Source organism: Triticum urartu, chromosome 7A, assembly GCF_056163025.1.
Source record: "Triticum urartu cultivar PI428250 chromosome 7A, HENAU_Tu73, whole genome shotgun sequence".
Lineage (NCBI taxonomy): Eukaryota > Viridiplantae > Streptophyta > Magnoliopsida > Poales > Poaceae > Triticum > Triticum urartu.
The window spans coordinates 718,359,962-718,421,632 of NC_141879.1; the positions used below are offsets into that span (position 1 = coordinate 718,359,962).

General features: G+C 45.4%; 5 protein-coding genes across 5 annotated transcripts; 3 read left to right on the forward strand and 2 right to left on the reverse strand.

Moving 5' to 3' along the window:
- Positions 1–19,724: 19,724 nt before the first annotated feature.
- On the forward strand, positions 19,725–20,501 carry LOC147962147 (putative F-box protein At5g52610). Its single transcript, XM_087534066.1, has one exon. The coding sequence runs from the start codon at positions 19,725–19,727 to the stop codon at positions 20,499–20,501; it is 777 nt and encodes a 258-aa protein (XP_087390192.1).
- A 4,339-nt stretch (positions 20,502–24,840) lies between these two features.
- On the reverse strand, positions 24,841–27,792 carry LOC147962148 (disease resistance protein Pik-2-like). The gene has a single exon (XM_087535226.1). The coding sequence runs from the start codon at positions 27,557–27,559 to the stop codon at positions 25,067–25,069; it is 2,493 nt and encodes an 830-aa protein (XP_087391352.1). The 5' UTR covers positions 27,560–27,792; the 3' UTR covers positions 24,841–25,066.
- A 2,551-nt stretch (positions 27,793–30,343) lies between these two features.
- Positions 30,344–31,630, forward strand: LOC147962149 (F-box protein At3g07870-like). Its single transcript, XM_087534067.1, has one exon. It carries the CDS (start codon positions 30,344–30,346, stop codon positions 31,628–31,630), a length of 1,287 nt encoding a protein of 428 aa, XP_087390193.1.
- A 2,054-nt stretch (positions 31,631–33,684) lies between these two features.
- LOC147962150 (disease resistance protein PIK6-NP-like) lies at positions 33,685–43,141 on the reverse strand. The gene is made up of 2 exons (XM_087534068.1): positions 42,962–43,141; positions 33,685–35,939 (listed from the first exon to the last, which is right to left on the reverse strand). Exons 1-2 carry the CDS (start codon positions 43,139–43,141, stop codon positions 33,852–33,854), a joined length of 2,268 nt encoding a protein of 755 aa, XP_087390194.1. The 3' UTR covers positions 33,685–33,851.
- Positions 43,142–57,712: 14,571 nt separating this feature from the next.
- LOC147962151 (putative F-box protein At5g52610) lies at positions 57,713–58,489 on the forward strand. Its single transcript, XM_087534069.1, has one exon. It carries the CDS (start codon positions 57,713–57,715, stop codon positions 58,487–58,489), a length of 777 nt encoding a protein of 258 aa, XP_087390195.1.
- The last annotated feature ends 3,182 nt before the right edge of the window (positions 58,490–61,671 follow it).

Consider the following 61,671-nt stretch of genomic DNA (forward strand, 5'->3'; position numbering starts at 1 on the left):
TGGATGTTGTGCTTGAAAGCCGCTAAGACCTCCGCATCCGGACATTCGACGATTTGATTTTTCTTTGTAAGGAACCGAGTCCAGAATTGCCTGGCCGACTCTTCTGGCTGCTAAATTATGTGGCTTAAATCATCGGCGTCTGGTGGTCGCACATAAGTGCCCTGAAAGTTGTCGAGGAATGCGGCTTCCAGATCTTTCCAACAGCTAATGGAGTCCGCTGGCAAGCTGTTAAGCCAATGCCGCGCTGGTCCTTTGAGCTTTAGTGGGAGGTATTTGATGGCGTGTAAGTCATCGCCGCGGGCCATGTGGATGTGGAGGAGGAAATCTTCAATCCATACTGCGGGATCTGTTGTGCCGTCGTATGATTCAATATTTACAGGTTTGAAACCTTCTGGGAATTGATGTTCCATTACTTCGTCTGTGAAGCATAAGGGGTGTGTGGCGTCTCTGTATTGGGCTATATCGCGACGCAGCTCGAATGGGTCTTGCCCGCTGTGTTCAGCCCGGCCGGATTTGCTTTTACTGTATTCGGCGTGACGTTTGTCGTCTCGCAGAGTGGTGCGCCCTCGTGATCCGTATATCGATCTTGAATGATTTACCTTGTCCTCTAGTATGTCTCGCAGGTCTGGCGTATCTCCCCATGCCTTTTTATTTGAATGGCGTTGGGGTGGAGGCTGAGCTTTGGCTGGAATGCCTCTCTATCGCGGCCACGAGGTGGCTGATTAGCCGTATCATATGCTTCTTCCTCCAGTCGGGGTAGTAACCCGCGCCTTGGGTAACTCTTGGAGGGACGCTCGAGTTTATATTCCTCGGCCGCGAGGACTTCAGTCCATTTGTCAGCTAGCAGATCTTGATCAGCTTGAAGCTGCTGTTGCTTTTTCTTCAGGCTATTTGCCGTGGCTATAAGCCGGTGCTTGAAGCGCTCTTGTTCGATGGGATCCTCTGGTACGGCGAATTCATCGTCTTCGGAGGGGGGCATGTGATTGTCATCCTCCTCCTCTCCGTCTGCCGCTCTCTCAGGAGAGCTGGCTCCTCCATCCTCCTGCTCTAAATCTTGCTGGAGGGGTTTGTTGTTTTCTTCGGCACTATCCGAAGTGTTATTATCTCCTGTGCCGGTATCACCATTTTTGCTTTGGCGGGACTTAGAGCGGCGCCGCTGACGTCGGCGTTTGGGTTGCTTCTTGGAGGGGTCATCCTTCGCTATCCCGTCGCCATTTCCTTCTTTGGGTGTATCCACCATGTATATGTCATATGACGAGGTGGCTTTCCAGTGCCCTATAGGTGCTGGTTCATGTTCGTCTCCTACATCGTTGTCCATACCGTCGATGTCTTCGGAGTCGAAGTCGAGCATGTCGGTTAAATCATCGATAGTGGCTACGACGTGGGTGGTGGGTGGGCGTCGAATTTCTTCGTCGTCTGCATCCCAATCCTGTTGGCCATAATCCAGCCAGGGCTCTCCTGACAAAGAGAGAGACCTTAGTGAATTCAGAATGTCGCCGAAGGGCGAGTGCTGAAAGATATCCGCGGCGGTGAATTCCATGACCGACGCCCAATCAGATTCGATTGGCAGGGGCGCGGATGGTTCGGAGTCAGAAGAAGAGTCTGGCACCTTGGAGTCACGGGCTGCGCAGAGGATTATGCTGGTGTTTGGCTCGATCGCCGTCGAGACTGCAGCCCCTGAGGCGGTGTCTAGCCACCCGTCCTCGATTGGCGCAGTTTGCTCTGAGCTAAGGGTCGGAGCTGATGCGGGCGCGGCCTCTGGGGTACTGTTCGGCGGCAGAGATAGGTCATACCCATCGCGACAGTGCGGCGCGCCCGGTTGTGGCTCGAATCCGTCGAAGATCAAGTCTCCGCGGATGTTGGCCGTGTAGTTCAAACTTTCAAATCTGACCTGATGGCCAGGGGCGTAGCTTTCAATCTGCTCCAGATGGCCAAGCGAATTAGCCCGCAGTGCAAAGCCGCCGAATACGAAGATCTGTCTGGGGAGAAAAGTCTCACCCTGGACCGCATCGCTATCGATGATAGTAGGAGCCATCAAGCCTAACGGCGACGACACAGAGGAACTCTCAATGAAAGTACCAATGTCGGTGTCAAAACCGGCGGATCTCAGATAGGGGGTCCCGAACTGTGCGTGTAGGCCGGATGGTAACAGGAGGCAGGGGACACGATGTTTTACCCAGGTTCGGGCCCTCTTGATGGAGGTAAAACCCTACGTCCTGCTTGATTAATATTGATGATATGAGCAGTACAAGAGTATATCTACCACGAGATCAGAGAGGCTAAACCCTAGAAGCTAGCCTATGGTATGATTGTATGTTGTGATTGTTGTCCTACGGACCTAAAACCCTTCGGTTTATATAGACACCAGAGAGGGTTAGGGTTACACAAGGTCGGTTACAAAGGAGGAGATATCATATCCGTATTGCTTAGCTTGCCTTCCACGTCAAGTAGAGTCCCATCCGAACATGAGACGAAGTCTTCAATCTTGTATCTTCATAGTCTAACAGTCTGGCCAATGAAGATAGTCCGGCTGTTCGGAGACCCCTAATCCAGGACTCCCTCAGTGGCCGTACAATTGTAAGTCTACACTTGGACTTGACCTTCTGTGGTGCTCACAGATTGGCTTATGGTAAAATTGAAATGCAGTTTTCTAGAAAGTTACCAAGCAGCTTTAATTTCATTACCATGAGAACAACACAACATCACGCCACCAGAGTGGTGGCGCTGGGTATGGTTCGTGCATTGTAGCATTGTACCAGGCCAACCCATCCGCCCCCTAGGATGGATCAAGCTCGAAGTCATCTTCGGGGGTAAAGACAATATCGACTCAAATCCGAGGTCGCACCCTTTCAAAGCGGCTACAACACAATCTTTTGCAGACCGGCATATGTAAAATTAAAGGCAGTACCATCATATGCAGTTCTGCAGTTAAAGATGCGAGGCTCAAATGACACCATCACGGCCCGTGGAAGCCCAGAACAAGCATTGGAGGCAGAGGTCCCAAATGCAAAACTCAATAAGGTTGCCATGACCTCCGCGGGAACGAATAAAGCAGAGCGTGGACCTGTCACAACCGGGCAAAGACACGAAAAAGTTCTAGGAACACCAGAAGGATGCCAAAAAGATGATGACAATCGAAGGAGATCTTTCATGCGAGCAGGAGGCGCAGGGCCCCCCGAGTCGTTCCCTTCTCGGGCGGCTCCTCAAATCCTAGCCACTAGGGTCACCACCACCTCCCTACCTCCCCCCCCCCCCCCCCCCCGCCGCCGCCGCCAGAGGACGCCACTGGGCTAAGCCCGGTGGCGAACAACGATGGTGGGGCTACAAAAACTTTGTGTTGCTACCAGTTTGAGTGTGTTGGTCGAATGTTGTAAACCATGGAGTTAATTTCTCAATCGAGACTAGTTGTAAACTTTGGTTTGTTACCAACAAATTGGCTTGTTGAATCCTTGCTTCCCCATGACTGAATTAATGAATGAGTCTCTGCTTCTTTGGTTATTCTTATATATCTATACAAGACAAACTAACAGGTAGTATTAGCTGGTTGTATGTTGTGCCTCAAAACCAACCTGGATTCTCTCTTGCATATATCTAACAAAATCCTTTTGTCCCTTGCAAAGCAAAGCTCTATTGCAATCCTCAGGCCACAGGGGTTTCTAAATTCTAATAATCTATCAAAAGTTGAACAAAACAAGAAACTTGCAGCCCTCAACTTCATTTGTATGCATCTTTTTTCAGGATTTTTGTGAAGAATAACCTGTTATCAAACTCGACAATAGAAACTGGACCTAGTGTTTACTCGACAATAGAAACTGAACCTGGAGTAGATGTTACGAAAAGCACATTCTAGGTACAAGTGCTATGGTACGAGCCTTACACGAGGCAACGTGGAAGAAAAAACCGACCACAACAAACTATATATGCGGAGAAATCAACAAACCGAAACGACTTCCTCCAAAAAAAAACTATTCTAATGTTGTACGGGCTTTACAAGCTGCTATATTCTGGCGTTATTTTACTAGTTATTAGGAAACTAAAAAAACTATTCTATGGAGAAATCAACTCCACATATGCCGGCCTACCAGGGTTCAAATCGTGGTGCTCGCACTATTCCTGGATTTATTTCAGGATTTCCGGCGATGCGCTTTCAGTGGGAGGAGACGTTCCCGTCGACGACGAGGCGCCTACGGTGACTTCATAAATCTCAAGATGATATGCCGGCTCAGTCTCTCGGAGATGCTCATAAAGGTAGGGTGTGCGTGTGTGCATTCATAGCGGTGAGTGTATGCACGTGTATATGAGCGCTTGTGTCTGTACTGATGCTCAAAAAAAAACTCCACATATGCATGTTTATCGGAAGCAACAAAACGCATGCATCAATTGTCAAGGAAGTAGTCCCATGGATACATCGCTTTCTTAGGGCTGAATCGATCTTGTTCCAGATAGTCCCTTTTAATTAGGGTTGGCAATGGGTACCCATTACCCACGTACCCGATGGGTAAAAACCCTATTAGGGTAAGGGTATGGGATAAAAAATTACCTATGAGTATATTAATAGAAAAATATTAAACCCATTGGGTAAAGTGGGTACGGGTATGAGACAGCATAACCCATACCATGTACCCATATACCAACGTAAAATCTGTCAAGTGGACCTTCATTATTCATTAATCTAATCTAACTTGCCCGTAAATCATTTTATGTAGCCCACGAGATACATGACTTGCCCACACACGCATGTAGATAGAATGATTTTCGCTCAAAAGAAACATAGATGGAATGATACAAGGAATCCCATATATCTGTCTTTCACTGCATGATTAACGTGATTAGGCTTAGCCGCTTAGGTAAATAATAATTACATGATCATGTTCCATATTCAGGGAGACGAATATTGATATCCTCCCCATTTCCTCGTCTTCTTATCCCTCAAACATCGCTAGTCGCCGCCGCTACGCAGCCACGCTCCAGCTGCTCACCGCCTCGCCGTTGCCAGCGCTTCCAGCCGCTCGGACGCCGTGGACCTTGGGGATAAGGACCACAGCTTTCGCGTGGACGGTGACGGGGAGGAGATGCAGCGCATGCTCACGCAAACTGAGTCGGACGGCGGCGGCTACCACGGCGCAGCACCGTCGTTCGATGGTGCCATCCGTCTCCATCCGCCAGGAAATGGCCCGGCCAATGTAAGCATCCAAGGCACAGCACTGTCACAACACGTCAAGCTGGCCACCTCGCCCTACCCCGCTTTGTCGATCCTCTTCTACCACCAAGAACAAAAACAAGAGCAAGACTATTTTGGCTTCGTGAGTTTCATTTTTGTGTATGATTTTTTGAATATGAGCATTAAATCTTGTAGTTTTTGTTTTTTGTGTAGATGGTGAGATGCATTCTTAAATGGTACGTAGATGTATAGATTATGTATATATGTGCTGTGATGAATATGATATTTTTGTATATACATGATACGTAGTGATGTTACGATGTACTTCCTCCATTTTTAAATATAGGTCTTTCTAAAGATTTTAACAAAAGACTACATACGGAGCAAAATAAATGAATCTACACTCTAAAATATGTCTATATACATCTGTATGTGGTGGTCCATTTGAAATCTTTAAAAAGACTTACATTTAGAAACGGAGGGAGTATATATGAGCGTCATGATTTCAGTGCTCATCGCCCATACAAGCATTGATTTCTGCCTATACATGATTTATATAGCTGCTGTGATGAGTAATATTTTTTGGTATATAGACAATACATAGAGATGTTATGATGTACGTATATATGAGCATTGTGTGATGTCGTTTATGATTTTTTCTTGCTTAGGTTGGTGTGTGCACACGTGGGTATTTTTACCCGTGGGTACCCATTTACCCTACCGGGTGATGGGTATGGAGGAAAAATATACCCATTGACGGGTATGGGTACGGGTAATGGGTATGCTCAAAGGGGATGGGTAAGGATATGGGGTAACTCCACCCGTACCCAAACCCTACGGGTGCCATCCCTACTTTTAATCCCCTCGCCTCCCTCGTTGAAATCAAGGATTGTGCGGCAAGGGAGTGGTCCCATGGATGCATTGCGTTCCTCCTTTATCGAAATCAGGGATGTGTGCCTGCTATCATCATCACGTCATTAAACGCCTTAGGGATGCCCACCGGTGAGCCAACAAGGGTCTGACTTGCGCCACCTCACTGATCCGCGACATCACGGCTTCCTCCAACATGCCTTCTTCCAAGACCATTTCTCTATATGTACTAGCAATAGTCATGCATCCGCGTGTAGGGTGCGCGTGCGACTTAGGACATCTACGATGGGTTTGGCGAGAGGACGATCTATGGCGCGAGCGTGATGGAGTCTGGCTCGACGGACTTCACCATGACGTCCTACGGCGCGACGGCCTCCATGCATGGTGTGAGGGACTCTCTCTATCAATACGGCGCGAGGCACGATTAATGTTACATCGGGACTTGATGACAGCTAACAAGATACGAAACGATCAGGCTGTAAAACAACTTCATATCTGAAAAGAATCTCACCCTAAAACAACTGTATTTATTAATATGGAGAGTGTGTATTACATAAGAGCCAGGAAGGGGTAATTTACATTATTTTTAGAAGGGTCAAGCTGGTATCATTGCATCATGGCATGTATAGCAATAGCATTTAAAATCACAGTCACAATCGCCCCGCACGTTATGAGAGCTTTCATCATGGCATGTACGATCGCAACCGTCGGTAAGGCCAAAGCATGGTCCTCTATAATTGCCGCTCGGGTGCCGGCATTGACTCGGCTCGTCGCAAACAAACGCCATTGAACATAGTGGACATACTAGCACATGCAAGAACGTGGTTAATTAGCCAAAAGATTAATCAAAACAACATATTAAGTTGCATAGACCAGCCAATTCAATGCCAAAACATTAGTTGTTAGGACAGACTTATATTTACAACACACACACTAGCAAAAGAGCCCGTGGGTTGCAATGGGAGAGAAAATAACACATGCTCTTAACCTAATAATCACAACTCAATACACTAATAGGTGCACATCCTTTATTTTCACATGGCATCACATTTGTGTTGCCAACGCTAGCCTCAGTGCTCACACAAAGAAAACACGTTTGAATGTGGTCAGTCTTAAGGCGTCTCTCTTTCGCTCGTGCACGCACGCTCGCTCAGAATAAAATGAGAAATATGTTGTTTTCCCCGCGAGTTTTCAGAGGTGTGCATGCGTGTTATCGATGTTTTATTTTCTCTCAATCGGGTTTTAATGTGAGTTGCAATTCGGATTGCCGCTGGTATGAAAGAAAAATTGATCGTGCATTATATATTAAGTTTGCACTAAAAATAATATTTTAGGAATATTTAACAGCTAAAAATAACATCATTTAGATTCTACATATTTTTTAATCAAATTTTATATATAACATGTTAGAATCGAAGTTACGGTTTAAAAGATATGTATAATTTTATTGTAGACAAACTGCAGATTGATTAATCAAAAAGTTAGGGAGTTTTCTGTTAAAAAAATGATCCAGCTGACTTAAATACGGACCGCGGGTTGATTAATATAAAAGGCAGGGGATTTTGTGTAAAACCCCCAAAAACGATTCATTCTCACTAAAAGATGGACTATGGGTTAATTAATAGAAAAGGCAGGGGGTTTCTGCAGAAAGATGCGACAGACGACCAGAAGCACTTTGTGCTTTATCACATGCCCAGTGTCTTCCACTGTAGAAGCTTAAACATATGATCCTATCCCCTAGTGTTTTCCAACTGAAGCTGGATGACTAGTGGCAAAGATGGGCCTGCACTAGCCATGGTGTCAGGAGCTAGCTGGCCCATTACCAACGAGCTGGATCGTGAGGATCCCACGCTGCTGGAGACCAACGTTGTGGTGTCGCCTACCGCGAAGCCAAAGGAAAATGTGGTGGAGGGGCCGAATCCTTGCATTCTTTTGTAGAAGGAAAACGGGTGCATGTAGTGAAGGCATCATACTGTTCATCGACGCATGGGCTGTGTCAAGGCACTAGATATCAGTCCGTGTGTCTCCATCTGACAGTGAAACGTCATTGTGGGCTCTTGGATTTATCCAACAGTAATATGTCGCATCACTGCCAGTAAGGAACTGCCAGGTCATAAGGATCCAAAAATTGTCAAGATGCGAGGCTTAAGGTTGGCCGTAATGGGGAGTATCATTTACTCGTATCATGCATATGATACTACTAGTGTATGATACTACTTTCGTAATGCATAGTATCATAAGTTAGTATTTTAGCTTGCCTTATTAATTTTCATGCATGGCACAAAGTAGTACAACATATAATATGATACAATACTATGAGGCCCCTTTCAGTGCTCCATATTGTATAGGTTGAAGGAAATATGCCCTAGAGGTAATAATAAAGTTATTATTTATTTCCTTGTATCATGATAAATGTTTATTATTCATGCTAGAATTGTATTAACCGGAAACATAATACATGTGTGAATACATAGACAAACAGAGTGTCACTAGTATGCCTCTACTTGACTAGCTCGTTGATCAAAGATGGTTATGTTTCCTAACCATGGACATGTGTTGTCATTTGATTAACGGGATCACATTATTAGGAGAATGATGTGATTGACATGATCCATTCCATTAGCTTAGCACCCGATCGTTTGGTATGTTGCTATTGCTTTCTTCATGACTTATACATGTTCCTATGACTATGAGATTATGCAACTCCGGTTTGCCGGAGGAACACTTTGTGTGCTACCATACGTCACAACGTAACTGGGTGATTATAAAGGTGCTCTACAGGTGTCTCCGAATGTACTTGTTGGGTTGACGTATTTCGAGATTAGGATTTGTCACTCCGATTGTCGGAGAGGTATCTCTGGGCCCTCTCGGTAATGCACATCACTTAAAGTCTTGCAAGCATTGCAGCTAATGAGTTAGTTGCGGGATGATGTATTACAGAACGAGTAAAGAGACTTGCCTATAACGAGATTGAACTAGATATTAAGATACCGACGATCGAATCTCGGGCAAGTAACGTACCGATGACAAAGGGAACAACGTATGTTGTTATGCAGTCTGACCGATAAAGATCTTCGTAGAATATGTGGGAGCCAATATGAGCATCCAGGTTCCGCTATTGGTTATTGACCGGAGACATGTCTCGGTCATGTATACATTGTTCTCGAACCCGTAGGGTCCGCACGCTTAACGTTACGATGACAGTTTCATTATGAGTTTATATGTTTTGATGTACCGAAGGTTGTTTGGAGTCCCGGATGTGATCACAGACATGACGAGGAGTCTCGAAATAGTCGAGACATAAAGATTGATATATTGGAAGCCCATATTTAGACATCAGAAGTGTTCCGGATGAAATTGGCATTTTACCGGAGTACCGGGAGCTTACCGGAACCCCCCGGTAACCTAATGGGCCTTAATGGGCCTAGTGGAGAAAGTAGAGAGGAGGCCAAGAGGCAGCCGCGCGCCCCTCCCCCCCAAGTCCGAATTGGACAAGGAGGGGGGGGGGGGCGGCGCCCTCCCCCTTTTCTTTCCCCTCTTTCTCTCCTTCCCCCCAAGTCCTAGTCCAACATGGAAAGGGGGGGAGTCCTACTCCCGGTGGGAGTAGGACTCCTCCTGGCGTGCCCCTTGCCTGGCCGCACCTCCTCCCCCTTGCTCCTTTATATACGGGGGCAGGGGCACCCCAGAGATACAACAATTGATCATTGATCTCTTAGCCGTGTGCGTTGCCCCCCTCCACCATAATCCTCGATAATATTGTAGCGGTGCTTAGGCGAAGCCCTGCGACGGTAGAACATCAAGATCGTCACCACGTCGTCGTGCTGACGGAACTCTTCCCCGACATTCTGCTGGATCGGAGTCCGGGGATCATCATCGAGCTGAACGTGTGCTAGAACTCGGAGGTGTCGTAGTTTCGGTGCTTGATCGGTCGGGCCGTGAAGACGTACGACTACATCAACCGTGTTGTGCTAACGCTTCCGCTTTCGGTCTACGAGGGTACGTAGACTACACTCTCCTCTCTCGTTGCTATGCATCACCATGATCTTGCGTGTGCGTAGGAATTTTTTTGAAATTACTACGTTCCCCAACATGTTAAGCCTGCCATGAAGGGGAAAAGTCTGATGTGGCAAGTTAATTAAGAGAAGAGAGATGAGTATGGTGACCCAAGAAAGAAAAAAATGCTAAGCGCATGAACCTAGGAAAAAAAATTTAATGAAAAAAAAACACCAATGCATGAAGAATTTTAGTTGCTAAATCATTAAAGGAAGGAAACTTAGTTACAAGAAAGTATGCACATATGCATTGAGGAGTATAGTTGCTAAGCTATTTAATGTGCTTAGCACCTCATCTAAGCACCGGTGCAATGGCAGCAGCCTGATATGATACCACATTATCTTTTTCCTCATTTAATTGTGTGTCATATTATCCAAAAAGTCTAGTTGACATCCATATGATACCGATACTTCCATTATGATCAGCCTAAGACCCAACAGTGAATCTTGCTCACTCACGGCTTAGGGACACTTAGGAGTGACTGGCCGGCTAGAAAGATTATCTAGTATTGCCAATTAGCACATGCAGTTAGTACCTGATACAGTGATACTAACACCACTGTACAGTTCTGCTTCTAAAATTTGTATCACATCGATGCCTCATGCCATATAGGATTTGTCCCATCGTTTTATGGTTTGAAGTTACGAATACTATTTACTCTCGCTGGCGGGTTGAGATTTATTTATGGATTCGAACATCATATTTAGATCATTTTTGCTTTCACCGTCAAAAATCCACGTGACATGTTGGTGGGACAAATCGAATAGGTGTATGCATTAGTGTTACTATTCATCATCCAGGGTGCAGAATAAGTTATTCTTCATCCAAGGTAATATTACGACCATTTCATAATTAAATTACATTTGGAATTCAAATAGTTACATTCTTATTGATTTATTACATAAAATTTGGCATAAAAAATAAAAATATAAGTCATAAGACAAGAAAATTTACAATTTATGTGTATTTTACGCTATGTTTTCACGTAACATAAAATATTTTTTACAACGATTATATATTTTCTTATTGTCTCTTTTTACGTCGGAAATAAGACTAAACTTACGGAACGTAAAATTACAATGCATTGATGGTAAAATAGAGGGGGGTGAAGAAATAACTATTCCTCACCCAGGATGACGAATAGCGCGACCCTATATATATATATATATATATATATATATATATATATGTGTGTGTGTGTGTGTGTGTGTGTGTGTGTGTGTGTGTGTGTTGGGGAACGTAGTAATTTCAAAATTTTCCTACGCACACGCAAGATTATGGTGATGCATAGCAACGAGAGAGGAGAGTGTGATCTACGTACCCTTGTAGACCGACAGCGGAAGCGTTAGCACAACGCGGTTGATGTAGTCGTACGTCTTCACGGCTCGACCGATCAAGCACCGAAACTACGACACCTCCGAGTTTTAGCACACGTTCAGCTCGATGACGATCCCCGGACTCCGATCCAGAAAAGTGTTGGGGAAGAGTTCCGTCAGCACGACGGCGTGGTGACGATCTTGATGTTCTACCGTCGCAGGGCTTCGCCTAAGCACCGCTACAATATTATCGAGGATTATGGTGGAAGGGGGCACCGCACACGGTTAAGAAAACGATCACGTGGATCAACTTGTGTGTCTAGCGGTGCCCCCTGCCCCCGTATATAAAGGAGCAAGGGGAGGAGGCCGGCCGGCCCTATAGGCGCGCCAAGGAGGAGTCCTCCTCCTAGTAGGAGTAGGACTCTCCTACTAGGAGGGGGAAGGAAGTGGGGAAGGAAAAGGAAAGGGGGGCGCCACCCTCCTCTCCTAGTCCAATTCGGACCAGGGGGGAGGAGGCGCGCGGCCCACCCTGGCTGCCCTTCTCTCTCTCCACTAAGGCCCATATGGCCCATTACTTCTCCCGAGGGGGTTCCGGTAACCCTCCGCTACTCCGGTTTTCTCTGAAATCACCCGGAACACTTCCGGTGTCCGAATATAGCCGTCCAATATATCAATCTTCATGTCTCGACCATTTTGAGACTCCTCGTTATGTCCGTGATCACATCCGGCACTCCGAACTAACTTCAGTACATCAAAACTCATAAACTCATAATATAACTGTCATCGAAACCTTAAGCGTGCGGACCCTACGGGTTCGAGAACAATGTATACATGACCGAGACATGTCTCCGGTCAATAACCAATAGCGGAACCTGGATGCTCATATTGGCTCCCACATATTCTACGAAGATCTTTATCGGTCAGACCGCATAACAACATACGTTGTTCCCTTTGTCATCGGTATGTTACTTGCCCGAGATTCGATCGTCGGTATCTCAATACTTAGTTCAATCTCGTTACCGGCAAGTCTCTTTACTCGTTTCGTAATACATCATCTCGCAACTAACTCATTAGTTGCAATGCTTGCAAGGCTTATGTGATGTGCATTACCGAGAGGGCCCAGAGATACCTCTCCGACAATCGGAGTGACAAATACTAATCTCGAAATACGCCAACCCAACATTTACCTTTGGAGACACCTGTAGAGCTCCTTTATAATCACCCAATTACGTTGTGACGTTTGGTAGCACACAAAGTGTTCCTCCGGCAAACCGGAGTTGCATAATCTCATAGTCATAGGAACATGTATAAGTCATGAAGAAAGCAATAGCAACATACTAAACGATCGGGTGCTAAGCTAATGGAATGGGTCATGTCAATCACATCATTCTCCTAATAATGTGATCCCGTTAATCAAATGATAACACATGTCTATGGTTAGGAAACATAACCATCTTTGATTAACGAGCTAGTCAAGTAGAGGCATACTACTGACGTTTAGTTTGTCTATGTATTCACACAAGTATTATGTTTTCGGATAATACAATTCTAGCATGAATAATAAACATTTATCATGATATAAGGAAATAAAATAATAACATTATTATTGCCTCTAGGGCATATTTCCTTCAATATATATATATATGTGTGTGTGTGTGTGTGTGTGCTGGAGAAGTCAAATTTATTTTGATCCACAAGTCCAACAATTTCATTTGTAACAACACAAGTAATGGATGGATTTTAAGCTAACTTGGCACGCCTGTCGAGTAGTTTTCAAGAACAAAAATCCCTTGGTTGTCCATAGATAAAGAAAAGAAAGGTTACTTTCCCCCTAATTGAGCAATGGCTAGCTGCCCTTTTGTAATCGGTCCTTATGATCCTCTTTCTTCCTCTCTTCTCCCTTAATTATTCAATATATATATTTAACTAGCAGGGGCGGTAATTAACCCCTCCTATTTATTAAAAAATGTTAGAGCAACTCTAGGAGACCATATACTGATCCGGCCCGCAAATGTTTTTGCCGCAGCCCGCAAACGTTACCCCCGAAGCAGTATATTTACGGGTTTGCGGGGCAGATGCGGGTCGAAACCCTACCCCCTCCCCCCCAGTCGTGTTTCCCCCCATTCCACACCATGCCGCTCGATTTCTCGCCATTGGCCACCACGCGCAAGCTTGCGAAAAGCCATGGATGGCTCTGGGGATGAGGCGGAGCGCCGCCGACGCGCCAGATCTGACGCTGTGCACAAGCGGGGGGCACGTCGATGGCTCAACCGCGGTACCCGGCCGCCACCGGCGTTCGACCGCCGCGAGCTTGAGGACTTCGATCGCGAGCTCGCCCGCCGCCGCCACGCCTCCTCCGGCAACTGGTCCGCGGGGAGCTCATAGGGCGCATCGAGCTCGCGGGTCATTCCGGTGAAGAGCGAGCCGGATGAGGAGATCTCGCCTCGCGCCGTGCCCCATGCGCCACCATGCCGAGGCGTCATCGGGCCGGAGGACTACCTTGCCCCGGGGCAGGAGGAGCTCCTCGAGCGCGTCGTCCTCGAGCGGTCGGCGAGGGACCAGGAGGAGATGGAAGAGCGTGTCCGGCGTGAGCTCGAGTACGAGCGGCTGTTCCTCCAGACTGGCACCGCCGTGTCGCAGGCGCACGGTCCAAGGAAGCTGACCTGCGAGTGATGAAGGCGGAGAAAACGAAGCTCTACATTGACCTCGACTCCTCCTCCTCCGACTGAGTGCCGCTGCTGGGCAGCTACCGCATGAGCTCCAGGGAGCTCAATTTTGTGTAGTGGTACGGTAGCGTAGGCCCGTTCTAACTCCGGCGAACTTATATGTAATATATGCATGCTGTGTACGAACTTATGTGAAGAAGAACTAACTATACAAAGAAGAACTATCAATGCGAGCAAGCTTCGGCGAGCTTTTACTTAAATTTCTCGTCCGAAACAAGTTTTTAAAAATTTTATGGGTTTGGATACAATTTCTGCTCTGTCGCCGTGATTTTGAGCCTGCATAAGGGCCGTCGTGCTAAATGCAAACGCAGTTTACAATTCGATGAAATGCGGGGTCTGCTAGAGATGCTCTTATATATGTATTATTACATAAGAGCCAGGAAAGGATGATCTATCTTCTATCTATCTTCTATTATATAATAGAAAAGGAACAGATGAGATTTAACTAGCAAAGAAGAACGGTTGAGATTTAATGAATCGATCTATATAGATCTGTACGTCAAAGACAAAAAAACAGATAAGATTTAACTAGCCAAAAAAAAACGCTGAAATTTAATGAATCTATATAGATCAGTAAGAGTCCGTGAAGGACTAGATGCACCAAACGCAATACATGTATGTCCCATAAAGCGCATGCATGCAGATTGGAGAAATAGTCCGTGTAGAATACAAATAGGAGCCAACTTATGGGTCTGACTAGCACCCTCAAAGAAGAGTCCGAACAGAGTATTATAAAGAAAAAAAGGTGTCCAGATAGAATACATGTGAACATCCTAAAAGAAAGCAAAGTCTGAGTAGAATACATGCACTGATCGGTTAAAAAAAGAATACATGCATTGACGTAATCTGAGTATGATTTTAGTAGATAAATCAATCTGTACTCTTTTTTGCCTTATTAGAAAAGCAAAAGAAAAACTTTCTCTCCCCAGAATTTAAAATGAGAGCTAGATTGGTACGCACTTAGCAAAGATTGGGCCAAAGATATACAAAATGTTTTTTTATAATGTGTATAATTAAACATACAGTCAATGCTTTAAAACTTCAATCAATAATATATATAAAAGTATATGGACTGGAGATGTAAGAACAACAATGTTGTACTAGCTGCAAAATACTTTTAAGCCATATATCATTTAACTAATCTTTAATGTATTCTAAAAGAAAATCCTAGCTAAAATTATGAACAGAAAACTCCAAATAATATTCACAATTTTTTTGGAACATGTAGAGGACAAGTACGCCATGATGAAAAAGCAGCACAACTCTAGGAGGACCAATGAATATGCCAATCGTCGTCTATACTTGATGAATTTAATTAGATCGATTCAATATTTATTTCTGGGTAGAAATGATGGAGATGAGAGAGTAATGCATCATGTCAAAGTTGCACAACTCCAGAGTACATATGAGTAATGCATTGAAGTATATTCAGTGACTTTGATTTGCAACAGCAATTTTGTTGAAGGAGACCGATGGAGTGACGAGCTAACAAATCGAGTTGGATTTTATTTGCTGGAAGAAATGAGGGAGATGAGAGAACACAACAAAAGATGAAAGAGTAGAAAAGCCAATATAATTATATAAATATGTTAGAATAAGACATATGCGCATATTCGCATGTACATGCTAAAATGCAGAAGCATAATACACACCATATCACCAGATCTAGGGAACTAAGATCGCAATGACATATGTTATTAAGGAGCTAATTGGGCCCATGACCGGGGAGACGAAGAGAACAGCGAAAAGATAAGCCATCACATTCATTGGCTAGAATATGCTCTTTAAATTCTATAATGGGTCCTAATTATAATTACTGAGATTTAGAATGAATTTAAAAGGTATACATGTGTTGTTAGGCAAATCAACTATGGTTGTGATCAATCCGAAGCAATATGCATCAATTTCTCAAGGCCCAAATTCACCTACTAATCAATCGGATGTGTTTTTTTTACGTATTATGAGAATTAATCGTATTTACTTTGTATAGATTTTAATAAGAAAATCCTGTTTCCAACTTCACTATAAATTTGATACGTCAATTTTGCATGCACCACACAACTGCCCTCGACCATATATTGTCCTTCCAACATGAAAATAAGATAATTTGTTGCAGCAAGAAAAAATAAATTCAAAGGTTTTGCTACTCCAAATAGATGATAGTTTTCCTCGAGTAGTAAAGCCATAAAACGTTAATTATATATATGAAGATCATTTTTTTGAGATAAAAAAGTCGGTGACAATATACATATCATTACAAAAACTTTATATGTAAATTCAAAATCTAGCCGCGCAAATGCGAGGGTCACCCAGCTAGTTTATATTTAAGATACGCGCGCCACACTGGGAGGATCATTGCATCACAGGGCCGGCCCTGGGCCATGGCGAGGAGTGTGACGGCCTAGGGCCCAGCCCAAACAGGGGCCCATACCCTGTGCATAGCAGTTTATATATATTACTAAAAAAAATCAAGTACGCAAAGGAAGCAGGCCCAGCCCATGAAGAGAGAGGAAGCAAAGTCACGCACCAACGCAACCCCAAGATCCCTTTTCGTTCGTTCTCTCCCAGAAAACGTCGCCGGCTCGTTCGTCTCCCAGCCGCCATCGTCTTCTTCAGTCTTCATTCTTCAGCAATTGATTGCCCCAAGTTCCTATGAGCCCAAGACCCCAATTCCCCAAGATAATTAATGAATTTTCCAAGGGCCCCGGGATTTCTTCGGCTTCTCGCTTCCTATAAATACGCCCCAGGTTAGCGGAGGCGAGCCGACGACACACCACTCTGGCAGGAACGCAAGAGCAACAGCCAGCAGTTGTGTGCCCCAGATTCGTGGACAACCCAAGCCATTCCCCAGTCATGTAATTTCTAGATCTCGATTCTTTGGCCTTGTCTATTTATTTCTGATATATGATGTTTGACCTACTTGATTCCTCTATTTTTGTAGATGAAATTTCTGTTAGGTAGATTCCGCTGGTCGTAGCATTGCTTGAAAATGACTTTGCAAATAGATTCGTGTCAGCAGATGAGATGTTTAATTTTGTTACAGCTATAGATTGCTACCAAAATGTGTCTAGTGCTTATCGAATTCTCTGATGGATAGTTGTGGTTGGACCGCTAGAGCCTGAGCATAACTTCTGCCAAATTGGATCAAGAATTAAGAATGTCATATATGTTTAGTTTAGAGTTAAGATTTAATTAAGAATGTCATATATATTAAGTTTAGAGTTAAGATTGAATTAAGAATGTGATATATCCATGATATATTAAGACCATATTTGCTAATGAAATTTACACTTGCTTTTATAATGAATTTTCGTGGTAGACATAGGTGTGGAAGTCTTTTTATCTATTATAGTCCACGGGCCCATCATACGGAGTTCGCACAAGTGCCCCTAACATGCCAGGCCGGCCCTGTTGCATCATGACTGGATCGGAGTGCTAGCATGAGCAACAATCTAATAGGAGCAGTAGGAATAGCAGTAGCATTTGAAGTCGTCACAAGCGCCAAAAAAGGTTTTGGGCTTTCAGGTTGGCATACACGATTGCAACCATAGCCACTGGCGCGAAGGCACGGTCTGTGATAATTGCTGCTTAGGTGTGTGTGCAAAGAGTATCCGATGGACGCTAATTGTGTGCAGGCATGGCATTGAACATACTAGCACACGCGATGCAAGAACGTGGTTATAATTAGCCGAAAGATTAATTGAAACAACATATCATTAATATAAGTAGCATGAACCAGCCAATGTAACGCCAAAACGACTTAAGCTGCTAGGAGAGATATATCCAATTCACTTATACTTCAACTCTTCATACATGTGCACATACATACCGGCGGCCACGATGACAATTAGGAGCACGATCACAGAGAGATTCTTTTCTGAAGGCGTCATTGGTTGTTTTTTCTTTTTGGAAAGTTTTCGAAGTTGAAGAAAATAATGAGTGAGCAGTCTGGTGGACGATCGAGTGAGAAGTCCAACAATATATATATATCACATGCCTAGTGTCTTCCACCATAAAATAAAAGCATGAACATAGGATTCTCCGATCCTTCTCCTAGTGTTTTCCAACAGAAGCACAAGAGTCTGTAAATATGTTTGTATTCAGTGTTTTATTTACAACCAAAGTTTTACAGCAACCACATTATATGTTGTCAGCATTCAATGATCAGGTCCTCTTTGGATGTAGACTGAAGGACAAGAGCTAACATAGCTTAGTACGCCCAGGTAAATATGACACCAAGTTGCATTGGTACTAACCTACCTTGCTTGTCCACTAATACACTCATTTCCACCGCATGAATATCAAATCACACTGTGTTAAAAAATATTGATGTATGTGTGTGTTTCAGTTTCATTTTCTAATCCTCCATCAAAGCAAGGCTAATAATATAGCCTACTGTTGATTGTATGGATCTTCGCAACCGAGCTCTCAACCTACACATATACTAGTAGTTAGGTCTTCACTATTAAGACATGACCCGCTTTCTTCTCTCACGGAGTTTCTTATTTCTTGTGCGTAAGGCCCTGTTTGATAAGCTTGGACTAATGATTAGCTGACCAGTGATTAGCTGAGTATTAGGCACTGTCTTACATGCCTCGAGTATTTGGTGAGCACGGCTAGCATGCAGCGTGCGTGATCAGTACCCCCTCCATTTTTTTTACTCCATGAATAAAATTTGGTCAAAGTCACACTACATAAAATTTGACCAAATTTATAACAAAAAATATGAACATCTACAATACTAAAACTATATATTACGAAAATACATTTCATGGCGCATCTGATAATATTAATTTTATATTGTGAATGTTGATATTTTTTTAATATAAAGTTAGTCAAACATTACAAAGTTTGACTTTGACCAAACTTTGTAGAGTTAAAAGCACCTCAGATAGCTCAACTTGCATAGAATGTGATGATTTAGTCGCAAACTTGCAAAAACTGCACTCCACCATACCCCAACTTGCATTGGATGTGACGCTTTGGTCCTGGCCTATCATAGCACGACACCTGGCAGGCATGTGGCTGGACCGGTCGTCGTGGCAGTTTTGTAGATACGCCCTGCCTTTTCATGTTATTGCATGTTGTAGATAGAAAGAATGATTTAGTCCCAAACTTGCAAAACTGCACTCCACCATACCCCAACTTGCACTGGATGCGGCGATTTGGTCCTGGGCCCATCACAATACGACATTTGACAGCCAGGTGGCCAGACCGGTCGTCGTGGCACTATTGCAGAAACCCCCCTGCCTTTTCATTTTATTGCAGGCTGTAGATAGGAAGAACTAGTGAAGATAAAAATGACCAAAAAGGAATGCATTATATCTAATGTGTAAAAATGACTGATCTGTTCAAGCGAACGTAGCATGCAACCGCTGGATCCTATTCAGGTTCAGTTTTAACCGGGTAGGCAGCCTTCTGTTTTAACCGGGTAGGCCGACTGGCCAGCGAAGGGAACGACAGAGATGCTATGTGAGGGTTTATTACTTCTGATGATGAATCCAGTTCAGGTTCAGTTTTACCCGGCTGGGTAACCTTCGGACTCCGTGCCATCATATACGCGATCGATCGTCGACGATATTCTGGATTAATTTGACGATGGCATCCCTGGTTGAGGAGATTTTGCGGGAGATCCTTCTGAAGCTGCCGACGAGGGACCTGATCCGGTCCAGCTGCGTCTGCAGGCTATGGCGCGCCGTCCCCTCTTTCCGCAGGCTCCACGCCAAGGCCACCCACGTTGTCTCCGACTCCGGCGTGGAGACCCTGCTCGTCAGGCAGATCCGTGGGGCGCGCATAAGCCAAGAGATGATGATCCACAACGTCTCGTCAGCGAAGCCCGTGTGCAGCATCACCTATGTCGGCAGTGCGTACAACCCTACCAACGTCTGCAACGGCTTCATCTGCCTTGCCTCCTGCATGCCGAACTGGCCAATCTATGTGTGTAACCCTCTCACCGGCGATAAGCTGACGGTTCCGCCGCTGCCACAGATCGAGGGGGCGGCCTCCCGCAAGTACGCCATAGGGTTTAACGCGTCCACCCACCTGTACAAGCTCTTCCGCCTGTCGACCATGCGGTTCATGGGCGCCCACTACCTGGACGTGTACACCTTAGGTTGCAATGGCGGGTGGCGTCGACACCTGTACATGTTCTGGTATAGCCCGACGCACGGCCTCCAATCGCCACCGCCGGTGTTCCTCGACGGCAAGCTGTACGCGCTGACAGCACGACCACATCCCTTGCATGTGTTCGACACGATACTAGTAATTGACGTGCCGAGCGAGGTACACTGCACGTACACCCTCCCAGAGTCCGGGGGAAGCTATGTGTTGGGATGCATGCCTTCGAGATGCGCGGGAATCTGTGCGTCGCCGTAGATGTCATTTACCCGCGACGGCTCTGCTGGGAATTGCGCTACACCATCTACATGGACGATGATCATAACGGCAGCGACAGGTTGAGGTGTGTCTGGTTTGACGATGGTGACCGGACGCTGTGCTACAGAATGGGGAATTGTCTCTACACGTATGACACCACCAAGGACGAGCAGGAAGTCATAGGTTGTTTCTATAAGTGGGATCATCGGATCCAGCTGCCAGCAGCTCCATGGCCGGAGAACCAACAATGGAATGTTTACGGTGGTTACCGTCCCAGCCTTGTCTCGCCTCTTCTCCTATTTGCACCCACGCCATCCTCGTTAATGCAGCACCAGGATGAACAAGATCGCTTTGCGCAAGCCTTGGTACATGCACTGTGACGGCAAAAATCATCAAAGGAATCGTCTCCAATGAGCCAAGATGATTCACGGTAAAGTAGGGGAATTGTAGAGCTGAGAATCAAATGTCAGTGAAGATGAAATCTTCTAATATTTCCATTATTATTGATCCAGTCATTGTGGACTAATGTTATACCCTTCACTAATAATCGTTGTTTCTTTCCTCCTCTTAGTGTTTCTAGTTAAGATCTAATTTTCTTTTTGCACACACACACACACACACACACACACACACACACACACACACACACACACACACACAATAGGCTTATTGTTTAGTTTTGCTTATACATGATTATAAATGCATATACATTAGTTATAATCGCATATATCTTATATCCGGCCTGTGATCGGGCGTGTTGTAAGCAAATGATACCGTTTTTTCTTTGTTTTACCACGACAGTGATGTAACAATGAAAAAAGGAATATAATTTGTTTTACTTTCTCTATACAGCTTTTTAGATTTTAGCTTTTTTTGCATATGTTCTCACGTGAAAATATATGAATGTGTATTATGAAATGTAATACAATTATGAGATAAATATGAATATGAATATTCAACATTTTGTCCGCCAAGGATTCCACCAATGGTATTGTCGACTACCACCACTCATCATGACGTGTATAGATAAGCCGCAAGAGCTTGATCAATCAGCATCTTGATTGATTTCTGATACAAGCAAACTAACTGAATCAAGAAGTCCTAGCTACGCTGTTATTTCTTTCCTTTGTTAGCTAGCAAGAACCAAGAGGAGCTGGCTAGGCTGTTAGGGTCTATATCCGAATCAAATTGATTTCCGTCTGGTATGATCTGCAAGCTGTTTTTTTATTGTAAAATTCGTGTGCAATACTGCAGCGTCAGTGACTAACCTTTGCAGCCACACGTGTGGGCAAAACTGCAAAATCTGCCCATTTTCAGATATTCATGTGTGAATTTGACTCAGGTCTCCTGAACGAAACCCAAGCTAACCCCTCCTCAGGGCCGCCGTTCGGGAGAGCAAGGAGGAGAAGCAAGACGAGGAGAAGCATCATGGTGTCGAGGAGGAGAAGGATCAGGATTCAGGGGCATGGCATGCCGCTAGTACCCATGGCGGTGCCGTGCTCTTGAACGAATTGTTCGAGGTGCTAGCCGGAGGCCGGATCTGGCTTAGATATGTAGTGCTTGGCTCCATGCTCACACCCACGCATATATAATCTCTAGTGTTGCTAGCCTTCATACCGATGAACTTAGACTGTTTTAGAGCATAATGGCTTGTTCAGAGCAACTCTAGCCGATCCCTAAAAAGCTATAGAGGAGTAAAAAATTCATTTAACTTCTCTAACCGGCACCTAGCCTAAGTAGTAAGCCCAATAGTGGAGTATAATTTTTACTCCACCTCTTAGTGGGCGCCTAAAAATTCTCGCAACTGACAGTGCTTACCCACCATTGCAAGTCATTCCCACGCGTCCCCGCTAGTTTGGCCAAAACTTCGCCGACCGGCCGGTGCACCACCATCGCCTTGCAAGTGTTAAACGGTTTGCCAAGGTGAGTTATTTTGAAAATTAAATTGTTCATTTTGGTTTGTACAATTGAATTGAACCGACCCGTTTGAAATGAAGATGAAGTGGTTTAGAGGGATGATCTTCGAGGACTCATAGTCATCCGAAGAGGAAGAAGACGACAAAGACTTTGAAACTATTCTTTGCATGATTTCCAATGATGACATTCGGCGGCCGATGAGAGGATCGCGGTTTGGACGCATACAACTCAACCATGATAGAGTGGAGGGTCATGTCAAGATCATGAGATTACTTTCATCCAAATCCAACCTATCCGAAGACGTACTTTTACCGGCGCTTTCATATGCACACAAGTCTTTTTCTCAGCATGTTGCTAAAGCCATTGAGAAGTATGATGATTGGTTCACGCTTAGTAGGAATGCATGCGGAGAGATAAGTGCAAGCCCTTTGATACAATGCATTGCGGTTGTTCGAGTTTTGGCATATGTGTGTTCAACCGATGCAATTGACGACTGTCCAAATTGGCCAAGAAAAATCTTCGAGGCCATTCGAAGGTTCACTAAAGCAATGGTTGTTGTTTCCGGACTGGAGTACTTGAGGGCACCAAACGAGGAAGACACCATGTGTTGGCTGGGTGCCATGTATCCATCATACTTTTGGGTCCTTTGGGTCGTTGTCTACTCTCTTTTGGATGTACTTGATGTTGCTTTGGTTGGCTGGTGGTGATGTTCTATGACTCTGCATAGTGGCTTTATTTATAAAGTCGGCCGTATGTCTTTTATCTAAAAAGATGCATGCAGTGGCGACGACAAGCCGCTCACCGATCGCAGGTTCAATGGGACTTATGTGCTCGACCTCCAGATGCTAAACGTGCTATGGCCTATGGGGTGACGTCATGGCGGAAGGCTTCTCCTGGTACTCCAAGGGGACTTACAATAGCAGCTAGACATTGTGCTCCGAGCTCGGAATCTTCTCAATCTAACTGCCAGGGGAGTAGCACGTGTGTGCCTGGTGGCACCGTCCGAGGACGGCGAGTCCGGCGCTGCACCCCATCCTGAATGTTCAGGTTCACGACTTTCTCGTTTAGCCTTTTAGAATACAGAACAGTGTTTTAAATAGCGGACTATGACAAATAGCGACGGCTCTACAAATCGGTTATAGCTTGCACATAACGGCACCTGCTCAAATTAACCGCTATAGCCTGCTATTTAAAACTTTCATACAGAATAATAATCTTGATTTTACTTTCCTGCTCCATCTAGTTGAGAGTTCATGCACCCGTGAAATAAATTTCTATCACAAAATTTACTGCAGAAAAGTACTTGCTGCTCTCTACAAGGAGGAGGAAATAAGATATTCCCATTATCTATTACTCTGAAATTTCCAACGGTTCCCGTATTTATTTATGTCCAGCTCGACATAGGTTTTGCAGAACTCATATCCTGTTAGGGAAATATTTTTGTAGTATTGGTATTCTCGGTGCAGTTCATACCCTGAAAGTAGGGTATCTTTTTATGTTCAAGGTCAAAATATTTTTTTTCCATGTTGTGTTCAATATACTCCCTTCGTCCGGAAATACTTGGTAAAGAAATGGATGTATCTATACATATTTTAGTTCTAGATACATCCACTTTTATCCATTTTATGACAAATAAATCCGGACGGAGGGAGTAGAAGAAAACTGATGCTCATTTGGGCTAGTTTGCATGTCTATATATGCAGAGATACAACTCAACAATTACGTGTGCAAGCTCACATCCATCAATCAAGGTTAGTTTATGATGTTGAATATTTATGCAAAGGCGTAGCACTTTATTAAACACAGGTTCACACTATGAATCCATGGGTGGCAATGCTTTTCAGCCTATTGACACTGGTATATCATATCGTGCATGCAGTTTAAATATATTTTTATCAGTGCACAGGAATTGCTAACGGTAGAACTTTATTCCCCTTCTGATGTATGTCCATGTACTACCTGGTTTGAAGAATCATTCAATTTTGGTTCCTTTTAAGTATCTTTGAAACAATTTTATTTTGGTTTCTTGTTTAGTTTGTAATTTGTATTTTATGTATACCTTCAATTTTAGGAAATTATCATTTACATTGTCTCTTCCACAGGCAGGAAACATAGATACTTATTCTTCCGTCGGAACACACAGAATATTTACTAACCGTACAATGCATTTCATACATTTCTTAGTTATTTTGTAAATATGGTCTTATTCTACCGTTGCAAATATTTCTTAGCTATTTTGTAAACATGGTCGGGCTGAAAGCATACTTCTTCTTCATATTGAGTATAACTGATGTGAGTCATAAATCAAACAGTCACTTGTGTTACAGACTGCTTAGGGTAGCGTGACGGTCTTTTTTTTTCCGTTGCAATGCACCGGCATTTTTGCTAATAATAATAATAATAATAATAATAATAATAATAATAATAATAATAATAATAATAATAATTGCACATATAAATTCATCTGACGTACACACAAGCCAATTATGTACACACATAAAGCTTCCACGCATACATTCCATACAAACAATTACGTACACACAAGCTTCCACACATACATTCCATACACACATAAGTATTCAGTTATATGGCACACAAATAGAGAGAGAGAGAGAGAGAGAGAGAGAGAGAGAGAGAGAGAGAGAGAATCAATCCTGCAAGTGCAACACATGGGTCAGTTTGCCATTGGGCCCCATGCTGTTTGTGATTGAGGTCAAGTCCGCGAAGCAGCCCTTGAGCTCCACCTCTTGCAGCCCCTGAAGGTGGCGGATTCCAGAGAGGGTGCCTTCCTGCTTGAGGGCCATGTTGCGCCAAACAATCTTCTTGAGCCGAGGGCAAGAAATATCTTCTTGAAATTCAACGGTTGTGATGGTGTTGCCCTCGATGATAAGGAGCCTGAGTTCTTGGAATCCATCCTTGCTAAAGGTGAGCTTGTGCTCGTTGTACGAGCTGCGACGGAGCCGAAGGCAGCGCAAGTGATTGAGATTGTTGCCAAGGTCCTGCAGAGAGTATTTAGATAGAAAGGTATCACATAGTGTAATCTCATAGAGTTGTTGCAGCTCCCGGATCCAGCCAGGCAGCCTGGTGTTGAGAAAGCGCACACCCCTGATATTCAAGCTCTTGAGTAAGTTTGGTGCACTTTGCTCTTGTACCATCTCCATATTCACACTGACACTAGGGTCGCCATTATTGATGGGTGGCGGAGTGACAACCCATATTGACAGAGAGCATAAGCACTCTCTCAGCTTGGTGATTGCTTGGAGTAGATTGCTCATGTTGTCTTGAGCTTGGCTTTGGCTGCCAACAAGAACCACACCTAGCTTCCTAAGCTTCAGCAGTCGGCCAACTTCATTGAGTTCTTGATTGCCGTGCTGAACCTGGACCCTGGACAATATCTCCATGTCTTGCATCTTCCCGATCCTACTAGGCATACCCGCCCAGCAGAGTGTCTCCTCCTCCGTTGTCAGCTTCAGGCTGGTGAGTAGGTGCTTTAGCTTTCGGAGGTAAATTTGCTTCATGTCTTGGCCTTGTACCTTAGTTTGCCGGATGTCGAGCGTCTCCAGCAACACGAGATTGTTGATCTGCCAGGGAAGGTGGGAGACGTCCGTGTTCCGGAGGCTGAGGTACTTGAGCGAGATAATCTTGCAGATGCTCTTGAGATGGCTCTTCTCTAGACCCTTGCAACCCCCGAGATCCAGTACATTTAGCCGGTAGGTTTGGTCAAGAGAAATGAGGAAGTTGAGCATGTCAACCATGGGATCGGGATCTGCCACCGTGCTGTCACGCGACGGCATCGTCCCGCGTCCGCAGATGCTCCATGACTGTCGTGGTCGTGGATGATTCTTCAGCAGGTGCTCTTCTTGCCGTTTCACATACTGTCGTATGCGAAGCTGGTAGTCGAGGTGAGTCGGCAAGTTGTCCACAAAGTTCTCAGTTGTGGACATGCGGCGGAGGAACTTCCAGACGATGTTGTCAATTTTGCAGGTCTTGACCTTGCTGGTGACCATGGCTGGGTCGTCGGCAGGAAGAAGAAACCCCCGGAAGAGGAGATCTCTGAAGCAGATCTCCGCTACCTCCTCGAGGGAAGCATCAGCTTGCTTGGATGCATGACCTTGCGTCTCCACACGGCCTTCAGCGAGCCATCGCCGGACCAAGCTTGTCCTGCTGATGGCAGTTTCATCGCGGAAGGCGTAGAGATACTGCAAGCAGCTCTTGTAACTTCTGGACAACTTGCTGTAGCAGAAGATCATCACTTGAGTTGGAAAATCATTGGTGTCCATGCCGGCTTCATCCACTAACTTCTTCAATTCTCCCTTGCTCTTCTCGACCGCCCGGCGGACACGGCTATGATCCTGAAGAGCACGGAGGAGCAGCTCCAAGCACACGGTCGCACGGGCTTGCTGGTGCGAGAAGTGTTTAAGGAGGCAACTCCGTACTTCGGTGGCCATCGATCGAAGATCTTGAGGAACGATGAGACCGATGGCCTCCTCAAAGCTTGGGATTGGTTTCGTGGCAGTCGATTGAAGACCTTGTGTAACGAGACCGGTGGCCTCGTCAAAACAAGAGAGCTCCTGCTTCTGCTGCTGCTTCTCCTTGTCACGTGCTAGCGCACGTACAAATTTTTCTCTGGCCTCATCGATCTCGTCGGGGTTCAGGCTAGCTTGCTCCCCGTCGAGGGCGAGCCACTCCGTGGGCAGCCCTTCCTCTTCCTTGGGCTGGGGGATGCTGACTTGGTAGCGCTCCCGCCTCTCGGCGACGTCCTTGACGCGGGCCTTGAGGTCGCGGATCCTCCTGGCGAGGCGGTCGCGCCCCCGAAGTCTCCCGAGTTGCACCAGGTAGTGGTGGAGGTGGGCCCGGAGGCCGCCGCTGGACGGGGCCATGAAATCGCGCCTGTAGAGCTCGATGCAGTCCTGGGCGATGTAGGATATATCGCGGACCTGCTTCATCCAGGCGCGGAGCTGGTCGTCGTGCATGCCCTCCGTCTTGGTGAGGTGGATGAGGAAGCCGTTCATGCTCTCCATCTCGTCCTTGATGAACTCCATGTCACCCTGCAGGCCGCCCAGCAGCTTCGCCTCCTTCGTCACCGCGGTCTTGAGCACGCCCACTAGCGAGTCCACCGCACCTTGGGTCAGGTCGGCCATCTCTCTCTATCTCTCTCCGGGTGGTGAACTGGTGATGGATATATGGATGGATGCAAATGCAACAAAGCCTACAATATGTAGAAATGGGTCTTGGAGTGGAACAGATGATGTGTCATCGATGCAAATTTATTTGGGCACGTACGGTAGTACAATTACCAATGCTTGGGTTGTGGTGGCGGCGGCTAAGTTGGGGGTGGTACGCTAGCCATTTCGGTTGTGATGAGCAAGATCGATGGCTAGCTGCTCTACTACGGCTATCCATCATCCATGTATATATATGGAAGGAGGAAGAAGAATAAACAAGAACAAGCCAGCCATGGGACAAAGCATCCCAATACGATGAGCAAGGGATGGCGTGACATATAAATGTTGCTAACATATTGAAGCAAGGAACCTCCAGCCACTAAAGAAAGACTTTGAGAGCAAAGAATATAGCATAAAGTACATGCTTCCGGATACAGTAAGCTATAGCACATGTCTGGGGACCCTATGAAAAACGCAGACCCCGCAAGGAAAGGGTTCGATCTAGTACGAAGTCTAAGTAAAGAATATCCCCGTGTATTCTATGTACGCTTGGGCACGCGATTTTTGTATGATGCAATGCAAGAGTGTATATCAATTTATTAATTTTAAACACAGTTCATAAACATGCACGCACATCCTATACTTATTACCACACATGAGAGACTTAGTCAGCGCCGAAAAGCCTGGAATAAATTTAGAAAAATGCGACTATCCATGTCAAATCTGACACTTAAACCTAAGTGGACAGATTTCATCATGAGGAATTTAATCATCTACACTATGCTCGGCTCACTATTTATTGTGAAATTGCATTTCTTTGCTTTCCATTAGGATTAATATTTAAAAAATATCCCGTGCATTTGACGCAAGTTTCGTACTCCGGAGTAATGTTGAGTCGGTCTTGCCATACTTGCGAGGACCATCTGTATTGTCTGTGTGGTTAATACACACAAAATGACTAGATGTGGAAAACAGAGCGAGTGTACATTGAAGTTCGCTAGGAATCAACATGATCCGGAATGATTTTCCAATTTTGCATGAGAATTCACAAAGGAGAGAGAAAGTATGTGGTTTATACAGGCATATCAAGAATATTTTAGCACGTGCAACGCAAGGAAGCAATGGTATTGGTAAGTTAGTTTTTTAGCTAGGTTTCAAACAATAGGACATGACATTAGTAAGGTGTGGCGCAGCTTAATATAAGGGTTGGAACTTAGTAAGAGCCGAAGCGCCCCCCCCCCCCCCCCCCCCTAAAATTATTTATGTAGATAACAGCCTGATGCTTAACAATACTGCTCCCTCTGATCCATATTACTTGTCGCTTAAATATACGTATTTAGCACTGAAATACATCTATTTAAGCAACAAGCAATTGGATCGGAGGGAGTAGATGATTCCCAGTGTGTTGCCACCGAAACACTAAATTAATCAATGTGAAATCAAATTATTATTATTGTTGTGAAAAATGTGAAATCAAATAATCGATCGAAAATTACAAAATGAACAAATATAAATTAGCATACATGGAAACTCGGGATTAAACCGCCTATTTGTATCCCCAACCGTGTCGACAGAAATTTATAAGTGCGAGCAGGGTGGCAAGGGATATAAATCTGACACTTTTTTCTTACCATGCTCTAGAGATTATGATAATAATCTTCTACTCATTCCGTTCCAAAATAGATGAATCAATTTTGTACTAACTTTAGTACAAAGTTGGGTCATCTATTTTGGAACGGAGGGAGTATTCGTTTCTCTTTTCCTTTGATCTAGTGACTCTCATCTTCCCTATTAATGTCGTTGGGACATTTAGTTTTGTGATGTTGCTTTTCTTCTAAGATATATGTCCATGTACTAGCAATGATGTACTTCTATTTACAATTACTAATTAAATAAATTGGATTCTCCACTTCACAAAAAACTTATACATGCAACGAGAAAAAATTGTAAGAATACCAGTATCTTGGGAGAATAATTTCTGCACTAATCATCGATAGAATTAGGGCGTTTCTTCATGATACCTTGGCCAAGGATTGTGAGTTGTGGGCGGTGGCTGATCCAGGTCGGTGTGTGCACAGATGCTCGACCGATGGAGTCTTAGAGCGCAGGCTGCAACATCGCTGTGTCGAATGTGCCGCCGTTGCTTACGGCAAAAGAGACGTATGGGCGACTTACGGGATTTTTTGTCCCAGCTTTTTTTTTTGTTCCTTCTTGCTGCCTTATTTGTGGGTGGTTAGATGTGACATCCTTACAAAACATTTAGATGTGAATTAGACAAACTGAATATAAAAAGCTACGACGTATATCAAGGGAGCCAAAGCCAAAGACCTTGTCACATATCCGAAAAATGGGGAAAAAAGCTAACGAAGGCACCACGAGCGCGTATTAAAGCAGTGGAGTCCATCCAAATTATCAGCCGGCCGGATCCTGCAATGATACGAGTACCGACCGGCCGAAAAAGCAGCGAAGGGAAAACAGATATGCTACCGCTGAATCCTATTCAGGTTTATTCAGGTTCAGTTTTAACCGGGTACCGACTGGCCGTAAAAGCAGCGAAGGGAACGACAGAGATGCTACGTGAGGTTTTATTACTTCTGATTCTGATGATGAATCCAGTTCAGGTTCAGTTTTACCCGGCTGGGTAACCTTCGGTTTCTATCCGTGTAGGTTTGGGAGACTAATTTAGCCTCCTCCAGTTGACCATACTCCGTGCCATCATATACGCGATCGATGGTCGACGATATTCAGGATTAATCGACGATGGAATCCCTTGCAGAGGAGATTTTGCGCGAGATCCTGCAGAAGCTGCCGGCGAGGGACCTGATCCGGTCCAGCTGCGTCTGCAGGCTATGGCGCGCCGTCATCGGCGACCCATCTTTCCGCAGGCTCCACGCCAAGGCCAGCCACGTCGTCTCCGGCTCCGGCGCGGAGACCCTGCTCGTCAGGCAGATCCGTGGGGCGCGCATAAGCCAAGAGATGATCGTCCACAACGTCTCGTCGGCGAAGCCCATGTGCAGCATCACCGATGTCGGCAGTGCGTACAACCCTACCAACGTCTGCAACGGCTTCATCTGCCTCGCCTCCTGCATGCCGGACTGGCCAATCTATGTGTGCAACCCTCTCACCAGCGACAAGCTGACGGTTCCACCGCCGCCAAAGATCGAGGGCGTGGCCTCCCGCAAGTACGCCATAGGGTTTAACGCGTCCACCCACCAGTACAAGCTCTTCCGGCTCTCCATCATGTGGTCCAACTCCAAGGGCGGCCACTACCTGGACGTGTGCACCTTAGGTGGCGATGGCGGGTGGCGTCGACACCCATACAGGTTCCCGTATAGCCCGACGCATGGCCTCCACTCGCCACCGCCGGTGTTCCTCGACGGCAAGCTGTACGCGCTGACAGCTCGACCACATCCCTTGCATGTGTTCGACACGATACTAGTAATTGACGTGGCGAGCGAGGTACACTACACATACACCCTCCCAGAGTTCGGGGGAAGCTATGTGTTGGGAATGCATGCCTTCGAGATGCGCGGGAATCTGTGCGTCGCCGTAGATGTCATTTGCCCACGACGGCTCTGCTTCTGGGTCATGCTGCCGCTACAGAGCATGGGCTTGCCTTGCACCTGGGAATTGCGCTACACCATCTACATGGACGATGATCATAACGGCAGCGACAGGTTGACTGGCGTCTGGTTTGATGATGGTGACAGGACGCTGTGCTACAGAATGGGGAATTGTCTCTACAAGTATGACACCACCAAGGACGAGCAGGAAGCCATAGGTTGTTTCTCGAAGTGGGATCATCGGATCCAGCTGCCAGCAGCTCCACGGTCGGAGAACCAACAATGGAATGTTTACGGTGGTTACCGTCCCAGCCTTGTCTCGCCTCGTCTCCTATTTGCGCCCGCGCCGTCATCGTTAATGCAGCATCAGGATGAACAAGAACGCTTCGCGCAAGCTTTGGTACATGCACTGCAACGGCAAAAATCATCAAAGGAATCGTCTCCAATGTGCCAAGATGATTCACAGATCAAATTGTTAAAATAGGGGAGTCTTGGAGCGTAGAATCAAATGACAGTGAAGATGGAATCTTCTAATATTTTCATAATTATTGATCCAATCATTGTGGCCTAATGTTATACCCTTGGATAATAATCACTACTTTTTTCCTGCTCTTAGTGTTGCTAGTTAAGATCTAATTTGCTTATACATGATTATAAATGCATATACATTAGTTATAATCTTTTATCTTACATCCAACCCACGATCAGGCGTGTTGTAGCATATGATATCAACTTTTTTTTACCACGACAATGATGGTAACAAAAAAAGGAGTATAATTTGTTTTACTTTCTCTATACACACAACTTTTAAGATATTAGCTTTTAGCTTTTTTCGCATATGTTCTCACGTGGAAATATATGAACGTGTATTATGAAATGCAATAAAATTATGAGACGAATATGAATATTCAACATCTCCTCCGCCACGGATTCCACCGATGGTATGGTTGACCACCACCACTCATCATGGCGTGTATAGATACGCCTCGAGAGCTTGATCGATCAGCACCTTGATTGATTTCCGATACAAGCAAACCAACCTCGTCTTGCATGCATGTGTTATTTCTTTCCATTGTTGGCTAGCAAGAACCAAAGAGGACCTAGCTAGGCTGCTAGCGCCTATATCCGAATCAAATTGATTTCGGTCTGGTATGATGTGCAAGCTGTTTCCTTAATTGTAAAATTCGTGTGCAATACTGCAGTGATGATGACTAACATTTGCAGCCACGTGTGTGCAAAACTGCAAAATCTTCCCATTTTCAACCATTCATGTGCGGATTTGGCCCAGGTCTCTGACCGAAACCCAAGCTAACCCCTCTACTTGTGCCACTCCCTCATCAATCTCTCTTGTATGTCTCCCCCTCGCCTCGATATCTCCCTCACTCTCCCCAACCTCGTGCGCCACATGTCCTACAGCATCTTTGTCCTCAGGGCCGCCGTTCGGGAGAGCAAGGAGGAGAAGCGAGACGAGGAGAGGTATCACGGTATCATGGCCGAATCGGTTGCCGCGGCACTGTTGTCGCCCAAAACGTACGCTCCCGCGAGCGCCACCGGATCGTTTGCCGCCGATGCCGATCTATAATACCGACGAGCGAGCGAGCTAGTAAGTTCTAGATTTCAACGAAGAACAATATAAAGCAGCATAGTTGTGCTCACCCAGAATCGGACGCCGGCGTAGTCGCTCCAGAAATCGCCATGAACATAGCTTGACGGACCACGAGCGCCACAACTGGCTCAGCGTGGTCTTTGACCCCAAATCGGAAAAGGAATCTCGTGCGAGACGCAGGACAAGCACCCAACCTGGGTACACGCCATCCAGCCGGGGTCGTACCGAAACTTTATCGCCACAGCCCGGGCCCGTGCGCAAAAAAATGTACCACACTGCACGCTCTGTGCGGCCGGGCCCTTTGTGCGTCAGATCGGTCCCCCGGGCGAGCCCACGAGCCTGATGCAGGCAGTATTTGCCGGTATGGAGCGATATATGTCAACTTACTCTTTACGACAAATTCGATTGCCCGGATCACCTCGGGCAGCATGACCGGCTGGATAACTATGATCAACTGCCGCTGTGTGCAGGACGTCCGCTCTCGGAAGGAGACCGTTGTCTTACAGTGTAAATGCGGAGTGGGGTTCATCCATTGCACGAGGGAGTAAATCGCTGAAGAATGGGCCACGTGAACAATAGAGCCCACATGTCATACTTAGGGCATCCAGCCACGCTCTCTACACAACAGAAGTGTAGTTGCAGCCCTCGGTCTCAGCCCCACTCATGCCGTACATAGCGTGAAGTCAGACCACCAGGAGCCCGCGTGACCGTGGGATCTGAGGTCTACGTCATCTAATGCGTTCAAATCTATAACAAAAATTTAGTTGTTCGTCATTTAACTTTCTCGTTCATAAAGACAAAGAAGACGAGACTAGTTATATTAGTACTCCAGTATAAGTTATATGTATTATTTTAGGGTACTACAAGGAATATTGGCACAAACATTGTATACAAACCAACTGGAGGTAGGGATTATGTCAAATAAATAATAATTGAATAATAAACACACACAAATATATAAAGAGTTTGCACATACAAATACATCTGACGGCAAGCACATATCAAAGTAAATCACAACCAATTACATAACATACACACAAGTTTGCACACATATATTTTCATACACGCATACATATTCAGGCACGACATAGCTCATGGCTCATGCCTCAGTTATTTTGCACCCATCGTTGTGTGGAATGGAGCTCGGGTCGGTGAAGTTGCCCTTGAGCACCACCTCTTGCAGCCTCTTAAGGTGGTGAATTCCAGAAAGTTTGCCCGCCTGATTGATGGCCATGTTGTGCCAAACGATCTTCTTGAGCAAAGGGGCTGCGCCACCTTGTTCAATGCTGACGGCGGTGATGGTGTTGCCCTCGACGATGAGGAACCTGAGGTCTTGGAAACCATCCTTGCTGAAAGTGAGCTTTGGCTCGTTGTACGAGTTGCGAAGGAGCCGAAGGCGGCGCAAGTGATGGAGCTTGTTGCCAAGGTCCTGCAGAGAGACTTTAGACAGAAAGGTGTCACACAGTGTAATCTCACAGAGTTCTTGCAGCGTCCAGATCCAGTGAGGCAACCCGGTGTTGAGAAAGCGCACGCCCCTGATATCCAGGCTCTCAAGTAACTTGGGGGCATAATCTTGTGTCATCACCATATTCACAGTGACACTAGGGTCGCCATTTGTGGGTGGCGGAGTGACCCATATTGAGAGAGAGCGTAAGCAATCTCTCAACTTGGTCATTACTTGGAGCAGACTGGCCATGTTGTCTTGAGCTTGGCTTTGGCTGCCAATGAGAACCACGCCCAGCTTCCTAAGCTTCAGCAGGCGGCCAACTTCTTCGAGTTCCTTCATGCCGTGTTCAACCTGGACCCGGGACAGTATCTCCATGTCTTCCATCTTTCCGATCAAGCGAGGCATCCCTGCCCCGCGGATTGTCTCCTCCTCCGTCGTCATCTTCGGGCCGGTGAGCAGGTGCTTTAGCTTTCGGAGGTAAATGTGCTTCATGTCTGGGCCCCATACCTTAGTTTGCCGGATGTCGAGCGTCTCCAGCAGTATGAGATGGCTGACCTCTGGGGGTAGGCGGGAGACGTCCGTGTTCCGGATGCTGAGGTACTTGAGCGAGACCATGTTGCAGATGCTCTTGAGGTGGCTCGTCTTTAGACCCTTGCAACCCCCAAGATCCAGCACATTTAGCCGGTAGGTTTGGCCGAGAGACTTGAGGAAGTTTATCATGGCATCCACGGGATCGGGATCTGCCACCATGCTGTCATCCGGCGGAGGCCTCGTCCAACGGCCACAGATGCTCCACGGGTGGCGTGGTCGTGGATGATTCTTCTGATGCTCCTCTTGCCGTTTCACAAATTTCCGGATGCGAAGCTGGTTTTCGAGGTGAGTCGGCAGGTTGTCCACAAAGTTCTCCGTTGTGGACATGCGATAGAGGAAGCGCCAGACGGTGTCGTCAATTGTGAAGGTCTTGACCTTGCTGGAAGCGGTGGCTGGGTCGTCGACAGGAAGAAGGAACCCCCGGAAGAGGAGATCTTTGAAGCAGAGCTCCGCTGCCTCCTCGAGGGTACCATCAAAACCTGCTTGCTTCTCCACGCGGCCTTCGGCGAGCCATCGCCTGACCAAGCTCGTCCTGCTGATGGCGGCTTCATGGCGGAAGGCATAGAGATACTGCAAGCAGCTCTTGTAGCTCCTGGACAGCTTGCTGTAGCAGAAGATCATGACTTGAGTGGGAAAATCTTGGATGTCCGTGTCCGCTTCATCCACTAATTTCATCAGTTCTTTCTTGGTCTTCTGGACCGCCGGGCGGGCATGGCTATGATCCCGAAGAGCACGGAGGAGCATCTCCATGCAGATGGCCGCACTCTCCTCGGTCGACAAATTTTGAAGGAGGCAATCACGTACTTTGGTGGCCGCCGATTGAAGATCCTTAAAAGGGAGGAGACGGATGGCCTCGTCAAAACATGGGACGAGCTCCTTCTTCTGCTGCTTTTCCTTGTCACGTGCCAACGCACGTACAAATTGAGTAACGAGACCGATGGCCTCGTTCTTCTTCTCCTGTTTCTCTTGGTCACGTGCCAGCGCACGTACAAATTCTTCTCTGGCCTCGTCGATCTTGTCCTGGCTTGCTTGGGCCTCGGCCGGCGTCAGCGGGGGCGTCGCTTCCTCTTCCTTGAGCTTGGGGATGCTGACTTGGTAGCGCTCCCAGAGAAGTACTGGAGCAAAATTGTGAACGATCACAGAGAAGTACTAGGGGCAGCAATCAGAAGCGCAACCCACGATTAGGAGACAGGTTCATCTGCATGCTCCAATATGATGAATCAGCAAAGCTATACATGTTCTATGCTATTTTACCTGAGAGAGAGCAGCAGGAGTGATTAATTAGCTAGTTCATGCTCTTAGTACTTGTCCTCTCATGTCCGTGTTCTTCGTCCTGAACTTAATCTCAAACAGTGATTTGCTTTTGTAGTGTTATGAATGCTTATAATATCATTACCATGTTGAACTCGATGATATCTTTGCTATGAAAACCGTTGGTGATGATATATATGATGCAAGAGTTTTTATATTAATTAATATGATGATGATGATGATGATGATGAGTTATTATATCATTTATGAAAGAAATTGCATATTAGTTTCAACTGGATGGATTCTAGCTAAGTGATCAAGTATATATATGCCATATCCATATTACCTCGATCACTTAAGTAGGTGATCAAGTATATATAATATGGATATGACATATACTTGATGACTTAGCTAGGATCCACACACATCCAGTCAAACTAATCACCTAATGATTTAACAACTCATTATAATGTAAAACAATCACTAAATTAAATTGAAAACACATAATTAAAGTAAAAAAACCAAAACACACCAAAAAATTTAGTACCGGTTGGTGTTACCAACCGGTACTAATGTCCTACGCGCCCACGGAGCTGGCTCGTGCCACGTGTTTGCCCTTTAGCACCGGTTCGTGCTGAACCGGTACTAAAGGGGGGGCCTTTAGTGCCCACCAATTAGTGCCGGTTATGGAACCGGCACTAAAGGCCCTTACGAACCGGTTTTAAAGCTCCGTTTTCTACTAGTATATATATATATATAACAAGAATGCAATAATAGTCGTAATGTCATGCATTGTTTATTGCCTTGAGAGGCTGCTTTGCGCTTCTGCTGCGAGGGCCGCGGTGTGCTCCTCTGTTCGGAGAGAGCGCTCTGTGTTTCCATTGACTGTAATAACTCCGCGAGGTCCTGGCATCTTGAGCTTGAGGTATGCGTAATGCGATACCGCATTGAATCTAGCAAATGCGGTTCGCTCGAGCAGCGCGTGATAACCACTACGGAACGGGACTATATCGAAGATTAACTCTTCGCTTCGGAAGTTATCCGGGGATCCGAAGACCATTTCCAGTGTAATTGAGTCTGTGCAATGGGTCTCTACGCCTGGAATGACGCCCTTAAAGGTCGTTTTTGTGGGTTTGATCCTTGAGGGGTCTATACCCATTTTGCGCACTGTGTCCTGATAAAGCAGGTTCAGGCTGCTGCCGCCGTCCATAAGGACTCGAGTGAGGTGAAATCCGTCGATGATTGGGTCTAGGACCAGTGCGGCGAATCCTCCATGACGGATACTAGTGGGGTGGTCCCTGTGATCGAAGGTGATCGGACAGGAGGACCAAGGGTTGAACTTTGTGGCGACTGGCTCCAACGCATATACGTCCCTGAGCGCATGCTTCCGCTCCCTCTTGGGGATGTGGGTTGCGTATATCATGTTCACCGTCCTCACTTGCGGGGGGAACCTCTTCTGTCCTCTAGTGTGCGGCTGCCGGGGCTCCTCCTCGTTATCGCTATGCGGCCCCTTGTCCTTATTTTCGACAATTAACTTGTCGGCCTGCTTGAACACCCAACAATCCCTGTTGGTGTGATTGGCTGGCTTGTCTGGGGTGCTGTGTATTTGACACAAGCGATCGAGTATAAGGTCCAAGCTGGACAGACCCGACGTACTTTGTTTAAATGGCTTTTTCCGTTGACCGGGTTTAGAGCCTTTGAATCCAGCGTTGACTGTCGTATCCTTAGTATTTTCGCTGTTAATGCGGCGCTTACGCTTGTTGCGATGTGACCTGCTATTGCCGTCCTTGGTATCTGAGGTACCATGGTTCTTTGATATGTTATTACTGCGAGCCGGCCAGCTGTCTTCTCCCGCACAAAAGCGGGTCATGAGCGTCGTGAGAGCTGCCATAGATTTCAGCTTTTCCTGACCAAGGTGCCGGGCTAGCCACTCATCTTGGATGTTGTGCTTGAAAGCCGCTAAGACCTCCGCATCCGGACATTCGACGATTTGATTTTTCTTTGTAAGGAACCGAGTCCAGAATTGCCTGGCCGACTCTTCTGGCTGCTAAATTATGTGGCTTAAATCATCGGCGTCTGGTGGTCGCACATAAGTGCCCTGAAAGTTGTCGAGGAATGCGGCTTCCAGATCTTTCCAACAGCTAATGGAGTCCGCTGGCAAGCTGTTAAGCCAATGCCGCGCTGGTCCTTTGAGCTTTAGTGGGAGGTATTTGATGGCGTGTAAGTCATCGCCGCGGGCCATGTGGATGTGGAGGAGGAAATCTTCAATCCATACTGCGGGATCTGTTGTGCCGTCGTATGATTCAATATTTACAGGTTTGAAACCTTCTGGGAATTGATGTTCCATTACTTCGTCTGTGAAGCATAAGGGGTGTGTGGCGTCTCTGTATTGGGCTATATCGCGACGCAGCTCGAATGGGTCTTGCCCGCTGTGTTCAGCCCGGCCGGATTTGCTTTTACTGTATTCGGCGTGACGTTTGTCGTCTCGCAGAGTGGTGCGCCCTCGTGATCCGTATATCGATCTTGAATGATTTACCTTGTCCTCTAGTATGTCTCGCAGGTCTGGCGTATCTCCCCATGCCTTTTTATTTGAATGGCGTTGGGGTGGAGGCTGAGCTTTGGCTGGAATGCCTCTCTATCGCGGCCACGAGGTGGCTGATTAGCCGTATCATATGCTTCTTCCTCCAGTCGGGGTAGTAACCCGCGCCTTGGGTAACTCTTGGAGGGACGCTCGAGTTTATATTCCTCGGCCGCGAGGACTTCAGTCCATTTGTCAGCTAGCAGATCTTGATCAGCTTGAAGCTGCTGTTGCTTTTTCTTCAGGCTATTTGCCGTGGCTATAAGCCGGTGCTTGAAGCGCTCTTGTTCGATGGGATCCTCTGGTACGGCGAATTCATCGTCTTCGGAGGGGGGCATGTGATTGTCATCCTCCTCCTCTCCGTCTGCCGCTCTCTCAGGAGAGCTGGCTCCTCCATCCTCCTGCTCTAAATCTTGCTGGAGGGGTTTGTTGTTTTCTTCGGCACTATCCGAAGTGTTATTATCTCCTGTGCCGGTATCACCATTTTTGCTTTGGCGGGACTTAGAGCGGCGCCGCTGACGTCGGCGTTTGGGTTGCTTCTTGGAGGGGTCATCCTTCGCTATCCCGTCGCCATTTCCTTCTTTGGGTGTATCCACCATGTATATGTCATATGACGAGGTGGCTTTCCAGTGCCCTATAGGTGCTGGTTCATGTTCGTCTCCTACATCGTTGTCCATACCGTCGATGTCTTCGGAGTCGAAGTCGAGCATGTCGGTTAAATCATCGATAGTGGCTACGACGTGGGTGGTGGGTGGGCGTCGAATTTCTTCGTCGTCTGCATCCCAATCCTGTTGGCCATAATCCAGCCAGGGCTCTCCTGACAAAGAGAGAGACCTTAGTGAATTCAGAATGTCGCCGAAGGGCGAGTGCTGAAAGATATCCGCGGCGGTGAATTCCATGACCGACGCCCAATCAGATTCGATTGGCAGGGGCGCGGATGGTTCGGAGTCAGAAGAAGAGTCTGGCACCTTGGAGTCACGGGCTGCGCAGAGGATTATGCTGGTGTTTGGCTCGATCGCCGTCGAGACTGCAGCCCCTGAGGCGGTGTCTAGCCACCCGTCCTCGATTGGCGCAGTTTGCTCTGAGCTAAGGGTCGGAGCTGATGCGGGCGCGGCCTCTGGGGTACTGTTCGGCGGCAGAGATAGGTCATACCCATCGCGACAGTGCGGCGCGCCCGGTTGTGGCTCGAATCCGTCGAAGATCAAGTCTCCGCGGATGTTGGCCGTGTAGTTCAAACTTTCAAATCTGACCTGATGGCCAGGGGCGTAGCTTTCAATCTGCTCCAGATGGCCAAGCGAATTAGCCCGCAGTGCAAAGCCGCCGAATACGAAGATCTGTCTGGGGAGAAAAGTCTCACCCTGGACCGCATCGCTATCGATGATAGTAGGAGCCATCAAGCCTAACGGCGACGACACAGAGGAACTCTCAATGAAAGTACCAATGTCGGTGTCAAAACCGGCGGATCTCAGATAGGGGGTCCCGAACTGTGCGTGTAGGCCGGATGGTAACAGGAGGCAGGGGACACGATGTTTTACCCAGGTTCGGGCCCTCTTGATGGAGGTAAAACCCTACGTCCTGCTTGATTAATATTGATGATATGAGCAGTACAAGAGTATATCTACCACGAGATCAGAGAGGCTAAACCCTAGAAGCTAGCCTATGGTATGATTGTATGTTGTGATTGTTGTCCTACGGACCTAAAACCCTTCGGTTTATATAGACACCAGAGAGGGTTAGGGTTACACAAGGTCGGTTACAAAGGAGGAGATATCATATCCGTATTGCTTAGCTTGCCTTCCACGTCAAGTAGAGTCCCATCCGAACATGAGACGAAGTCTTCAATCTTGTATCTTCATAGTCTAACAGTCTGGCCAATGAAGATAGTCCGGCTGTTCGGAGACCCCTAATCCAGGACTCCCTCAGTGGCCGTACAATTGTAAGTCTACACTTGGACTTGACCTTCTGTGGTGCTCACAGATTGGCTTATGGTAAAATTGAAATGCAGTTTTCTAGAAAGTTACCAAGCAGCTTTAATTTCATTACCATGAGAACAACACAACATCACGCCACCAGAGTGGTGGCGCTGGGTATGGTTCGTGCATTGTAGCATTGTACCAGGCCAACCCATCCGCCCCCTAGGATGGATCAAGCTCGAAGTCATCTTCGGGGGTAAAGACAATATCGACTCAAATCCGAGGTCGCACCCTTTCAAAGCGGCTACAACACAATCTTTTGCAGACCGGCATATGTAAAATTAAAGGCAGTACCATCATATGCAGTTCTGCAGTTAAAGATGCGAGGCTCAAATGACACCATCACGGCCCGTGGAAGCCCAGAACAAGCATTGGAGGCAGAGGTCCCAAATGCAAAACTCAATAAGGTTGCCATGACCTCCGCGGGAACGAATAAAGCAGAGCGTGGACCTGTCACAACCGGGCAAAGACACGAAAAAGTTCTAGGAACACCAGAAGGATGCCAAAAAGATGATGACAATCGAAGGAGATCTTTCATGCGAGCAGGAGGCGCAGGGCCCCCCGAGTCGTTCCCTTCTCGGGCGGCTCCTCAAATCCTAGCCACTAGGGTCACCACCACCTCCCTACCTCCCCCCCCCCCCCCCCCCCCCCCGCCGCCGCCGCCAGAGGACGCCACTGGGCTAAGCCCGGTGGCGAACAACGATGGTGGGGCTACAAAAACTTTGTGTTGCTACCAGTTTGAGTGTGTTGGTCGAATGTTGTAAACCATGGAGTTAATTTCTCAATCGAGACTAGTTGTAAACTTTGGTTTGTTACCAACAAATTGGCTTGTTGAATCCTTGCTTCCCCATGACTGAATTAATGAATGAGTCTCTGCTTCTTTGGTTATTCTTATATATCTATACAAGACAAACTAACAGGTAGTATTAGCTGGTTGTATGTTGTGCCTCAAAACCAACCTGGATTCTCTCTTGCATATATCTAACAAAATCCTTTTGTCCCTTGCAAAGCAAAGCTCTATTGCAATCCTCAGGCCACAGGGGTTTCTAAATTCTAATAATCTATCAAAAGTTGAACAAAACAAGAAACTTGCAGCCCTCAACTTCATTTGTATGCATCTTTTTTCAGGATTTTTGTGAAGAATAACCTGTTATCAAACTCGACAATAGAAACTGGACCTAGTGTTTACTCGACAATAGAAACTGAACCTGGAGTAGATGTTACGAAAAGCACATTCTAGGTACAAGTGCTATGGTACGAGCCTTACACGAGGCAACGTGGAAGAAAAAACCGACCACAACAAACTATATATGCGGAGAAATCAACAAACCGAAACGACTTCCTCCAAAAAAAAACTATTCTAATGTTGTACGGGCTTTACAAGCTGCTATATTCTGGCGTTATTTTACTAGTTATTAGGAAACTAAAAAAACTATTCTATGGAGAAATCAACTCCACATATGCCGGCCTACCAGGGTTCAAATCGTGGTGCTCGCACTATTCCTGGATTTATTTCAGGATTTCCGGCGATGCGCTTTCAGTGGGAGGAGACGTTCCCGTCGACGACGAGGCGCCTACGGTGACTTCATAAATCTCAAGATGATATGCCGGCTCAGTCTCTCGGAGATGCTCATAAAGGTAGGGTGTGCGTGTGTGCATTCATAGCGGTGAGTGTATGCACGTGTATATGAGCGCTTGTGTCTGTACTGATGCTCAAAAAAAAACTCCACATATGCATGTTTATCGGAAGCAACAAAACGCATGCATCAATTGTCAAGGAAGTAGTCCCATGGATACATCGCTTTCTTAGGGCTGAATCGATCTTGTTCCAGATAGTCCCTTTTAATTAGGGTTGGCAATGGGTACCCATTACCCACGTACCCGATGGGTAAAAACCCTATTAGGGTAAGGGTATGGGATAAAAAATTACCTATGAGTATATTAATAGAAAAATATTAAACCCATTGGGTAAAGTGGGTACGGGTATGAGACAGCATAACCCATACCATGTACCCATATACCAACGTAAAATCTGTCAAGTGGACCTTCATTATTCATTAATCTAATCTAACTTGCCCGTAAATCATTTTATGTAGCCCACGAGATACATGACTTGCCCACACACGCATGTAGATAGAATGATTTTCGCTCAAAAGAAACATAGATGGAATGATACAAGGAATCCCATATATCTGTCTTTCACTGCATGATTAACGTGATTAGGCTTAGCCGCTTAGGTAAATAATAATTACATGATCATGTTCCATATTCAGGGAGACGAATATTGATATCCTCCCCATTTCCTCGTCTTCTTATCCCTCAAACATCGCTAGTCGCCGCCGCTACGCAGCCACGCTCCAGCTGCTCACCGCCTCGCCGTTGCCAGCGCTTCCAGCCGCTCGGACGCCGTGGACCTTGGGGATAAGGACCACAGCTTTCGCGTGGACGGTGACGGGGAGGAGATGCAGCGCATGCTCACGCAAACTGAGTCGGACGGCGGCGGCTACCACGGCGCAGCACCGTCGTTCGATGGTGCCATCCGTCTCCATCCGCCAGGAAATGGCCCGGCCAATGTAAGCATCCAAGGCACAGCACTGTCACAACACGTCAAGCTGGCCACCTCGCCCTACCCCGCTTTGTCGATCCTCTTCTACCACCAAGAACAAAAACAAGAGCAAGACTATTTTGGCTTCGTGAGTTTCATTTTTGTGTATGATTTTTTGAATATGAGCATTAAATCTTGTAGTTTTTGTTTTTTGTGTAGATGGTGAGATGCATTCTTAAATGGTACGTAGATGTATAGATTATGTATATATGTGCTGTGATGAATATGATATTTTTGTATATACATGATACGTAGTGATGTTACGATGTACTTCCTCCATTTTTAAATATAGGTCTTTCTAAAGATTTTAACAAAAGACTACATACGGAGCAAAATAAATGAATCTACACTCTAAAATATGTCTATATACATCTGTATGTGGTGGTCCATTTGAAATCTTTAAAAAGACTTACATTTAGAAACGGAGGGAGTATATATGAGCGTCATGATTTCAGTGCTCATCGCCCATACAAGCATTGATTTCTGCCTATACATGATTTATATAGCTGCTGTGATGAGTAATATTTTTTGGTATATAGACAATACATAGAGATGTTATGATGTACGTATATATGAGCATTGTGTGATGTCGTTTATGATTTTTTCTTGCTTAGGTTGGTGTGTGCACACGTGGGTATTTTTACCCGTGGGTACCCATTTACCCTACCGGGTGATGGGTATGGAGGAAAAATATACCCATTGACGGGTATGGGTACGGGTAATGGGTATGCTCAAAGGGGATGGGTAAGGATATGGGGTAACTCCACCCGTACCCAAACCCTACGGGTGCCATCCCTACTTTTAATCCCCTCGCCTCCCTCGTTGAAATCAAGGATTGTGCGGCAAGGGAGTGGTCCCATGGATGCATTGCGTTCCTCCTTTATCGAAATCAGGGATGTGTGCCTGCTATCATCATCACGTCATTAAACGCCTTAGGGATGCCCACCGGTGAGCCAACAAGGGTCTGACTTGCGCCACCTCACTGATCCGCGACATCACGGCTTCCTCCAACATGCCTTCTTCCAAGACCATTTCTCTATATGTACTAGCAATAGTCATGCATCCGCGTGTAGGGTGCGCGTGCGACTTAGGACATCTACGATGGGTTTGGCGAGAGGACGATCTATGGCGCGAGCGTGATGGAGTCTGGCTCGACGGACTTCACCATGACGTCCTACGGCGCGACGGCCTCCATGCATGGTGTGAGGGACTCTCTCTATCAATACGGCGCGAGGCACGATTAATGTTACATCGGGACTTGATGACAGCTAACAAGATACGAAACGATCAGGCTGTAAAACAACTTCATATCTGAAAAGAATCTCACCCTAAAACAACTGTATTTATTAATATGGAGAGTGTGTATTACATAAGAGCCAGGAAGGGGTAATTTACATTATTTTTAGAAGGGTCAAGCTGGTATCATTGCATCATGGCATGTATAGCAATAGCATTTAAAGTCACAGTCACAATCGCCCCGCACGTTATGAGAGCTTTCATCATGGCATGTACGATCGCAACCGTCGGTAAGGCCAAAGCATGGTCCTCTATAATTGCCGCTCGGGTGCCGGCATTGACTCGGCTCGTCGCAAACAAACGCCATTGAACATAGTGGACATACTAGCACATGCAAGAACGTGGTTAATTAGCCAAAAGATTAATCAAAACAACATATTAAGTTGCATAGACCAGCCAATTCAATGCCAAAACATTAGTTGTTAGGACAGACTTATATTTACAACACACACACTAGCAAAAGAGCCCGTGGGTTGCAATGGGAGAGAAAATAACACATGCTCTTAACCTAATAATCACAACTCAATACACTAATAGGTGCACATCCTTTATTTTCACATGGCATCACATTTGTGTTGCCAACGCTAGCCTCAGTGCTCACACAAAGAAAACACGTTTGAATGTGGTCAGTCTTAAGGCGTCTCTCTTTCGCTCGTGCACGCACGCTCGCTCAGAATAAAATGAGAAATATGTTGTTTTCCCCGCGAGTTTTCAGAGGTGTGCATGCGTGTTATCGATGTTTTATTTTCTCTCAATCGGGTTTTAATGTGAGTTGCAATTCGGATTGCCGCTGGTATGAAAGAAAAATTGATCGTGCATTATATATTAAGTTTGCACTAAAAATAATATTTTAGGAATATTTAACAGCTAAAAATAACATCATTTAGATTCTACATATTTTTTAATCAAATTTTATATATAACATGTTAGAATCGAAGTTACGGTTTAAAAGATATGTATAATTTTATTGTAGACAAACTGCAGATTGATTAATCAAAAAGTTAGGGAGTTTTCTGTTAAAAAAATGATCCAGCTGACTTAAATACGGACCGCGGGTTGATTAATATAAAAGGCAGGGGATTTTGTGTAAAACCCCCAAAAACGATTCATTCTCACTAAAAGATGGACTATGGGTTAATTAATAGAAAAGGCAGGGGGTTTCTGCAGAAAGATGCGACAGACGACCAGAAGCACTTTGTGCTTTATCACATGCCCAGTGTCTTCCACTGTAGAAGCTTAAACATATGATCCTATCCCCTAGTGTTTTCCAACTGAAGCTGGATGACTAGTGGCAAAGATGGGCCTGCACTAGCCATGGTGTCAGGAGCTAGCTGGCCCATTACCAACGAGCTGGATCGTGAGGATCCCACGCTGCTGGAGACCAACGTTGTGGTGTCGCCTACCGCGAAGCCAAAGGAAAATGTGGTGGAGGGGCCGAATCCTTGCATTCTTTTGTAGAAGGAAAACGGGTGCATGTAGTGAAGGCATCATACTGTTCATCGACGCATGGGCTGTGTCAAGGCACTAGATATCAGTCCGTGTGTCTCCATCTGACAGTGAAACGTCATTGTGGGCTCTTGGATTTATCCAACAGTAATATGTCGCATCACTGCCAGTAAGGAACTGCCAGGTCATAAGGATCCAAAAATTGTCAAGATGCGAGGCTTAAGGTTGGCCGTAATGGGGAGTATCATTTACTCGTATCATGCATATGATACTACTAGTGTATGATACTACTTTCGTAATGCATAGTATCATAAGTTAGTATTTTAGCTTGCCTTATTAATTTTCATGCATGGCACAAAGTAGTACAACATATAATATGATACAATACTATGAGGCCCCTTTCAGTGCTCCATATTGTATAGGTTGAAGGAAATATGCCCTAGAGGTAATAATAAAGTTATTATTTATTTCCTTGTATCATGATAAATGTTTATTATTCATGCTAGAATTGTATTAACCGGAAACATAATACATGTGTGAATACATAGACAAACAGAGTGTCACTAGTATGCCTCTACTTGACTAGCTCGTTGATCAAAGATGGTTATGTTTCCTAACCATGGACATGTGTTGTCATTTGATTAACGGGATCACATTATTAGGAGAATGATGTGATTGACATGATCCATTCCATTAGCTTAGCACCCGATCGTTTGGTATGTTGCTATTGCTTTCTTCATGACTTATACATGTTCCTATGACTATGAGATTATGCAACTCCGGTTTGCCGGAGGAACACTTTGTGTGCTACCATACGTCACAACGTAACTGGGTGATTATAAAGGTGCTCTACAGGTGTCTCCGAATGTACTTGTTGGGTTGACGTATTTCGAGATTAGGATTTGTCACTCCGATTGTCGGAGAGGTATCTCTGGGCCCTCTCGGTAATGCACATCACTTAAAGTCTTGCAAGCATTGCAGCTAATGAGTTAGTTGCGGGATGATGTATTACAGAACGAGTAAAGAGACTTGCCTATAACGAGATTGAACTAGATATTAAGATACCGACGATCGAATCTCGGGCAAGTAACGTACCGATGACAAAGGGAACAACGTATGTTGTTATGCAGTCTGACCGATAAAGATCTTCGTAGAATATGTGGGAGCCAATATGAGCATCCAGGTTCCGCTATTGGTTATTGACCGGAGACATGTCTCGGTCATGTATACATTGTTCTCGAACCCGTAGGGTCCGCACGCTTAACGTTACGATGACAGTTTCATTATGAGTTTATATGTTTTGATGTACCGAAGGTTGTTTGGAGTCCCGGATGTGATCACAGACATGACGAGGAGTCTCGAAATAGTCGAGACATAAAGATTGATATATTGGAAGCCCATATTTAGACATCAGAAGTGTTCCGGATGAAATTGGCATTTTACCGGAGTACCGGGAGCTTACCGGAACCCCCCGGTAACCTAATGGGCCTTAATGGGCCTAGTGGAGAAAGTAGAGAGGAGGCCAAGAGGCAGCCGCGCGCCCCTCCCCCCCAAGTCCGAATTGGACAAGGAGGGGGGGGGGGGCGGCGCCCTCCCCCTTTTCTTTCCCCTCTTTCTCTCCTTCCCCCCAAGTCCTAGTCCAACATGGAAAGGGGGGGAGTCCTACTCCCGGTGGGAGTAGGACTCCTCCTGGCGTGCCCCTTGCCTGGCCGCACCTCCTCCCCCTTGCTCCTTTATATACGGGGGCAGGGGCACCCCAGAGATACAACAATTGATCATTGATCTCTTAGCCGTGTGCGTTGCCCCCCTCCACCATAATCCTCGATAATATTGTAGCGGTGCTTAGGCGAAGCCCTGCGACGGTAGAACATCAAGATCGTCACCACGTCGTCGTGCTGACGGAACTCTTCCCCGACATTCTGCTGGATCGGAGTCCGGGGATCATCATCGAGCTGAACGTGTGCTAGAACTCGGAGGTGTCGTAGTTTCGGTGCTAGATCGGTCGGGCCGTGAAGACGTACGACTACATCAACCGTGTTGTGCTAACGCTTCCGCTTTCGGTCTACGAGGGTACGTAGACTACACTCTCCTCTCTCGTTGCTATGCATCACCATGATCTTGCGTGTGCGTAGGAATTTTTTTGAAATTACTACGTTCCCCAACATGTTAAGCCTGCCATGAAGGGGAAAAGTCTGATGTGGCAAGTTAATTAAGAGAAGAGAGATGAGTATGGTGACCCAAGAAAGAAAAAAATGCTAAGCGCATGAACCTAGGAAAAAAAATTTAATGAAAAAAAAACACCAATGCATGAAGAATTTTAGTTGCTAAATCATTAAAGGAAGGAAACTTAGTTACAAGAAAGTATGCACATATGCATTGAGGAGTATAGTTGCTAAGCTATTTAATGTGCTTAGCACCTCATCTAAGCACCGGTGCAATGGCAGCAGCCTGATATGATACCACATTATCTTTTTCCTCATTTAATTGTGTGTCATATTATCCAAAAAGTCTAGTTGACATCCATATGATACCGATACTTCCATTATGATCAGCCTAAGACCCAACAGTGAATCTTGCTCACTCACGGCTTAGGGACACTTAGGAGTGACTGGCCGGCTAGAAAGATTATCTAGTATTGCCAATTAGCACATGCAGTTAGTACCTGATACAGTGATACTAACACCACTGTACAGTTCTGCTTCTAAAATTTGTATCACATCGATGCCTCATGCCATATAGGATTTGTCCCATCGTTTTATGGTTTGAAGTTACGAATACTATTTACTCTCGCTGGCGGGTTGAGATTTATTTATGGATTCGAACATCATATTTAGATCATTTTTGCTTTCACCGTCAAAAATCCACGTGACATGTTGGTGGGACAAATCGAATAGGTGTATGCATTAGTGTTACTATTCATCATCCAGGGTGCAGAATAAGTTATTCTTCATCCAAGGTAATATTACGACCATTTCATAATTAAATTACATTTGGAATTCAAATAGTTACATTCTTATTGATTTATTACATAAAATTTGGCATAAAAAATAAAAATATAAGTCATAAGACAAGAAAATTTACAATTTATGTGTATTTTACGCTATGTTTTCACGTAACATAAAATATTTTTTACAACGATTATATATTTTCTTATTGTCTCTTTTTACGTCGGAAATAAGACTAAACTTACGGAACGTAAAATTACAATGCATTGATGGTAAAATAGAGGGGGGTGAAGAAATAACTATTCCTCACCCAGGATGACGAATAGCGCGACCCTATATATATATATATATATATATATATATATGTGTGTGTGTGTGTGTGTGTGTGTGTGTGTGTGTGTGTGTGTGTGTGTGTGTGTTGGGGAACGTAGTAATTTCAAAATTTTCCTACGCACACGCAAGATTATGGTGATGCATAGCAACGAGAGAGGAGAGTGTGATCTACGTACCCTTGTAGACCGACAGCGGAAGCGTTAGCACAACGCGGTTGATGTAGTCGTACGTCTTCACGGCTCGACCGATCAAGCACCGAAACTACGACACCTCCGAGTTTTAGCACACGTTCAGCTCGATGACGATCCCCGGACTCCGATCCAGAAAAGTGTTGGGGAAGAGTTCCGTCAGCACGACGGCGTGGTGACGATCTTGATGTTCTACCGTCGCAGGGCTTCGCCTAAGCACCGCTACAATATTATCGAGGATTATGGTGGAAGGGGGCACCGCACACGGTTAAGAAAACGATCACGTGGATCAACTTGTGTGTCTAGCGGTGCCCCCTGCCCCCGTATATAAAGGAGCAAGGGGAGGAGGCCGGCCGGCCCTATAGGCGCGCCAAGGAGGAGTCCTCCTCCTAGTAGGAGTAGGACTCTCCTACTAGGAGGGGGAAGGAAGTGGGGAAGGAAAAGGAAAGGGGGGCGCCACCCTCCTCTCCTAGTCCAATTCGGACCAGGGGGGAGGAGGCGCGCGGCCCACCCTGGCTGCCCTTCTCTCTCTCCACTAAGGCCCATATGGCCCATTACTTCTCCCGAGGGGGTTCCGGTAACCCTCCGCTACTCCGGTTTTCTCTGAAATCACCCGGAACACTTCCGGTGTCCGAATATAGCCGTCCAATATATCAATCTTCATGTCTCGACCATTTTGAGACTCCTCGTTATGTCCGTGATCACATCCGGCACTCCGAACTAACTTCAGTACATCAAAACTCATAAACTCATAATATAACTGTCATCGAAACCTTAAGCGTGCGGACCCTACGGGTTCGAGAACAATGTATACATGACCGAGACATGTCTCCGGTCAATAACCAATAGCGGAACCTGGATGCTCATATTGGCTCCCACATATTCTACGAAGATCTTTATCGGTCAGACCGCATAACAACATACGTTGTTCCCTTTGTCATCGGTATGTTACTTGCCCGAGATTCGATCGTCGGTATCTCAATACTTAGTTCAATCTCGTTACCGGCAAGTCTCTTTACTCGTTTCGTAATACATCATCTCGCAACTAACTCATTAGTTGCAATGCTTGCAAGGCTTATGTGATGTGCATTACCGAGAGGGCCCAGAGATACCTCTCCGACAATCGGAGTGACAAATACTAATCTCGAAATACGCCAACCCAACATTTACCTTTGGAGACACCTGTAGAGCTCCTTTATAATCACCCAATTACGTTGTGACGTTTGGTAGCACACAAAGTGTTCCTCCGGCAAACCGGAGTTGCATAATCTCATAGTCATAGGAACATGTATAAGTCATGAAGAAAGCAATAGCAACATACTAAACGATCGGGTGCTAAGCTAATGGAATGGGTCATGTCAATCACATCATTCTCCTAATAATGTGATCCCGTTAATCAAATGATAACACATGTCTATGGTTAGGAAACATAACCATCTTTGATTAACGAGCTAGTCAAGTAGAGGCATACTACTGACGTTTAGTTTGTCTATGTATTCACACAAGTATTATGTTTTCGGATAATACAATTCTAGCATGAATAATAAACATTTATCATGATATAAGGAAATAAAATAATAACATTATTATTGCCTCTAGGGCATATTTCCTTCAATATATATATATATGTGTGTGTGTGTGTGTGTGTGCTGGAGAAGTCAAATTTATTTTGATCCACAAGTCCAACAATTTCATTTGTAACAACACAAGTAATGGATGGATTTTAAGCTAACTTGGCACGCCTGTCGAGTAGTTTTCAAGAACAAAAATCCCTTGGTTGTCCATAGATAAAGAAAAGAAAGGTTACTTTCCCCCTAATTGAGCAATGGCTAGCTGCCCTTTTGTAATCGGTCCTTATGATCCTCTTTCTTCCTCTCTTCTCCCTTAATTATTCAATATATATATTTAACTAGCAGGGGCGGTAATTAACCCCTCCTATTTATTAAAAAATGTTAGAGCAACTCTAGGAGACCATATACTGATCCGGCCCGCAAATGTTTTTGCCGCAGCCCGCAAACGTTACCCCCGAAGCAGTATATTTACGGGTTTGCGGGGCAGATGCGGGTCGAAACCCTACCCCCTCCCCCCCAGTCGTGTTTCCCCCCATTCCACACCATGCCGCTCGATTTCTCGCCATTGGCCACCACGCGCAAGCTTGCGAAAAGCCATGGATGGCTCTGGGGATGAGGCGGAGCGCCGCCGACGCGCCAGATCTGACGCTGTGCACAAGCGGGGGGCACGTCGATGGCTCAACCGCGGTACCCGGCCGCCACCGGCGTTCGACCGCCGCGAGCTTGAGGACTTCGATCGCGAGCTCGCCCGCCGCCGCCACGCCTCCTCCGGCAACTGGTCCGCGGGGAGCTCATAGGGCGCATCGAGCTCGCGGGTCATTCCGGTGAAGAGCGAGCCGGATGAGGAGATCTCGCCTCGCGCCGTGCCCCATGCGCCACCATGCCGAGGCGTCATCGGGCCGGAGGACTACCTTGCCCCGGGGCAGGAGGAGCTCCTCGAGCGCGTCGTCCTCGAGCGGTCGGCGAGGGACCAGGAGGAGATGGAAGAGCGTGTCCGGCGTGAGCTCGAGTACGAGCGGCTGTTCCTCCAGACTGGCACCGCCGTGTCGCAGGCGCACGGTCCAAGGAAGCTGACCTGCGAGTGATGAAGGCGGAGAAAACGAAGCTCTACATTGACCTCGACTCCTCCTCCTCCGACTGAGTGCCGCTGCTGGGCAGCTACCGCATGAGCTCCAGGGAGCTCAATTTTGTGTAGTGGTACGGTAGCGTAGGCCCGTTCTAACTCCGGCGAACTTATATGTAATATATGCATGCTGTGTACGAACTTATGTGAAGAAGAACTAACTATACAAAGAAGAACTATCAATGCGAGCAAGCTTCGGCGAGCTTTTACTTAAATTTCTCGTCCGAAACAAGTTTTTAAAAATTTTATGGGTTTGGATACAATTTCTGCTCTGTCGCCGTGATTTTGAGCCTGCATAAGGGCCGTCGTGCTAAATGCAAACGCAGTTTACAATTCGATGAAATGCGGGGTCTGCTAGAGATGCTCTTATATATGTATTATTACATAAGAGCCAGGAAAGGATGATCTATCTTCTATCTATCTTCTATTATATAATAGAAAAGGAACAGATGAGATTTAACTAGCAAAGAAGAACGGTTGAGATTTAATGAATCGATCTATATAGATCTGTACGTCAAAGACAAAAAAACAGATAAGATTTAACTAGCCAAAAAAAAACGCTGAAATTTAATGAATCTATATAGATCAGTAAGAGTCCGTGAAGGACTAGATGCACCAAACGCAATACATGTATGTCCCATAAAGCGCATGCATGCAGATTGGAGAAATAGTCCGTGTAGAATACAAATAGGAGCCAACTTATGGGTCTGACTAGCACCCTCAAAGAAGAGTCCGAACAGAGTATTATAAAGAAAAAAAGGTGTCCAGATAGAATACATGTGAACATCCTAAAAGAAAGCAAAGTCTGAGTAGAATACATGCACTGATCGGTTAAAAAAAGAATACATGCATTGACGTAATCTGAGTATGATTTTAGTAGATAAATCAATCTGTACTCTTTTTTGCCTTATTAGAAAAGCAAAAGAAAAACTTTCTCTCCCCAGAATTTAAAATGAGAGCTAGATTGGTACGCACTTAGCAAAGATTGGGCCAAAGATATACAAAATGTTTTTTTATAATGTGTATAATTAAACATACAGTCAATGCTTTAAAACTTCAATCAATAATATATATAAAAGTATATGGACTGGAGATGTAAGAACAACAATGTTGTACTAGCTGCAAAATACTTTTAAGCCATATATCATTTAACTAATCTTTAATGTATTCTAAAAGAAAATCCTAGCTAAAATTATGAACAGAAAACTCCAAATAATATTCACAATTTTTTTGGAACATGTAGAGGACAAGTACGCCATGATGAAAAAGCAGCACAACTCTAGGAGGACCAATGAATATGCCAATCGTCGTCTATACTTGATGAATTTAATTAGATCGATTCAATATTTATTTCTGGGTAGAAATGATGGAGATGAGAGAGTAATGCATCATGTCAAAGTTGCACAACTCCAGAGTACATATGAGTAATGCATTGAAGTATATTCAGTGACTTTGATTTGCAACAGCAATTTTGTTGAAGGAGACCGATGGAGTGACGAGCTAACAAATCGAGTTGGATTTTATTTGCTGGAAGAAATGAGGGAGATGAGAGAACACAACAAAAGATGAAAGAGTAGAAAAGCCAATATAATTATATAAATATGTTAGAATAAGACATATGCGCATATTCGCATGTACATGCTAAAATGCAGAAGCATAATACACACCATATCACCAGATCTAGGGAACTAAGATCGCAATGACATATGTTATTAAGGAGCTAATTGGGCCCATGACCGGGGAGACGAAGAGAACAGCGAAAAGATAAGCCATCACATTCATTGGCTAGAATATGCTCTTTAAATTCTATAATGGGTCCTAATTATAATTACTGAGATTTAGAATGAATTTAAAAGGTATACATGTGTTGTTAGGCAAATCAACTATGGTTGTGATCAATCCGAAGCAATATGCATCAATTTCTCAAGGCCCAAATTCACCTACTAATCAATCGGATGTGTTTTTTTTACGTATTATGAGAATTAATCGTATTTACTTTGTATAGATTTTAATAAGAAAATCCTGTTTCCAACTTCACTATAAATTTGATACGTCAATTTTGCATGCACCACACAACTGCCCTCGACCATATATTGTCCTTCCAACATGAAAATAAGATAATTTGTTGCAGCAAGAAAAAATAAATTCAAAGGTTTTGCTACTCCAAATAGATGATAGTTTTCCTCGAGTAGTAAAGCCATAAAACGTTAATTATATATATGAAGATCATTTTTTTGAGATAAAAAAGTCGGTGACAATATACATATCATTACAAAAACTTTATATGTAAATTCAAAATCTAGCCGCGCAAATGCGAGGGTCACCCAGCTAGTTTATATTTAAGATACGCGCGCCACACTGGGAGGATCATTGCATCACAGGGCCGGCCCTGGGCCATGGCGAGGAGTGTGACGGCCTAGGGCCCAGCCCAAACAGGGGCCCATACCCTGTGCATAGCAGTTTATATATATTACTAAAAAAAATCAAGTACGCAAAGGAAGCAGGCCCAGCCCATGAAGAGAGAGGAAGCAAAGTCACGCACCAACGCAACCCCAAGATCCCTTTTCGTTCGTTCTCTCCCAGAAAACGTCGCCGGCTCGTTCGTCTCCCAGCCGCCATCGTCTTCTTCAGTCTTCATTCTTCAGCAATTGATTGCCCCAAGTTCCTATGAGCCCAAGACCCCAATTCCCCAAGATAATTAATGAATTTTCCAAGGGCCCCGGGATTTCTTCGGCTTCTCGCTTCCTATAAATACGCCCCAGGTTAGCGGAGGCGAGCCGACGACACACCACTCTGGCAGGAACGCAAGAGCAACAGCCAGCAGTTGTGTGCCCCAGATTCGTGGACAACCCAAGCCATTCCCCAGTCATGTAATTTCTAGATCTCGATTCTTTGGCCTTGTCTATTTATTTCTGATATATGATGTTTGACCTACTTGATTCCTCTATTTTTGTAGATGAAATTTCTGTTAGGTAGATTCCGCTGGTCGTAGCATTGCTTGAAAATGACTTTGCAAATAGATTCGTGTCAGCAGATGAGATGTTTAATTTTGTTACAGCTATAGATTGCTACCAAAATGTGTCTAGTGCTTATCGAATTCTCTGATGGATAGTTGTGGTTGGACCGCTAGAGCCTGAGCATAACTTCTGCCAAATTGGATCAAGAATTAAGAATGTCATATATGTTTAGTTTAGAGTTAAGATTTAATTAAGAATGTCATATATATTAAGTTTAGAGTTAAGATTGAATTAAGAATGTGATATATCCATGATATATTAAGACCATATTTGCTAATGAAATTTACACTTGCTTTTATAATGAATTTTCGTGGTAGACATAGGTGTGGAAGTCTTTTTATCTATTATAGTCCACGGGCCCATCATACGGAGTTCGCACAAGTGCCCCTAACATGCCAGGCCGGCCCTGTTGCATCATGACTGGATCGGAGTGCTAGCATGAGCAACAATCTAATAGGAGCAGTAGGAATAGCAGTAGCATTTGAAGTCGTCACAAGCGCCAAAAAAGGTTTTGGGCTTTCAGGTTGGCATACACGATTGCAACCATAGCCACTGGCGCGAAGGCACGGTCTGTGATAATTGCTGCTTAGGTGTGTGTGCAAAGAGTATCCGATGGACGCTAATTGTGTGCAGGCATGGCATTGAACATACTAGCACACGCGATGCAAGAACGTGGTTATAATTAGCCGAAAGATTAATTGAAACAACATATCATTAATATAAGTAGCATGAACCAGCCAATGTAACGCCAAAACGACTTAAGCTGCTAGGAGAGATATATCCAATTCACTTATACTTCAACTCTTCATACATGTGCACATACATATCGGCGGCCACGATGACAATTAGGAGCACGATCACAGAGAGATTCTTTTCTGAAGGCGTCATTGGTTGTTTTTTCTTTTTGGAAAGTTTTCGAAGTTGAAGAAAATAATGAGTGAGCAGTCTGGTGGACGATCGAGTGAGAAGTCCAACAATATATATATATCACATGCCTAGTGTCTTCCACCATAAAATAAAAGCATGAACATAGGATTCTCCGATCCTTCTCCTAGTGTTTTCCAACAGAAGCACAAGAGTCTGTAAATATGTTTGTATTCAGTGTTTTATTTACAACCAAAGTTTTACAGCAACCACATTATATGTTGTCAGCATTCAATGATCAGGTCCTCTTTGGATGTAGACTGAAGGACAAGAGCTAACATAGCTTAGTACGCCCAGGTAAATATGACACCAAGTTGCATTGGTACTAACCTACCTTGCTTGTCCACTAATACACTCATTTCCACCGCATGAATATCAAATCACACTGTGTTAAAAAATATTGATGTATGTGTGTGTTTCAGTTTCATTTTCTAATCCTCCATCAAAGCAAGGCTAATAATATAGCCTACTGTTGATTGTATGGATCTTCGCAACCGAGCTCTCAACCTACACATATACTAGTAGTTAGGTCTTCACTATTAAGACATGACCCGCTTTCTTCTCTCACGGAGTTTCTTATTTCTTGTGCGTAAGGCCCTGTTTGATAAGCTTGGACTAATGATTAGCTGACCAGTGATTAGCTGAGTATTAGGCACTGTCTTACATGCCTCGAGTATTTGGTGAGCACGGCTAGCATGCAGCGTGCGTGATCAGTACCCCCTCCATTTTTTTTACTCCATGAATAAAATTTGGTCAAAGTCACACTACATAAAGTTTGACCAAATTTATAACAAAAAATATGAACATCTACAATACTAAAACTATATATTACGAAAATACATTTCATGGCGCATCTGATAATATTAATTTTATATTGTGAATGTTGATATTTTTTTAATATAAAGTTAGTCAAACATTACAAAGTTTGACTTTGACCAAACTTTGTAGAGTTAAAAGCACCTCAGATAGCTCAACTTGCATAGAATGTGATGATTTAGTCGCAAACTTGCAAAAACTGCACTCCACCATACCCCAACTTGCATTGGATGTGACGCTTTGGTCCTGGCCTATCATAGCACGACACCTGGCAGGCATGTGGCTGGACCGGTCGTCGTGGCAGTTTTGTAGATACGCCCTGCCTTTTCATGTTATTGCATGTTGTAGATAGAAAGAATGATTTAGTCCCAAACTTGCAAAACTGCACTCCACCATACCCCAACTTGCACTGGATGCGGCGATTTGGTCCTGGGCCCATCACAATACGACATTTGACAGCCAGGTGGCCAGACCGGTCGTCGTGGCACTATTGCAGAAACCCCCCTGCCTTTTCATTTTATTGCAGGCTGTAGATAGGAAGAACTAGTGAAGATAAAAATGACCAAAAAGGAATGCATTATATCTAATGTGTAAAAATGACTGATCTGTTCAAGCGAACGTAGCATGCAACCGCTGGATCCTATTCAGGTTCAGTTTTAACCGGGTAGGCAGCCTTCTGTTTTAACCGGGTAGGCCGACTGGCCAGCGAAGGGAACGACAGAGATGCTATGTGAGGGTTTATTACTTCTGATGATGAATCCAGTTCAGGTTCAGTTTTACCCGGCTGGGTAACCTTCGGACTCCGTGCCATCATATACGCGATCGATCGTCGACGATATTCTGGATTAATTTGACGATGGCATCCCTGGTTGAGGAGATTTTGCGGGAGATCCTTCTGAAGCTGCCGACGAGGGACCTGATCCGGTCCAGCTGCGTCTGCAGGCTATGGCGCGCCGTCCCCTCTTTCCGCAGGCTCCACGCCAAGGCCACCCACGTTGTCTCCGACTCCGGCGTGGAGACCCTGCTCGTCAGGCAGATCCGTGGGGCGCGCATAAGCCAAGAGATGATGATCCACAACGTCTCGTCAGCGAAGCCCGTGTGCAGCATCACCTATGTCGGCAGTGCGTACAACCCTACCAACGTCTGCAACGGCTTCATCTGCCTTGCCTCCTGCATGCCGAACTGGCCAATCTATGTGTGTAACCCTCTCACCGGCGATAAGCTGACGGTTCCGCCGCTGCCACAGATCGAGGGGGCGGCCTCCCGCAAGTACGCCATAGGGTTTAACGCGTCCACCCACCTGTACAAGCTCTTCCGCCTGTCGACCATGCGGTTCATGGGCGCCCACTACCTGGACGTGTACACCTTAGGTTGCAATGGCGGGTGGCGTCGACACCTGTACATGTTCTGGTATAGCCCGACGCACGGCCTCCAATCGCCACCGCCGGTGTTCCTCGACGGCAAGCTGTACGCGCTGACAGCACGACCACATCCCTTGCATGTGTTCGACACGATACTAGTAATTGACGTGCCGAGCGAGGTACACTGCACGTACACCCTCCCAGAGTCCGGGGGAAGCTATGTGTTGGGATGCATGCCTTCGAGATGCGCGGGAATCTGTGCGTCGCCGTAGATGTCATTTACCCGCGACGGCTCTGCTGGGAATTGCGCTACACCATCTACATGGACGATGATCATAACGGCAGCGACAGGTTGAGGTGTGTCTGGTTTGACGATGGTGACCGGACGCTGTGCTACAGAATGGGGAATTGTCTCTACACGTATGACACCACCAAGGACGAGCAGGAAGTCATAGGTTGTTTCTATAAGTGGGATCATCGGATCCAGCTGCCAGCAGCTCCATGGCCGGAGAACCAACAATGGAATGTTTACGGTGGTTACCGTCCCAGCCTTGTCTCGCCTCTTCTCCTATTTGCACCCACGCCATCCTCGTTAATGCAGCACCAGGATGAACAAGATCGCTTTGCGCAAGCCTTGGTACATGCACTGTGACGGCAAAAATCATCAAAGGAATCGTCTCCAATGAGCCAAGATGATTCACGGTAAAGTAGGGGAATTGTAGAGCTGAGAATCAAATGTCAGTGAAGATGAAATCTTCTAATATTTCCATTATTATTGATCCAGTCATTGTGGACTAATGTTATACCCTTCACTAATAATCGTTGTTTCTTTCCTCCTCTTAGTGTTTCTAGTTAAGATCTAATTTTCTTTTTGCACACACACACACACACACACACACACACACACACACACACACACACACACAATAGGCTTATTGTTTAGTTTTGCTTATACATGATTATAAATGCATATACATTAGTTATAATCGCATATATCTTATATCCGGCCTGTGATCGGGCGTGTTGTAAGCAAATGATACCGTTTTTTCTTTGTTTTACCACGACAGTGATGTAACAATGAAAAAAGGAATATAATTTGTTTTACTTTCTCTATACAGCTTTTTAGATTTTAGCTTTTTTTGCATATGTTCTCACGTGAAAATATATGAATGTGTATTATGAAATGTAATACAATTATGAGATAAATATGAATATGAATATTCAACATTTTGTCCGCCAAGGATTCCACCAATGGTATTGTCGACTACCACCACTCATCATGACGTGTATAGATAAGCCGCAAGAGCTTGATCAATCAGCATCTTGATTGATTTCTGATACAAGCAAACTAACTGAATCAAGAAGTCCTAGCTACGCTGTTATTTCTTTCCTTTGTTAGCTAGCAAGAACCAAGAGGAGCTGGCTAGGCTGTTAGGGTCTATATCCGAATCAAATTGATTTCCGTCTGGTATGATCTGCAAGCTGTTTTTTTATTGTAAAATTCGTGTGCAATACTGCAGCGTCAGTGACTAACCTTTGCAGCCACACGTGTGGGCAAAACTGCAAAATCTGCCCATTTTCAGATATTCATGTGTGAATTTGACTCAGGTCTCCTGAACGAAACCCAAGCTAACCCCTCCTCAGGGCCGCCGTTCGGGAGAGCAAGGAGGAGAAGCAAGACGAGGAGAAGCATCATGGTGTCGAGGAGGAGAAGGATCAGGATTCAGGGGCATGGCATGCCGCTAGTACCCATGGCGGTGCCGTGCTCTTGAACGAATTGTTCGAGGTGCTAGCCGGAGGCCGGATCTGGCTTAGATATGTAGTGCTTGGCTCCATGCTCACACCCACGCATATATAATCTCTAGTGTTGCTAGCCTTCATACCGATGAACTTAGACTGTTTTAGAGCATAATGGCTTGTTCAGAGCAACTCTAGCCGATCCCTAAAAAGCTATAGAGGAGTAAAAAATTCATTTAACTTCTCTAACCGGCACCTAGCCTAAGTAGTAAGCCCAATAGTGGAGTATAATTTTTACTCCACCTCTTAGTGGGCGCCTAAAAATTCTCGCAACTGACAGTGCTTACCCACCATTGCAAGTCATTCCCACGCGTCCCCGCTAGTTTGGCCAAAACTTCGCCGACCGGCCGGTGCACCACCATCGCCTTGCAAGTGTTAAACGGTTTGCCAAGGTGAGTTATTTTGAAAATTAAATTGTTCATTTTGGTTTGTACAATTGAATTGAACCGACCCGTTTGAAATGAAGATGAAGTGGTTTAGAGGGATGATCTTCGAGGACTCATAGTCATCCGAAGAGGAAGAAGACGACAAAGACTTTGAAACTATTCTTTGCATGATTTCCAATGATGACATTCGGCGGCCGATGAGAGGATCGCGGTTTGGACGCATACAACTCAACCATGATAGAGTGGAGGGTCATGTCAAGATCATGAGATTACTTTCATCCAAATCCAACCTATCCGAAGACGTACTTTTACCGGCGCTTTCATATGCACACAAGTCTTTTTCTCAGCATGTTGCTAAAGCCATTGAGAAGTATGATGATTGGTTCACGCTTAGTAGGAATGCATGCGGAGAGATAAGTGCAAGCCCTTTGATACAATGCATTGCGGTTGTTCGAGTTTTGGCATATGTGTGTTCAACCGATGCAATTGACGACTGTCCAAATTGGCCAAGAAAAATCTTCGAGGCCATTCGAAGGTTCACTAAAGCAATGGTTGTTGTTTCCGGACTGGAGTACTTGAGGGCACCAAACGAGGAAGACACCATGTGTTGGCTGGGTGCCATGTATCCATCATACTTTTGGGTCCTTTGGGTCGTTGTCTACTCTCTTTTGGATGTACTTGATGTTGCTTTGGTTGGCTGGTGGTGATGTTCTATGACTCTGCATAGTGGCTTTATTTATAAAGTCGGCCGTATGTCTTTTATCTAAAAAGATGCATGCAGTGGCGACGACAAGCCGCTCACCGATCGCAGGTTCAATGGGACTTATGTGCTCGACCTCCAGATGCTAAACGTGCTATGGCCTATGGGGTGACGTCATGGCGGAAGGCTTCTCCTGGTACTCCAAGGGGACTTACAATAGCAGCTAGACATTGTGCTCCGAGCTCGGAATCTTCTCAATCTAACTGCCAGGGGAGTAGCACGTGTGTGCCTGGTGGCACCGTCCGAGGACGGCGAGTCCGGCGCTGCACCCCATCCTGAATGTTCAGGTTCACGACTTTCTCGTTTAGCCTTTTAGAATACAGAACAGTGTTTTAAATAGCGGACTATGACAAATAGCGACGGCTCTACAAATCGGTTATAGCTTGCACATAACGGCACCTGCTCAAATTAACCGCTATAGCCTGCTATTTAAAACTTTCATACAGAATAATAATCTTGATTTTACTTTCCTGCTCCATCTAGTTGAGAGTTCATGCACCCGTGAAATAAA

What these genes read in the sequence shown, in the direction of transcription:
- LOC147962147 (XM_087534066.1), top strand. Translation starts at nt 19,725, where the DNA reads ATGGCATCCCTGGTTGAGGAGATTTTGCGGGAGATCCTTCTGAAGCTG.
- LOC147962148 (XM_087535226.1), bottom strand. Translation starts at nt 27,559, where the DNA reads ATGGCCGACCTGACCCAAGGTGCGGTGGACTCGCTAGTGGGCGTGCTC.
- LOC147962149 (XM_087534067.1), top strand. Translation starts at nt 30,344, where the DNA reads ATGGAATCCCTTGCAGAGGAGATTTTGCGCGAGATCCTGCAGAAGCTG.
- LOC147962150 (XM_087534068.1), bottom strand. Translation starts at nt 43,141, where the DNA reads ATGGAGACGGATGGCACCATCGAACGACGGTGCTGCGCCGTGGTAGCC. An exon ending in GCGCTGGCAACGGCGAGGCG is followed by an intron (nt 35,940 to 42,961) that starts GTGAGCAGCTGG and finishes TGCTGCCCCTAG; the next exon opens with TACTTCTCTGTGATCGTTCA.
- LOC147962151 (XM_087534069.1), top strand. Translation starts at nt 57,713, where the DNA reads ATGGCATCCCTGGTTGAGGAGATTTTGCGGGAGATCCTTCTGAAGCTG.